Genomic DNA, 72,089 nt, shown 5'->3' on the forward strand with positions numbered 1-72,089 from the left:
CTCAGGGATGAGCAATGAATTAAGTTTGGGGTGTGGAAACACGAAAATATACTCACTTTTCATGCATTTTTTAACTCAAATTCATGTTGTTTCGGTAAAATTCTTGTCAAAAGATAAATAATAACTATAAAATAATTAAATTGCACTCAAATTATGAACATGTTGAATTTTAGATTAATTTTATATCAAATTTTGATTATTTTTGACAAATTTGCACAAAAGGTGAAAAACGGCTCGACAGACACTGCCAGAAGCGCAAAATCGAGAAGCAATTTTGAAACATTAAGGTGAATTAATTTTTTAGCCTAATACGATCCAAATTATGTGTATTAATTCATACTATAAATAATTTTAATTTTATTCCAATTTAATTTGGGTTAAATAAATTATTGTTAATTAATTATGAAAAGGGGTCTAGTTTAGATGAACCGAGAAAACCAATCCAACCAAGCACTGGGCAGCCCAAACCCATCCCACATGCTGGCCCAATCAGCTTGTTTGGCTGATTATTTGGCTTGCAAAATGGCCCTTGAAAACTCCTTCAAATTGCATTCAAACCCCTCTGCTATTCATGCCTTCCAAGATTTGCCCTTACCTAAAAATAGCATGTTTGAAATCTTCAAACATGCCACGTGTGTGGCCGGCCATGGGGGGAGTCTTTGTAACACCCCAAAAATCCCGAAACTCAAAAATCTTGAAATATCGAATTTTGTTTTCTTTTTACGTGCTTGGCATGTCCGGTTAAGTATTAATTATGTGATGGTAGGTCTTGGTCGAGGTTGAGTTCGAACCTAGGGGTAAAAGGAATTATAGTTTAATTATTAAAATTATTAAAAGAACACTGATGGCAGGTAGGTGGGCTTTTAAATAAATGAAGGGAAAGTTTGACAGAAAAGAACCTGCTGGCCCGGGGGATAAGTTGCGTGTGGCTAGTGTCAGAGGTCTGGGGTTCGAAATCCACTTTTCTCAAATAAGGGATTTATTTTTGCTTAAAGGGTGGACAGAGGTGGCATTGGATTGAACTCTGTAGGGAGTGATAAGAGGATAAATTTGAGGAAAGGATCAAGGGGTTATCAAGGAGAAAAATGAGAAGATGAGGAGTAAGGATGAGATGGAGCCGAATTGGGAACTTGGGCTTGAGAAATTCAGCTATAGAAGCTATAAATAGGTGTCGGATAGAAGGTGGCTAGGCTAATGCTGAATTCCCATCATCTTGTTGCCAGAAACCTTTTCCCTTAAAAGCCAAAAACCCTTCGCTTTACTTTCTTTACCCTTCACGTTACTTTCTTTTCTTGTGCCGATTTCCTCTCCTTCCTTGACACAATTTTCTTTGTTTCGCTTTTGGTTTAGCCGACTTCTTCTTTCTTTTTCCCTTGGTACCGAATAATCATTTTTTTGTCATACAAATCTCAAGGGGCAGAACACATCTTTGTCCGAATACCTTCGGTGCCGCCACTACCCTTTCCACTCAGTCGGTTTTAGTGTAACTGTTCGCTCTTCCAATCGGGTTGTTTTGCTAAGTATCGATTATTTCCCCTCACTTCTTCTAATCGATTTTGGGTAGGAATAGGTATCGAATCTCAGTATTTGGATCTCTGCCGATTTGCTCCTCAGGAGAGATACCTTGGTAAGTGTTCTTGATCATAGTTGACCGAATGGCCATAGTTAAGGTAAAGGGGACTTGTGTTGGATACAATTCACCTATTATTTTGGTGTTAAAAGTTAAGATTGGTGCAGATCTGGGAGTTGATCGTGGTTAGTGCTTAAAGAAGAGGTTGTTATAACTTGTCGTGCAAGGTAAGGTGAAAGGTGAGGTTTCAATTTTTGTAAAGATATGTATTCAGCATGTGATGAATTGAAGGGTGATATCGATTGTAGGTTCAGGTCTAAGGAAATCGTAACATGTTGTATTACCAGGTGTGTACATACACTACACACACAAGTAGATCGGCAAATCCCAAAAAGCCTAAATACTGAAAAGCCAAAATGCAGAAAAGTCAAAAGTTTGGCTACGGTAGTCTTGCGAGTGCGCGAACACTCGCAAGGGGGAAACCAAGAGGTTGCCTAAGGCCCAGAGGTGATTCCATGGACTTGGGTTGTGAATTGGCCAAATGAGCCAGAATGGGCTAAATGGGCCCAATGAGCTGTTGGGCCCATAATAGGAAAAAATTGATGATTGATGCTATGTGATGGAAAAATTGTATGTGAGCATGACTGTAACACCCCAAACCCGGCCCAGACGTTATGGCCGGATCCAATGTTCACATTGAAGTTTTTAAGAAAACCCAATCCTCTTTCAATGTCCTTCTTAGTGTTTTAAAAGATAGTCTTTGCTAAGTTAATAAAGTGAATGGAAGCTATGCACCAGGTAGGTATCCGAAACAGAGGAGGTGAGCCATGAAGGCTGCTTAAGTACCAAGCTCTTGATTGGATCCAATCCTAGACATGCCCACAACCATTGCCACACTTTGGTGCTAGGTTAGGTTTTGAGAAAAACGAGTTGGAATTCATTTAAATAGATATTTTTGATAAACCGATTAATTGTATCGTTGCATTATTTTCAAAATAATTATCATTTTGGAAACGCGCCCCAGGTCTAACTCATATTGTTATCAGAAAAATATAGGGTATAAAATAAAATAATCCCAGAAAAATAATTAAAATGGTCTTATTACAACCCAAAACCAAATAATAATATTAATAAGATAAAACTTATAAAGAAATAAATCAGCTACTTATTGCAATTAAAAGAAACAGAAACAGTAGTGTGGCCATCTCCGAGTCTCTCGCAGCTCTAAACCATCTAAGCTTAGGATTACCTGCACAGTTAGAAACGGGGTGAGTTTATGAAAACTCAATGTGTAATCCCAATAACAAACAAATAGTGAAAACACAGTATCAGTACAATCTGGGCCAAAGCCCTATTTAGTCTTGACATATACTGGGCCGAAGCCTTTCGTTTACCAGTTACTGGGCCGAAGCCTTTTCATAAATCATATCACTGGGTCGAAGCCTTTTCATAAATCATATCACTGGGCCGAAGCCTTTACTGTAAACGGTATGGCCCTTAGGCCCATTTCAATATCACATGAAATGTCAATGGATGTATGCAAGCCCATTTCAATATCACATGAAATACCAATGACTGTATGCAAGCCCATTTGGGGAGACCAATCGACCCACCATCCGCTACTCTCCACCCGTACCAACCAAGCTCTCCATGCGGGGAATAACTCAACCCACCCAACTAAACTCTCCACTGGCAGCATAGCTGCTTTATCATATAATTGGAGGCCTAACCTCTTTTAATAACTAGGACAAAGCACTTTCGATAAACTGGGGCAGAGCCCTTCTTGGTAAACTGGGGCAGAGCCCTTTTAGCACTTCCTCCATCAATATAACCCATATTCTATGTAGAATGTCATGTATGCAGAATGTCATGCCCATATTTGAATCAAACAATCACAGTCAAGTCACTCATATCACCAACAGATATTCACAATCAAATCCGTCAACCACACAGTCCAAGTCAGTCACTTGCCCATAAGGGCAAAACAGTCATTTTTCATATTATAAGGGTATTTTCATAATTGTACCAAATATCAGGGTTTTCCATGTTCATTACAATTTTCAATATTTCCGAGTGTTTAAACAATGATTTTTAACCCACTTTATCAAATTCGGGCTTTTGGGCCCAAAACCCCTAATAGGCCCTACGAATGCTGATTTAGCCTACTTAACCCAAATTTTACAACAATACTAACTGTGTTAACGTTCAACTTTTCCAAATTCCATTTTTTTATCAATTTTACCCAAATGGGCCCAAAAGCCCATTGGGCCCAATTCCAGCCCATTGAGGGCCAACTTACCATTGTGCACAAAATTGAGTTCTTACCTGTTCCATCGATCCAAACACCGATCTTATCGTATTTATCGCATCTATACCCAAACGCAACATTACAAGTTCCCGAAATACTGGTATTTTAGTATTTCGGCTTCTCAGCTAATATTAATCTAAGCTATTACGAGGGTTAGTACACACCTGTTACGGGTTGCAGTTGAAACGTTTCCATAATCAATCACCTATGATAGCCACCACCTGATCGGAGACTGGAGTTAATCCACGCTCCGAGCACTCTTAGCAGACGCCCAACCCAAACGAGCACACCATACAGCAAAAAGGATCAGCCAAGAAAGGTACCTTTACTCTCTTCATGGTTCCCTCTATTTAAAGCCAGCTTTCCATCCACTCTTATGTTAGCTTCCCGATGTGGGATCCCTCCAACTTCAGAGTTTAAATTCAACACGAACTCTTGCCGCCCCCTGTTAGCAAAATAAATGCTTCTTGCTTGCCATGGGATTCAAACCCATGCCTCCCCTCAGATGCTCCACACGCTACTTGCCACTAAGCCAGAAGGCTTTTTTTTTGTGTCATATTTTATCCCAAATTAATTATAAGGTCTAAAGGCCGAAGTCCAAGTTCCCTTAAAAAAACCAAAATAAATTGCAAGAGCCAAGGCTTGAACCCAGGCTCCCATACAACCTTAATGACGCCACAACCACTAGACTACAACCTTCCTTGTGTCATTTATTTAACACAATAATTTAAAAGCCCTCATCCAAGCATCCAAGTTTTTTTTTCTCTTAATACCAAAATTTTTGCTAAAGCCCAAGTTTGAACCCAAGATTTCTCTAACACTTCTCAGGGCCATTAACCATCAAAGCAGACATTTAATTGTGTCATTTCATTGCACAATTAAATACCTATATACAACCTCCTTATGAACCCACACTCAAGGCCCAATACTTCTAGGCCCAAATTCGGGGTGTTACAATTCTACCCCCTTAAAAAATTTTGTCCTCGAAATTTTCCACTCTCAGACTACACCACTACACTTCCGCTGCGCACTCTGATACTAATAATACTAACATGCACCCAAAACATTTATCCATTGGAGTGGATAGATTTCACATGCAAACAATTTCTACATTTCTAGAACGCACACCAAATAAATACTAAATCTAAATTCAAGTGTTACAGTTTACTATAACTAGAGAGTTCCAGTATTGTGCTACTATCTATAGTAGTTTCTCAATATAGCATTTCAATCTATAAAAGTAAACAGAGATAGAGAAGTTACAAATTTGGTGCCGGAGACTCGGTGTGCCACAACTCCAGTAACATCTTTTCAGAAACAAGTCAAGTTTCGTTGAGAGATTTCAAAATAAAATTTTAGAAAAACCCTTTTCAAACCCCAATTTTAGAAAAAGAAAAACAACAATAATTTTTTGCTACCCATACCACAGCCGAGTTTTGCAACTTGGCTCTGATACCACTAAATGTAACACCCCAAACCCGGCCTAGACGTTTGGCCAGATCCGACGTGTCACATTGAAGTTTTTAAGAAGACCTATTCATCTTTCAATGTCCTTCTTAGTGTTTTAAAAGATACTCTTTGCTAAGTTAATAAAGTGAATGGAAGCTGTGCACCAGGTAGGTATCCGAAACAGAGGAGGTAAGCCATGAAGTCTGCTTAAGTACTAAGCTCTTGATTGGATCCAATCCTATACATGCCCACAAACATTGCCACACTTTGGTGCTAGGTTAGGTTTTGAGAAGAACGAGTTGGAATTCATTTATGTAGATATTTTTTATAAACCGATTAATTGTGTCATTGCATTATTTTGAAAACAATTATCATTTTGGAAATGCGCCTTAGGTCTAACTCATATTGTTATCAGAAAAATATAGGGTATAAAATAAAATAATCTTGAAAAAATAATTAAAATAGCCTTATTACAACCCAAAACCAAATAATAATATTAATAAGATAAAACTTTTAAAGAAATAAATCGGCTACTTATTGCAATTAAAAGAAACAAAAATAGTAGTGTGGCCATCTCCGAGTCCCTCGCAGCTCCAAACCATCTAAGCTTAGGGATTACCTGCACCGTTAGAAACAGGGTGAGTTTATGAAAACTCAGTGTGTAATCCCAATAACAAACAAACAGTGAAAACACAGTATCAGTACAATCAGGGCCAAAGCCCTATTTAGTCTTGACATATACTGGGCCGAAGCCTTTCGTTTAACGGTTACTTGGCCGAAACCTTTTCATAAATCATATCACTGGGCCTAAGCCTTTTCATAAATCATATCACTGGGCCGAAGCCTTTACTGTAAATGGTATGGCCCTTAGGCCCATTTCAATATCACATGAAAAGTCAATGGATGTATGCAAGCCCATTTGGGGAGACTACTCGACCCACCATCCGCTACTCTCCACCCGTACCAACCAAGCTCTCCATATGGGGAATAACTCAACCCATCCAAGCAAACTCTGCACTGGCAGCATAGCTGCTTTATCCTATAACTGGAGGCCTAGCCTCTTTTAATAATTGGGACAAAGCCCTTTCTGATAAACTGGGGCAAAGCCCTTTTCGGTAAACTGGGGCAGAGCCCTTTTCGCACTTCCTCCATCAATATAACCCATATCCCATGCAGAATGTCATGTATGCAGAATGTCATGCCCATATTTGAATTTAACAATCACATTCAAGTCACTCATATCAGCAACATATATTCACAATCAAATCCGTCAACCACACTGTCCAAGTCAGTCACTTACCCACAAGGGCAAAACAGTCATTTTTCATATTATAAGGGTATTTTCATAATTGTACCAAATATCAGGGTTTTCCATGTTCATTACAATTTTCAATATTTTCGAGTGTTTAAACAATGATTTTTAACCCACTTATCAAATTCAGGCTTTTGGGCCCAAAACCCCTAATAGGCCTTACGAATGTTGATTTAGCCTACTTAACCCAAATTTTACAGCAATACTAACTGTGTTAACGTGCAACTTTTCCAAATTCCATTTTTTTATCAATTTTATCCAAATGGGCCCAAAAGCCCATTGGGCCCAATTCCAGCCCATTGAGGCCCAACTTACCATTGTGCACAAAATTGAGTTCTTACCTGTTCCATCGATCCAAACATCGATCTTATCGTATTTATCACATCTATACCCAAACGCAACATTACAAGTTCCCAAAATACTGGTATTTTAGTATTTCGGCTTCTCAGCAAATATTAATCTAAGCTATTACGAGGGTTAGTACACACCTATTACGGGTTCGAGTTGAAATGTTTCCATAATCAATCACCTATGATATCCACCACCTGATCGGAGACTGGAGTTAATCCACGCTCCGAGCATTCTTAGCCGACGCCCAACCCAAACGAGCACGCCATACAGCGAAAGGGATCAGCCAAGAAAGGTACCTTTACTCTCTTCATGGTTCCCTCTATTTAAAGCCAGCTTTGCATCCACTCTTATGTTAGCTTCCCGATGTGGGATCCCTCCAACTTCAGAGTTTAAATTTAACACCAACTCTTGCCGCCCCCTGTTAGCAAAATAAATGCTCCTTGCTTGCCATGGGATTCAAACCCATGCCTCCCCTCAGATGCTCCATACGCTACTTGCCACTAAGCCACAAGGCTTTTTTTCGTGTCATATTTTATCCCAAATTAATTATAAGGTCTAAAGGCCGAAGTCCAGGTTCCCTTAAAAAACCAAAATAAATTGCAAGAGCCAAGGCTTGAACTCAGGCTCCTATACAACCTTAATGACGCCACAACCACTAGACTACAAGCTTCCTTGTGTCATTTATTTAACACAATAATTTAAAAGCCCTCATCCAAGCATCCAGGTTTTTTTCTCTTAATACCAAAATTTTTGCTAAAGCCCAAGTTTGAACCCAAGATTTCTCTAACACTTCTCAGGGCCATTAACCAACAAAGCAGACATTTAATTGTGTCATTTCATTGCACAATTAAATACCTATATACAACCTCCTTATGAACCCACACTCAAGGCCCAATACTTCTAGGCCCAAATTCGGGGTGTTACAATTTTCAATATTTTCGAGTGTTTAAACAGTGATTTTTAACCCACCTTATCAAATTCGGGCATTTGGGCCCAAAACCCCTAATAGGCCCTATGAATGCTGATTTAGCCTACTTAACCCAAATTTTACAACAATACTAACTATGTTAACGTGCAACTTTTCCAAATTCCATTTTTTATCAATTTTACCCAAATGGGCTCAAAAACCCATTGGGCCCAATTCTAGCCCATTGAGGCCCAACTTACCATTGTGCACAAAATTGAGTTCTTACCTGTTCCATCGATCCAAACACCGAACTTATCGTATTTATCGTATCTATACCCAAATGCAACATTACAAGTTCTCGAAATACCGGTATTTTAGCATTTCGACTTCTCAACAAATATTAATCTAAGCTATTACGAGGGTTAGTACACACCTGTTACGGGTTGCAGTTGAAACGTTTCCATAATCAATCACCTATGATAGCCACCACCTGATCGGAGATTGGAGTTAATCCACACTCCGAGCACTCTTAGCCGACGCCCAACCCAAACGAGCACGCCATACAGCGAAAGGGATCAGCCAAGAATGGTACCTTTACTCTCTTCATGGTTCCCTCTATTTAAAGCCAGCTTTGCATCCACTCTTATGTTAGCTTCCCGATGTGGGATCCCTCCAACTTCAGAGTTTAAATTCAACACCAACTCTTGCCGCCCCCTGTTAGCAAAATAAATGCTCCTTGCTTGCCATGGGATTCAAACCCATGCCTCCCCTCAGATGCTCCACACGCTAATTGCCACTAAGCCACAAGACTTTTTTTTTGTGTCATATTTTATCCCAAATTAATTATAAGGTCTAAAGGCCGAAGTCCAGGTTCCTTTAAAAAAACCAAAATAAATTGCAAGAGCCAAGGCTTGAACCCAGGCTCCCATACAACCTTAATGACGCCACAACCACTAGACTACAAGCTTCCTTGTGTTATTTATTTATCACAATAATTTAAAAGCCCTCATCCAAGCATCCAGGTTTTTTTTCTCTTAATACCAAAATTTTTGCTAAAGCCCAAGTTTGAACCCAAGATTTCTCTAACACTTCTCAGGCCATTAACCACCAAAGCAGAAATTTAACTGTGTCATTTCATTGCACAGTTAAATACCTATATACAACCTCCTTATGGACCCACACTCAATGCTAAATACTTCTAGGCCCAAATTCGGGGTGTTACAATTCTACCCCCTTAAAGAAATTTCATCCTCGAAATTTTCCACACTCAGACTACACCCCCACACATCCGCTGCGCACTCTGATACTAATAATACTAACATGCACCCAAAACATTTATCCATTGGAGTGGATAGATTTCACATGCAAACAATTTCTACATTTCTAGAACGCACACCAAATAAATACTAAATCTAAATTCAAGCGTTACAGTTTACTCTAACTAGAGAGTTCCAGTATTGTGCTACTATCTATAGTAGTTTCTCAATACAGCATTTCAATCTATAACAGTAAACAGAGTTAGAGAAGTTACAAATTTGGTGCCGGAGACTCGGTGTGCCACACCTCCAGTAACATCTTTTCAGAAACAAGTCAAGTTTCGTTGAGAGATTTCAGAATAAAATTTTAGAAAAACCCTTTTCAAACCTCAATTTTAGAAAAAGAAAAACAACAATAATTTTCTGCTACCCATACCACAGTCGAGTTTTACAACTTGGCTCTGATACCACTAAATGTAACACCCCAAACCCGGCCTAGACGTTATGGCCAGATCTGACGTGTCATATTGAAGTTTTTAAGAAGACCTATTCATCTTTCAATGTCCTTCTTAGTGTTTTAAAAGATAGTCTTTGCTAAGTTAATAAAGTGAATGGAAGCTGTGCACCAGGTAGGTATCCGAAACAGAAGAGGTGAGCCATGAAGGCTGCTTAAGTACTAAGCTCTAGATTGGATCCAATCCTATACATGCCCACAACCATTGCCACACTTTGGTGCTAGGTTAGGTTTTGAGAAGAACGAGTTGGAATTCATTTAAGTAGATTTTTTAAACCGATTAATTGTATCGTTGCATTATTTTGAAAACAATTATCAGTTTGGAAATGCGCCCTAGGTCTAACTCATATTGTTATCAGAAAAATATAGGGTATAAAATAAAATAATCTCGGAAAAATAATTAAAATAGCCTTATTACAACCCAAAACCAAATAATAATATTAATAAGATAAAACTTATAAAGAAATAAATCGGCTACTTATTGCAATTAAAAGAAACAAAAACAGTAGTGTGGCCATCTCCGAGTCCCTCGCAGCTCCAAACCATCTAAACTTAGGGAATACCTGCACCGTTAGAAACGGGGTGAGTTTACGAAAACTCAGTGTGTAATCCCAATAACAAAAAAACAGTGAAAACACAGTATCAGTACAATCAGGGCCAAAGCCCTATTTAGTCTTGACATAAACTGGGCCGAAGCCTTTCGTTTAACTGTTACTAGGCCGAAGCCTTTTCATAAATCATATCACTGGGCCGAAGCCTTTATTGTAAATGGTATGGCCCTTAGGCCCATTTCAATATCACATGAAATGTCAATGGATGTGTGCAAGCCCATTTCAATATCACATGAAATACCAATGAATGTATGCAAGCCCATTTGGGGAGACTACTCGACCCACCATCTGCTACTCTCCACCCGTACCAACCAAGCTCTCCATGTGTGGAATAACTCAACCCACCCAACCAAACTCTCCACTGGCAGCATAGCTGCTTTATCATATAACTGGAGGCCTCGCCTATTTTAATAAATGGGACAAAGCCCTTTCTGATAAACTGGGGCAGAGCCCTTTTTGGTAAACTGGGGCAGAGCCCTTTTAGCACTTCCGCCATCAATATAACCCATATCCCATGCAGAATGTCATGTATGCAGAATGTCATGCCCATATTTGAATTTAACAATCACATTCAAGTCACTCATATCAGCAACATATATTCACAATCAAATCCGTCAACCACACTGTCCAAGTCAGTCACTTACCCACAAGGGCAAAACAGTCATTTTTCATATTATAAGGGTATTTTCATAATTGTACCAAATATCAGGGTTTTCCATGTTCATTACAATTTTCAATATTTTCGAGTGTTTAAACAATGATTTTTAACCCACTTATCAAATTCAGGCTTTTGGGCCCAAAACCCCTAATAGGCCCTACGAATGTTGATTTAGCCTACTTAACCCAAATTTTACAGCAATACTAACTGTGTTAACGTGCAACTTTTCCAAATTCCATTTTTTATCAATTTTATCCAAATGGGCCCAAAAGCCCATTGGGCCCAATTCCAGCCCATTGAGGCCCAACTTACCATTGTGCACAAAATTGAGTTCTTACTGTTCCATCGATCCAAACACCGATCTTATCGTATTTATCACATCTATACCCAAACGCAACATTACAAGTTCCAAAATACTGGTATTTTAGTATTTCGGCTTCTCAGCAATATTAATCTAAGCTATTACGAGGGTTAGTACACACCTATTACGGGTTCGAGTTGAAATGTTTCCATAATCAATCACCTATGATATCCACCACCTGATCGGAGACTGGAGTTAATCCACGCTCCGAGCATTCTTAGCCGACGCCCAACCCAAACGAGCACGCCATACAGCGAAAGGGATCAGCCAAGAAGGGTACCTTTACTCTCTTCATGGTTCCCTCTATTTAAAGCCAGCTTTGCATCCACTCTTATGTTAGCTTCCCAATGTGGGATCCCTCCAACTTCAGAGTTTAAATTCAACACCAACTCTTGCTGCCCCCTGTTAGCAAAATAAATGCTCCTTGCTTGCCATGGGATTCAAACCCATGCCTCCCCTCAGATGCTCCATACGCTACTTGCCACTAAGCCACAAGGCTTTTTTTCGTGTCATATTTTATCCCAAATTAATTATAAGGTCTAAAGGCCGAAGTCCAGGTTCCCTTAAAAAAACCAAAATAAATTGCAAGAGCCAAGGCTTGAACTCAGGCTCCCATACAACCTTAATGACGCCACAACCACTAGACTACAAGCTTCCTTGTGTCATTTATTTAACACAATAATTTAAAAGCCCTCATCCAAGCATCCAGGTTTTTTTTCTCTTAATACCAAAATTTTTGCTAAAGCCCAAGTTTGAACCCAAGATTTCTCTAACACTTCTCAGGGCCATTAACCAACAAAGCAGACATTTAATTGTGTCATTTCATTGCACAATTAAATACCTATATACAACCTCCTTATGAACCCACACTCAAGGCCCAATACTTCTAGGCCCAAATTCGGGGTGTTACAATTCTACCCGCTTAAAGAAATTTCGTCCTCGAAATTTTCCACTCTCAGACTACACCATCACACTTCCGCTGCGCACTCTGATACTAATAATACTAACATGCACCCAAAACATTTATCCATTGGAGTGGATAGATTTCACATGCAAACAATTTCTACATTTCTAGAATGCACACCAAATAAATACTAAATCTAAATTCAAGCGTTACAGTTTACTCTAACTAGAGAGTTCCAGAATTGTGCTACTATCTATAGTAGTTTCTCAATATAGCATTTCAATCTATAACAGTAAACAGAGTTAGAGAAGTTACAAATTTGGTGCCAGAGACTCGGTGTGCCACACCTCCAGTAACATCTTTTCAGAAACAAGTTAAGTTTCGTTGAGAGATTTCAGAATAAAATTTTAGAAAAACCCTTTTCAAACCCCAATTTTAGAAAAAGAAAAACAACAATAATTTTCTGCTACCCATACCACAGCCGAGTTTTACAACTTGGCTCTGATACCACTAAATGTAACACCCCAAACCCGGCCTAGACGTTATGGCCAGATCCGACGTGTCACATTGAAGTTTTTATGAAGACCTATTCATCTTTCAATGTCCTTCTTAGTGTTTTAAAAGATAGTCTTTGCTAAGTTAATAAAGTGAATGGAAGCTGTGCACCAGGTAGGTATCGAAACAGAGGAGGTGAGCCATGAAGGCTTCTTAAGTACTAAGCTCTAGATTGGATCCAATCCTATACATGCCCACAACCATTGCCACACTTTGGTGCTAGGTTAGGTTTTGAGAAGAACGAGTTGGAATTCATTTAAGTAGATATTTTTTCTAAACCGATTAACTGTATCGTTGCATTATTTTGAAAACAATTATCAGTTTGGAAATGCGCCCTAGGTCTAACTCATATTGTTATCAGAAAAATATAGGGTATAAAATAAAATAATCTCGGAAAAATAATTAAAATAGCCTTATTACAACCCAAAACCAAATAATAATATTAATAAGATAAAACTTATAAAGAAATAAATCGGCTACTTATTGCAATTAAAAGAAACAAAAATAGTAGTGTGGCCATCTCCGAGTCCCTCGCAGCTCCAAACCATCTAAACTTAGGGAATACCTGCACCGTTAGAAACGGGGTGAGTTTACGAAAACTCAGTGTGTAATCCCAATAAAAAAAAACAGTGAAAACACAGTATCAGTACAATCAGGGCCAAAGCCCTATTTAGTCTTACATATACTGGGCCGAAGCCTTTCGTTTAACTGCTACTAGGCCGAAGCCTTTCATAAATCATATCACTGGGCCAAAGCCTTTATTGTAAATGGTATGGCCCTTAGGCCCATTTCAATATCACATGAAATGTCAATGGATGTGTGCAAGCCCATTTCAATATCACATGAAATACCAATGAATGTATGCAAGCCATTTGGGGAGACTACTCGACCCACCATCCGCTACTCTCCACCCGTACCAACCAAGCTCTTCATGTGTGGAATAACTCAACCCACCCAACCACACTCTCCACTGGCAGCATAGCTGCTTTATCATATAACTGGAGGCCTAGCCTATTTTAATAAATGGACAAGCCTTTGATAATGGGCAGAGCCCTTTTCGGTAAACTGGGGCAGAGCCTTTTAGCACTTCCTCCATCAATATAACCCATATCCCATGCAGTATGTCATGTATGCAGAATGTCATGCCCATATTTGAATTTAACAATCACATTCAAGTCACTCATATCACCAACATATATTCACAATCAAATCCATCAACCACACAGTCCAAGTCAGTCACTTGCCCAAGGGCAAAACAGTCATTTTTCATATTGTAAGGGTATTTTCGTAATTGTACCAAATATCAGGGTTTTCCATGTTCATTACAATTTTAAATATTTCGAGTGTTTAAACAATGATTTTTAACCCACTTATCAAATTCGGGCTTTTGGGCCCAAAACCCCTAATAGGCCCTACGAATGCTGATTTAGCCTACTTAACCCAAATTTTACAACAATACTAACTGTGTTAACGTCCAACTTTTCCAAATTCCATTTTTTATCAATTTTATCCAAATGGGCCCAAAAGCCCATTGGGCCCAATTCCAGCCCATTGAGGCCCAACTTACCATTGTGCACAAAATTGAGTTCTTACTTGTTCCATCGATCCAAACACCGATCTTATCGTATTTATCGATCTATACCCAAACGCAACATTACAGTTCCCAAAATATGGTATTTTAGTATTTCGGCTTCTCAGCAAATATTAATCTAAGCTATTACGAGGGTTAGTACACACCTATTACGGGTTGGAGTTGAAATGTTTCCATAATCAATCACCTATGATATCCACCACCTGATCGGAGACTGGAGTTAATCCACGCTCCGATCATTCTTAGCCGACGCCCAACCCAAACGAGCACGCCATACAGCGAAAGGGATCAGCCAAGAAAGGTACTTTACTCTCTTCATGGTTCCCTCTATTTAAAGCCAGCTTTGCATCCACTCTTATGTTAGCTTCCCGATGTGGGATCCCTCCAACTTCAGAGTTTAAATTCAACACCAACTCTTGCCGCCCCCTGTTAGCAAAATAAATGCTCCTTGCTTGCCATGGGATTCAAACCCATGCCTCCCCTTAGATGCTCATACGCTACTTGCCACTAAGCCACAAGGCTTTTTTTTGTGTCATATTTTATCCCAAATTAATTATAAGGTCTAAAGGTTGAAGTCCAGGTTCCCTTAAAAAAACCAAAATAAATTGCAAGAGCCAAGGCTTGAACCCAGGCTCCCATACAACCTTAATGATGCCACAACTACTAGACTACAAGCTTCCTTGTGTCATTTATTTAACACAATAATTTAAAAGCCCTCATCCAAGCATCCAGGTTTTTTTTCTCTTAATACCAAAATTTTTGCTAAAGCCCAAGTTTGAACCCAAGATTTCTCTAACACTTCTCAGGGCCATTAACCAACAAAGCAGACATTTAATTGTGTCATTTCATTGCACAATTAAATACCTATATACAACCTCCTTATGAACCCACACTCAAGGCCCAATACTTCTAGGCCCAAATTCGGGTGTTACAATTCTACCCGCTTAAAGAAATTTCGTCCTCGAAATTTTCCACTCTCAGACTACACCAGCACACTTCCGCTGCGCACTCTGATACTAATAATACTAACATGCACCCAAAACATTTATCCATTGAGTGGATAGATTTCACATGCAAACAATTTCTACATTTCTAGAACGCACACCAAATAAATACTAAATCTAAATTCAAGCGTTACAGTTTACTCTAACTAGAGAGTTCCAGTATTGTGCTACTATCTATAGTAGTTTCTCAATATAGCATTTCAATCTATAACAGTAAACAGAGTTAGAGAAGTTACAAATTTGGTGCCAGAGACTCGGTGTGCCACACCTCCAGTAACATCTTTTCAGAAACAAGTCAAGTTTCGTTGAGAGATTTCAGAATAAAATTTTAGAAAAACCCTTTTCAAACCCCAATTTTAGAAAAAAGAAAAACAACAATAATTTTCTGCTACCCATACCACAGCCGAGTTTTTCAACTTGGCTCTGATACCACTAAATGTAACACCCCAAACCCGGCCTAGAAGTTATGGCCAGATCCGACGTGTCACATTGAAGTTTTTATGAAGACCTATTCATCTTTCAATGTCCTTCTTAGTGTTTTAAAAGATAGTCTTTGCTAAGTTAATAAAGTGAATGGAAGCTGTGCACCAGGTAGGTATCCGAAACAGAGGAGGTGAGCCATGAAGGCTTCTTAAGTACTAAGCTCTAGATTGGATCCAATCCTATACGTGCCCACAACCATTGCCACACTTTGGTGCTAGGTTAGGTTTTGAGAAGAACGAGTTGGAATTCATTTAAGTAGATATTTTTTCTAAACCGATTAACTGTATCGTTGCATTATTTTGAAAACAATTATCAGTTTGGAAATGCGCCCTAGGTCTAACTCATATTGTTATCAGAAAAATATAGGGTATAAAATAAAATAATCTCGGAAAAATAATTAAAATAGCCTTATTACAACCCAAAACCAAATAATAATATTAATAAGATAAAACTTATAAAGAAATAAATCGGCTACTTATTGCAATTAAAAGAAACAAAAATAGTAGTGTGGCCATCTCCGAGTCCCTCGCAGCTCCAAACCATCTAAACTTAGGGAATACCTGCACCGTTAGAAACGGGGTGAGTTTACGAAAACTCAGTGTGTAATCCCAATAACAAACAAACAGTGAAAACACAGTATCAGTACAATCAGGGCCAAAGCCCTATTTAGTCTTGACATATACTGGGCCGAAGCCTTTCGTTTAACTGTTACTAGGCCGAAGCCTTTTCATAAATCATATCACTGGGCCAAAGCCTTTATTGTAAATGGTATGGCCCTTAGGCCCATTTCAATATCACATGAAATGTCAATGGATGTGTGCAAGCCCATTTCAATATCACATGAAATACCAATGAATGTATGCAAGCCCATTTGGGGAGACTACTCGACCCACCATCCGCTACTCTCCACCCGTACCAACCAAGCTCTTCATGTGTGGAATAACTCAACCCACCCAACCACACTCTCCACTAGCAGCATAGCTGCTTTATCATATAACTGGAGGCCTAGCCTATTTTAATAAATGGGGCAGAGCCCTTTTCGGTAAACTGGGGCAGAGCCCTTTTAGCACTTCCTCCATCAATATAACCCATATCCCATGCAGTATGTCATGTATGCAGAATGTCATGCCCATATTTGAATTTAACAATCACATTCAAGTCACTCATATCACCAACATATATTCACAATCAAATCCGTCAACCACACAGTCCAAGTCAGTCACTTGCCCACAAGGGCAAAACAGTCATTTTTCATATTGTAAGGGTATTTTCGTAATTGTACCAAATATCAGGGTTTTCCATGTTCATTACAATTTTTAATATTTCCGAGTGTTTAAATAATGATTTTTAACCCACTTATCAAATTCGGGCTTTTGGGCCCAAAACCCCTAATAGGCCCTACGAATGCTAATTTAGCCTACTTAACCCAAATTTTACAACAATACTAACTGTGTTAAAGTCCAACTTTTCCAAATTCCATTTTTTTATCAATTTTATCCAAATGGGCCCAAAAGCCCATTGGGCCCAATTCCAGCCCATTGAGGCCCAACTTACCATTGTGCACAAAATTGAGTTCTTACTTGTTCCATCGATCCAAACACCGATCTTATCGTATTTATAGCATCTATACCCAAACGCAACATTACAAGTTCCCAAAATACTGGTATTTTAGTATTTCGGCTTCTCAGCAAATATTAATCTAAGCTATTACGAGGGTTAGTACACACCTATTACGGGTTGGAGTTGAAATGTTTCCATAATCAATCACCTATGATATCCACCACCTGATCGGAGACTGGAGTTAATCCACGCTCCGATCATTCTTAGCCGACGCCCAACCCAAACGAGCACGCCATACAGCGAAAGGGATCAGCCAAGAAAGGTACTTTTACTCTCTTCATGGTTCCCTCTATTTAAAGCCAGCTTTGCATCCACTCTTATGTTAGCTTCCCGATGTGGGATCCCTCCAACTTCAGATTCTAAATTCAACACCAACTCTTGCCGCCCCCTGTTAGCAAAATAAATGCTCCTTGCTTGCCATGGGATTCAAACCCATGCCTCCCCTTAGATGCTTCATACGCTACTTGCCACTAAGCCACAAGGCTTTTTTTTGTGTCATATTTTATCCCAAATTAATTATAAGGTCTAAAGGTTGAAGTCCAGGTTCCCTTATAAAAACCAAAATAAATTGCAAGAGCCAAGGCTTGAACCCAGGCTCCCATACAACCTTAATGATGCCACAACTACTAGACTACAAGCTTCCTTGTGTCATTTATTTAACACAATAATTTAAAAGCCCTCATCCAAGCATCCAGGTTTTTTTTCTCTTAATACCAAAATTTTTGCTAAAGCCCAAGTTTGAACCCAAGATTTCTCTAACACTTCTCAGGGCCATTAACCAACAAAGCAGACATTTAATTGTGTCATTTCATTGCACAATTAAATACCTATATACAACCTCCTTATGAACCCACATTCAAGGCCCAATACTTCTAGGCCCAAATTTGGGGTGTTACAATTCTACCCCCTTAAAGAAATTTCGTCCTCGAAATTTTCCACTCTCAGACTACACCAGCACACTTCCGCTGCGCACTCTGATACTAATAATACTAACATGCACCCAAAACATTTATCCATTGAGTGGATAGATTTCACATGCAAACAATTTCTACATTTCTAGAACGCACACCAAATAAATACTAAATCTAAATTCAAGCATTACAGTTTACTCTAACTAGAGAGTTCCAGTATTGTGCTACTATCTATAGTAGTTTCTCAATATAGCATTTCAATCTATAACAGTAAACAGAGTTAGAGAAGTTACAAATTTGGTGCCAGAGACTCGGTGTGCCACACCTCCAGTAACATCTTTTCAGAAACAAGTCAAGTTTCGTTGAGAGATTTCAGAATAAAATTTTAGAAAAACCCTTTTCAAACCCCAATTTTAGAAAAAAGAAGAACAACAATAATTTTCTGCTACCCATACCACAGCCGAGTTTTTCAACTTGGCTCTGATACCACTAAATGTAACAACCCAAACCCGGCCTAGACGTTATGGCCAGATCCGACGTGTCACATTAAAGTTTTTATGAAGACCTATTCATCTTTCAATGTCCTTCTTAGTGTTTTAAAAGATAGTCTTTGCTAAGTTAATAAAGTGAATGGAAGCTGTGCACCAGGTAGGTATCCGAAACAGAGGAGGTGAGCCATGAAGGCTTCTTAAGTACTAAGCTCTTGATTGGATCCAATCCTATACATGCCCACAACCATTGCCACACTTTGGTGCTAGGTTAGGTTTTGAGAAGAACGAGTTGGAATTCATTTACGTAGATATTTTTTATAAACCGATTAATTGTATCGTTGCATTATTTTGAAAACAATTATCATTTTGGAGATGCGCCCTAGGTCTAACTCATATTGTTATCAGAAAAATATAGGGTATAAAATAAAATAATCTCGGAAAAATAATTAAAATAGCCTTATTACAACCCAAAACCAAATAATAATATTAATAAGATAAGACTTATAAAGAAATAAATCGGCTACTTATTGTAATTAAAAGAAACAAAAACAGTAGTGTGGCCATCTCCGAGTCCCTCGCAGCTCCGAACCATCTAAGCTTAGGGATTACCTGCACCGTTAGAAACGGGGTGAGTTTACGAAAACTCAGTGTGTAATCCCAATAACAAACAAACAGTGAAAACACAGTATCAGTACAATCAGGGCCAAAGCCCTATTTAGTCTTGACATATACTGGGCCGAAGCGTTTCGTTTAACAATTACTGGGCCAAAACCTTTTCATAAATCATATCACTGGGCCGAAGCCTTTTCATAAATCATATTACTGGGCCGAAGCCTTAGGCCCATTTCAATATCACATGAAATGTCAACGGATGTATGCAAGCCCATTTGGGGAGACTACTCGACCCACCATCCGCTACTCTCCACCCGTACCGACCAAGCTCTCCATATGGAAAATAACTCAACCCACCCAAGCAAACTCTCCACTGGCAGCATAGCTGCTTTATCCTATAACTGGAGGCCTAGCCTCTTTTAATAACTGGGACAAAACCTTTTCTGATAAACTGGGGCAGAGCCCTTTTAGCACTTCCTCCATCAATATAACCCATATCCCATGCAGAATGTCATGTATCCAGAATGTCACGCCCGTATTTGAATCAAACAATCACAGTCAAGTCACTCATATCACCAACATATATTCACAATCAAATCTGTCAACCACACAGTCCAAGTTAGTGAGTTGCCCACAAGGGCAAAACAGTCATTTTTCATATTATAAGGGTATTTTCGTAATTGTACCAAATATCAGGGTTTTCCATGTTCATTACAATTGTAAATATTTCTGAGTGTTTAAACAATGATCTGTAACCCACTTTATCAAATTCAGGGTTTTGGGCCCAAAACCCCTAATAGGTCCTACGAATGCTGATTTAGCCTACTTAACCCAAATTTTACAACAATACTAACCGTGTTAACGTGCAACTTTTCCAAATTCCATTTTTTTACCAATTTTACCCAAATGGGACCAAAAGCCCATTGGGCCCAATTTCAGCCCATTGAGGCCCAACTTACCATTGTGCACAAAATTGAGTTCTTACCTGTTCCATCGATCCAAACACTGATCTTATCGTATTTATCGCATCTATACCCAAACGCAACATTACAAGTTCCCGAAATACTGGTATTTTAGCATTTCGACTTCTCGGCAAATATTAATCTAAGCTATTACGAGGGTTAGTACACACCTGTTACGGGTTGCAGTTGAAACGTTTCCATAATCAATCACCTATGATAGCTACCACCTGATCAGAGACTGGAGTTAATCCACGCTCCGAGCACTCTTACCCGACGCCCAACCCAAACGAGCACGCCATACAGCGAAAGGGATCAGCCAAGAAAGGTACCTTTACTCTCTTCATGGTTCCCTCTATTTAAAGCCAGCTTCGCATCCACTCTTATGTTAGCTTCCCGATGTGGGATCCCTCCAACTTCAGAGTTTAAATTCAACACTAACTCTTGCCACCCCCTGTTAGCAAAATAAATGCTCCTTGCTTGCCATGGGATTCAAACCCATGCCTCCCCTCAGATGCTCCACACACTACTTGCCACTAAGCCACAAGGCTTTTTTTTGTGTCATATTTTATCCCAAATTAATTATAAGGTCTAAAGGCCGAAGTCCAGGTTCCCTTAAAAAAACCAAAATAAATTGCAAGAGCCAAGGCCTGAACCCAGGCTCCCATAAAACCTTAATGATGCCACAACCACTAGACTACAAGCTTCCTTGTGTCATTTATTTAAAACAATAATTTAAAAGCCCTCATCCAAGCATCCAGGTTTTTTATCTCTTAATACCAAAATTTTTGCTAAAGCCCAAGTTTGAACCCAAGATTTCTCTAACACTTCTCAGGGCCATTAACCACCAAAGCAGACATTTAACTGTGTCATTTCATTGCACAATTAAATACCTATATAGAACCTCCTTATGAACCCACACTCAAGGCCAAATACTTCTAGGCCCAAATTTAGGGTTTTACAATTCTACCCCCTTAAAGAAATTTCGTCCTCGAAATTTTCCACTCTCAGACTACACCACCACACTTCCGCTGCGCACTCTAATACTAATAATACTAACATGCACCCAAAACATTTATCCATCGGAGCGGATAGATTTCACATGCAAACAATTTCTACATTTCTAGAACGCACACCAAATAAATACTAAATCTAAATTCAAGTGTTACAGTTTACTCTAACTAGAGAGTTCCAGTATTGTGCTACTATCTATAGTAGTTTCTCAATATAGCATTTCAATCTATAACAGTAAACAGAGTTAGAGAAGTTACAAATTTGGTGCCGGAGAATAGGTGTGCCACACCTCCAGTAACATCTTTTCAGAAACAAGTCAAGTTTCGTTGAGAGATTTCAGAATAAAATTTTAGAAAAACCCTTTTCAAACCTCAATTTTAGAAAAAGAAAAACAACAATAATTTTCTGCTACCCATACCACAGCCGAGTTTTGTAACTTGGGTCTGATACCACTAAATGTAACACCCCAAACCCGGCCTAGACGTTATGGCCAGATCCGACGTGTCACATTGAAGTTTTTAAGAAGTCCTATTCCTCTTTCAATGTCCTTCTTAGTGTTTTAAAAGATAGTCTTTGCTAAGTTAATAAAGTGAATGGAAGCTGTGCACCAGGTAGGTATCCGAAACAGCGGAGGTGAGCCATGAAGGCTGCTTAAGTACTAAGCTCTAGATTGGATCCAATCCTATACATGCCCACAACCATTGCCACACTTTAGTGCTAGGTTAGGTTTTGAGAAAAACAAGTTGGAATTCATTTAAGTAGATATTTTTTATAAACTGATTAATTGTATCATTGCGTTATTTTGAAAACAATTATCATTTTGGAAACGCGCCCTAGGTCTAGCTCATATTGTTATCCAAAAATATAGGGTATAAAATAAAATAATCCTAGAAAAATAATTAAAATGGCCTTATTACAACCCAAAACCAAATAATAATATTAATACGATAAAACTTATAAAGAAATAAATCGGCTACTTATTGCAATTAAAAGAAACAAAAACAGTAGTGTGGCCATCTCCGAGTCCCTCGCAGCTTCACACCATCTCAGCTTATGGATTACCTGCACAGTTAGAAACGGGGTGAGTTTACGAAAACTTAGTGTGTAATCCCAATAACAAACAAACAGTGAAAACACAGTATCAGTACAATCTAGGCCAAAGTCCTATTTAGTCTTGACATATACTGGGCCAAAGCCTTTCGTTTAACGGTTACTGGGCCGAAGCCTTTTCATAAATCATATCACTGGGCCGAAGCCTTTATTGTAAACGGTAAGGCCCTTAGGCCCATTTCAATATCCCATGAAATGTCAATGGATGTATGCAAGCCCATTTCAATATCACATGAAATACCAATGAATGTATGCAAGCCCATTTGGGGAGACTACTCGACCCACCATTATCTACTCTCCACCCGTACCAACCAAGCTCTCCATGTGTGGAATAACTCAACCCACCCAACCAAACTCTCCACTGGCAGCATAGCTACTTTATCATATAACTGGAGGCCTAGCCTCTTTTAATAACTGGGACAAAGCCCTTTCTGATAAACTGGGGCAGAGCCCTTTTCGATAAACTAGGGCAGAGCCCTTTTAGCACTTCCTCCATCAATATAACCCATATCTCATGCAGAATGTCATGTATGCAGAATGTCATGCCCATATTTGAATTTAACAATCACATTCAAGTCACTCATATCACCAACATATATTCACAATCAAATCCGTCAACCACACAGTCCAAGTCAGTCACTTGCCCACAAGGGCAAAACAGTCATTTTTCATATTATAAGGGTATTTTCGTAATTGTACCAAATATCAGGGTTTCCATGTTCATTACAATTGTCAATGTTTTCGAGTGTTTAAACAATGATCTTTAACCCACTTTATCAAATTTGGGCTTTTGGGCCCAAAACCCCTAATAGGCCCTACGAATGCCGATTTAGCCTACTTAACCAAAATTTTACAATAATACTAACCGTGTTAACGTGTAGCTTTTCCAAATTCCATTTTTTTATCAATTTTACCCAAATAGGCCCAAAATCCCATTGGGCCCAATTCTAGCCCATTGAGGCCCAACTTACCATTGTGCACAAAATTGAGTTCTTACCTGTTCCATCGATCCAAACACTGATCTTATCGTATTTATCGCATCTATACCCAAACACAACATTACAGGTTCCCGAAATACTGATATTTTAGCATTCCGGCTTCTCAGCAAATATTAATCTAAGCTATTACGAGGGTTAGTACACACCTGTTACGGGTTGAAGTTGAAATGTTTCCATAATCAATCACCTATGATAGCCACCACCTGATGGGAGACTGGAGTTAATCCACGCTCTGAGCACTCTTAGCCGACACCTAACTCAAACGAGCACGCCATACCGCAAAAGGGATCAGCCAAGAAAGGTACATTTACTCTCCTCATGGTTCCCTCTATTTAAAGCCAACTTCGCATCCACTCTTATGTTAGCTTCCCGATGTGGGATCCCTCCAACTTTAGAGTTTAAATTCAACGCCAACTCTTGCCGCCCCCTGTTAGCAAAATAAATACTCCTTGCTTGCCATGGGATTCAAACCCATGCCTCCCCTCAGATGCTCTACACTCTACTTGCCACTAAGCCAGAAGGCTTTTTTTTGTGTCATATTTTATCCCAAATTAATTATAAGGTCTAAAGGCCGTAGTCCAGGTTCCCTTAAAAAAACCAAAATAAATTGCAAGAGCCAAGGCTTGAACCCAGGCTCCCATACAACCTTAATGACGCCACAACCACTAGACTACAAGCTTCCTTGTGTCATTTATTTAACACAATAATTTAAAAGCCCTCATCCAAGCATCCAGATTTTTTTTCTCTTAATACCAAAATTTTTGCTAAAGCCCAAGTTTGAACCCAAGATTTCTCTAACACTTCTCAGGGCCATTAACCACCAAAGCAGACATTTAATTGTGTCATTTCATTGCATAATTAAATACCTATATACAACCTCCTTACGGACCCACACTCAAGGCCCAATAATTCTAGGCCAAAATTCGGGGTGTTACAATGACTATAAATGTGATTTAGGCCTAATGGGCCATATAAATGTGAATGGGCCTATTGGGCCATATGAAAGAGATTGGGCCTAGTGGGCTATATATATATAGGTATGTGGATTTGTCTAAGCTTTGTAAGAGGTTGTAGGCCTAGTGTATGATGATTGCATAAAACTTAATTAATTTCTTAAGGACCGTGGACAAGTCATAGTGTTAAGGTGTGGCAACGAGTATGTGCATGTCTAGGATTGGATCTAGGGAGAGCTTGGTACTTAAGCGATCTTAATGACCCACCTTCTCTTCTCTAGAATCCTACCTGGTGCATAGTATTCTTTCATCTCAACTCACTAGATTTGTTAACGGGCAAAGGTAAGTAAGACCTGTAATAAGGGAAAATTACCAAAATGCCCTTAAAGGTGAAAATGACCAAAATACCCCTAGGTGCTGAATGTAAGATTTAGGGATGTTACATGTATAATTGCTGCATACATACGATATTCTGATTAGGTTGCATAGGGGTTGAGAATTATGGAACAGAGGAAGTATATGAGGGTCGCATGGTTGCTTGACAACCGTGGATCCACTGACGACTTTTTAAGCCCAATATATGTTTGGTAGCTTGCTGCAATGAAGGTAGTTCTGCAACCGGGCTACCATTAGAGTGTATCGGATGGGTGGGTCGATATTTTATCCCCACATGGTGTGTACCGGGGGATGTAGGTGTGTAGCGGATAGATTATTAGGGTGGGTTGCACTGTATTGCATGTATGATTTTATGATGAATGACGAATGCTTATTTGTAATATCTCGAATTAGGGCCTAATCGGAATAGTGGGTTTGTGACCACAAATATGAGATAGAAATAATTATTTTATGATTATTTTGAGGTCTATGATATGATTGCATGATTGTGTGAAAATTTTGTGAAGAAATTCTATGCATAAAGTGTTTAATTTGAAGTTAGGGACTAAATTGAATAAGTTGCAAAACTTGCATTCTAGAAGTTTCTAGTATGAAATTGCTTTGAAATATTTATTAGGAGGTCTTAAATAGCAATTTTACCAATTTCAAAGTTTATGGACAAATATTGGACATGAATGGAATTTTTGGAAAGTTTAGTAGTAAGGGCATTTTGGACATTTAGGGGTAAAATGAATTAAAATACAAAATTAAAAGCCAATTTTGCTCATCTTCTTCACCATGGAGGTTTATACCAAGGGAGACTCCATGGCTAGGGTTTCCAAGCTTCCAAGCTCGATTATGAAGGAAATCGAGATTCAGGCTTAAATCGGGAAAATACAAGGTTATGGACTAAAATGGTAAATTGCTATTTCTGGATCGAGGTAAGTTCGTATGATAATAATAATGCAATGTTATGTTTGAATTATATTTCTTACTATTATTGCATATATTTTATGATTTAATATATTGGAAAAGTTGATGGAATGGTGTTTATGATGTGGAAATATGACATGAAAGAATGTTATATGAAATGCAAGAAAATAAAGATACATGACAAGTGATATATGAATTATGTGATATATGTTATGTAAATTATTAAAAGCTGATTTGATATTTGAGTTGTGTCTTATTATACTATGAATGGACAATTGGTACTATGGATAGTGATATCGACACTTCGAGTAAATTCGTACATAAATAATCTATCGATTCTTTTTATGTTATTATATTTTGATATCATATGAAATGTGGTTGCCTATCCAATGGTTATTTGATGTAAATTATGAATTTAAATTGATTACGGACAATTTAGTAAAATGTTGAAAAGTGAGGAATTTCCCGATTGTTAAGTCTGGTAATGCCTCGTACTCTATTCCGGCCTTGGATACGGGTAAGGGATGTTACATTTAGTGGTATCAGAGCTACGACTTAGTCGGTTCTCAGATTAACCTAGCATGTGTAAAAGTCCAGTTATACATGCCACTGATCCGTGATAGTGTGATGTCTCCCGACGCGTATGAGCACCGTCTTGCTTAGATAGAGGTACTCTCCAACCGAGCTGCACTAACCATGTTCAATGTGATGCGAAGGTGTTCGAATAAAATTACGATTATGATGGGTCACAATTTAGAAAAGTATGAATAAAAGCTTATGATATATATATAAGTGATAACACGTGAGATGAAAGGTCATGTTGTGATAAATATCCATACTTGCTTGATGCTCATATGATGTAGTGCACTTGGCTTACTTGATAAGATGAACTGGATAAATAGAAATTCGTAGAGGTATGAGTAAAAGTTCCTAATATCATGATATGAATGAAAATGTCATTGCCTTGATTGAACGTTGAATGTTGATGAATGTTAATGATATTTTTTATGATATAAATGATTATAATGAAATGAATTTATCTATGTTAAATTGTTTGGACTGAATTATGTGATTGTAATTATATGTATATGATGATGCACGAAACGAAAGTTGTGATTGTGATATAAATATCTATGTTTGTTTAACCCTTATATGATGTCATCAGTATGATTTGTTCGAGTAGATTAATGGATAAGTCAAGCTATCCAGAAAACATAGGATGCATGCATAATTATACTTAACTAAATGAGATAACTGGAAAGTGAGCATTACATCAATATGAATGTTAGTTACTCGAAATGAATAACATGATTGAGATATGATTACTATGAAGAAAACTGTGTTACATGTATATGTATATGAGAGTTGAATCAGAGGCCCTACGACCCCTTTCCCCTTACCAAAGTGGTGTTTTATAATGGAATTTCATGAGATTTATACTGAATAAGTTTTCGGTTGAGAAACCAAAGAGTTCAGTGCTAGAATAATTATAAATATGATTAGAGATTGAAGAATGAATTGATAAGTAAAGTCAAAACTAGAAAAGTATCAGATTGGCATAAGGATTATTGGAGTTATGCACTGTTCCAGTTAGAGAAGAAATTTATTTTGATAAATCGAATTACTAAGGTACAAGGTCGAGAAAAGTGCAAATAAAAATTTATTTACAACTAGTCTTCTTTAGTGAAAAGTAATATGAAATTTGTGATAGCAAAAATAGTTGGGGAAATGATATCTGAAATGTGTAATATCTGAGTGTGACAGTTACGGTTGGACAGATTTTAGCAGTTTCTTCTAATATGTTCTATGTGTTTATCCGTTCCCAGAAATATTTCTATGGTTATTGATCTTTTGAAGAAATTCTTGTTATATGGGGATGTTTTCTAATCCTGATGTTAAATGAAAGTATTGGTAGCCTGGCTGGTTTATAATTTATATTGCTCTATTCCTTCGGGCATTCTATTATATTCTGCCTGATAAAAAAAAATTGATGAGAGAATATGTATGATACTATGATTTTGTTTCTTCTACTTTATGCTCCATTTGATATGTATATATGTGTGAAGATACATTGTTCTTGTTGCATTTGATTCCAGTGAGACTAAATGATGTTTTCTAGTGGATTTCTTTTCTCTGAGGAATTATCGGGATCTTCTATATTTTCCTATGAGTTTGGTTTTCAATTTTCCAGCAGAGTATCGTATCTTGGGTTTCTTTATTCTGGATTTCTTTGTTCTGGGTTTTTCTATCTTGGATTTCTTTATTCGGTTTTCTTGTTATCTTTATTCCGTAATTTTTCAACTATGACTCATGTTCGGAGTGCATTCTTCAGCTCGTGATGATCATGTCAAGTATGGCTATACTTCTGATTTGATTTGGGTGATGTGGTGATTTTAGTATTGGGATTTTTCTAATTTTCGTGTAAGGTTTGACAACAGTAAAGGTATAAGTGATAAAAGTGCGAGTTTCAATCGGTATGGTGGATTACTTCTCTCAAGTAAGTCAATTATAGTTAATGTCTTCAATTGAGATATTTTGGTACTTGAGCTAATGCAATTGAGACGGTTTTGATTAACGTAATGAATGAATAGTAAAGAATGGCATGATGAATTCTTTTGTAACTAGAAGAAGGGATTATTTTCGAGGTTATATCAGAATTATTTTCGTAGCGAAAGAGGAAAACGTGATAGTGAGTAGCAAACTAAAAGAGTACAGTGAGGATCGACTTCTGATAATGAATTTCAGAATATATGAGAAATTAAAGAGATATATTAGAGGCACCGCCTGAGTGAAAGTTCTTCAACACTAAATATGAAATTGAGGAATATAAGTGAAGACCACTTTTCTGGTAAGATTTTCGGGGACGAAAATCCCTAAAGGGGGGAGAATTTTAATATCCTGAATTAGGCCTAATTGAAATAGTGGTTTCGTGACCAAAAATTTGAGATATAAATAATTATTTTATGATTATTTTTAGGTCTATGATATGATTGCATGATTGTGTGAAAATTTCGTGAAGAAATTCGATGCATAAAGTGCTGAATTTGAAGTTAGGGACTAAATTGAATAAGTTGCAAAACTTGCATTCTAGAAGTTTCTAGTATGAAATTGCTTTGAAATATTAATTAGGAGGTCTTAAATAGAAATTTGACCAATTTCAAAGTTTATGGACAAATATTGGACATGAATGAAATTTTTGGAAAGTTTAGTAGTAAGGGCATTTTGGTCATTTAGGGGTAAAATGAATTAAAATACAAAATTAAAAGCCAATTTTTCTCATCTTCTTCACCATGGACTTGTATACCAAGGGAGACTCCATGGCTAGGGTTTCCAAGCTTCCAAGCTCGATTATGAAGGAAATCGAGATTCGGGCTTAAATCGGGAAAATACAAGGTTATGGACTAAAATGGTAAATTGTTGTTTCTTGATCGAGGTAAATTCGTATGATAATAATAGTGCAATGTTATGTTTGAATTATATTTCTTACTATTATTGCATATATTTTATAATTTAATATATTGGAAAAGTTGATGGAATGGTGTTTATGATGTGGAAATATGACATGAAAGAATGTTACATGAAATGCAAGAAAATAAAGATACATGACAAGTGATATATGAAATATGTGATATATGTTATGTAAATTCTTAAAAGCTGATTTGATATTTGAGTTGTGTCTTATTATACTATGAATGGTCAATTGGTACTATGGATAGTGAGATCGACACTTCGAGTAAATTCGTACATAAATAATCTATCGATTCTTTTTATGTTATTATATTTTGATATCATATGAAATGTGGCTGCCTATCAAATGGTTATTTGATGTAAATTATGAATTTAAATTGATTACGAACAATTTAGTAAAATGTTGAAAAGTGAGGAATTTCCCGATTGTTCGGAATAAAAACGATATGAATGATCTATTGTGAGGTCGCATGTGTAGTACTAAGTGCAGGCTACTATGCGTACCCGAAAACTGTGATCACGTGTGTAGTACTAAGTGCAGGCTACTACGTGTAGTAGATGGTGAGGTCACGTGTGTAGTACTAAGTGCAAGCTACTACGTGTACCAAACTGTTGGTCATATGTGTAGTACTAAGTGTAGGCTACTATGCATACCAGATAGCTTCGGCTACAAGTGTGGAAATGGGAAAATGTGCAGGCAATTGTGTATCTGTTATTATTCCGATGAGTTCAACGGGAAATCAATTAAATGAAAATACATGTGAAAGTGATTATGTGATGAACAAGTGCAGGTATATGTTTATTTGAATTTATGAGCAATATGCTTAATATTTGAGCGAACCTCTGTAAAATGGAATGGATTAAGTGAAATTGTGTAAAAGTGAACTTTAATAGTAAAACAGTATTAGACAGCAACAGTGCATGACTTTGAAAATTCACCAAAAATTGTGTAAGTTGAATTAAATTTAAAACAAATTATGTGAGTCTATTTTCACATGAAAGAAACAGAGGAAGCAAAAGAATTCTATATTGTGTGATATTTGAATTCTTGTGAAACAGGGTCTGAATGAATTCGAGATCCCCTGTTCTGACTTTATAAATTCACCATAAATTGTACAACAATTATTGAGAGTCATATCTTACATGTATGGATTCCTTATTGAATCTAATTTTAAGGGAAACAAACAGCATGGTTGTTGGAATTATGTACAGGGAGAAATTCGGTTTGTAGTGCACAGGGGTCAGAGTAGTCATACCCTGAAACAGGGGAGACTTTAACTAATAAACTGTACTAAATGGCCCTACCAAAAATTCTAGAAAAAAATTAGTAAGTAGAAATATGAGTTTAGTTTCATAGAAAATTTATGGAATTTGATTTTGAGTTTTTTAACTCGAGATATGATTTTTTTTAACACCGGGACTCCAGAAAATAGTTTGTCCTGAATATGTGTAATTGTAAAATTATAGTGTTTTATCTTGAAAAGCATGGTAGAATTTGCTTATTATTTTCATATGAACTTACTAAGCGTAAAGCTTACCCATCCTCTCCATTTCTTTAGTATTGGAAGGTCGGCTCGGGGTTGGAGATCGTCGGAGGTAAAATCACACTATAAACTATCATTTTTGGGAAAATTAATTCAAATATTAGAAATATCAAGTGAATGGCATGTATAGGAAGTTGTTTTGTGATATGTATTTTATTATGATTTTGACCATACATATCAGTCTGCATTGAGTTATCGTATACAATCATGAGATGTGGTCCTTATCCATTATGGTTTATAAGTTTAATTAATCGTGCCATGTCCTATGTTTTGATGTGATGATATAGTTAGCTTTGTTTGTTAAGCATGTGTTCGAAAAGTTTTGAATTAAATGAAATTTTATGGCGCGATTTTCATCTATGTGTATTGTTAAGTCTGGTAATGCCTCATACTCTATTCCAGCCTTAGATACGGGTAAGGGGTGTTACATTATTACTTGTCGAGGGTTGTGCACACTGAGTTTGCGAAAACTCACCCCCTCTTTTATTTTTCTCAAGTGATACTCAGTAGGAGGTTCGATGTCTGGATGGACTCTGGGTGGCCAGCTAGCAAGACTATTTGGATTCATTTTAAAAGTATTTAAGTTACTCGTTTATTAAGTAATTTTCATTTTGTTTGGATTGTAATAAGGCCTCCCCTTTTTATTATGGTTTGGTTATTTAAATTTGTGCATTGTAATTATAAGAAGTGGAACATGGATTTTCTAAGCTATAGTTTTCTTTTAATACTACGTTTCCACAACTAAAGTTTTATAGGATAAGTTTTCTTAAGTCAAATGTTTTAAGCAAAGCTTTGCAACAGGAAGGAGATTTTACTAAGTAATTGAGATGTAACTTTTAAGGAAGGATTTTCAATGAAAACAAGGTTTTCACTAAAACACTTCAATGTGACACGCCAGATTCAGCCATAACGTCTGCTCGGGTTTGGGGTGTCTTTGGCTGCTGATTTTGGCTATTTTTAGCAGCCTTCTCAACCTATAAATACCTCCCTTGGTTGCTCACTTCAAGCACATCTCAAACTGATTCATTTCTTTACTTCTCTCTCACTTTTCTCTCTTCATTCCCTTCCATTGTTCATCATTTTCTTCCCCTATTCCTTTTTCGATTTCACCTCTTGAAAAAGAGTCCTTCAACCACCATTTGGAGCAGCATTCAAGTGTTTATTGAAGCCTTAGTTCAACAAAAACAAGTACAGAAGGAGCGGAACAACTAGTTAAGCTTCGGAGAAACACCGAATTTGATTCTTGTTCCTTATCCTTTTAATTTTATTGTTGTTGCTATGACCATGTCTATGAATATTTTTGATGTTCATATGTTTAATTTAATTAATATGACCTAAAATTAATTCATGTTAGGTTGATTGCATTTCCTCTACTTGAGTTATGAAAATTATGTTGTGTTGTTACAGGCCTTGGTAAGATGTTTGATTAAGTAAAACCATGACTAAGTTATTGGCATTACAATTGTAAGGTAACTAATGAATTAATTATTTAAACGGATTGAAATTGTAATTAATTGACACGATACTTAATAATTGCATGTTTAATCATCTGAGACAGCTGAGGGTTAAATTAGCAATAGTATCTAACGAAACATTAGCCTTGTATAACTTGCAAGATTATTGTGATTAAGTTGTTTCAAGGTAGAAATACATTGTTACCTAACATAATCTTGTATGTGCTTATGAGATTGAATTAACAAGAGATTATTTTAATTTTATATATATATATGTATGTGCATTAACACATTTGCTTATTAAAATTTGTTTAATCGGTTAAATTGACATAGAGATATAGTCAAGAGGTAAATGGATTTTGTTAGGTAAATATGTTCATAAGTTAGTAAATTACCGAGTTACCATGAATTTATTCGTAGCAACATAAACATGAGTTTAATAATTCTATGTTAAGAAATGTAATTAATCTAACACAATTATGTCATCTTGATTAAAATCATCTTTTGAAATCGTGCATTGGAACTTTTATTTCATTTTTATTTAGTTTACTTAGGTAAAATCTAAGCTTTTAATGACCTCCTCAAATCAAAATATTTTTTCTTCACCAAAGTGTTTTTAATTACATTCATAAATAATTCTTTTCACAATCCTTGTGGGTACGATAACTCGATATTTACTTGTCACTTTATTACTTGTTGTGATTGTGCACACTTGCACATTTCCATTGTTCCAGCGGGTTATTATCCCAAGTCCATTCCTATTATGTAAATAGTGACGAAAAATGGGATAACTTAAGCAGTGCTTTTAATGATCCTTGTGTGTTTCGATGAGACGAGTAACATAAGTCACCTATGTAAGAGTGAAGTGGGGCTGCTTCAAGAAGACTATTGGGGCATAGTTCTCTCAAACTCTTACAGAACCAAGAGATGTTTACGGTTATATGACCATACCCATGAGAACTAAAACCTTGTCAGGGAGGTAGTTGTGTAAGGTATATTATCGTTTACACAAAAGGCAGGACAGTTCAAAGACATCACATCTATTGGTCAGCTAGTAAAGTAAATTTATTTTCACAAGGGAAGGTTCAAGGGTGGATGCCTACCTATCTTCTGCAACTATCAATCGTAGATTCTATCACCACATTGAGTCAATGTTATTGTTAAAACTATCAATTTTCGTTCATGTCAAGGATTGTTAGAAAATATGTAATTTTTGGAAACTTCGAGGCATATTCTCGATTGGTAAAGGTAGATAGTTGAGTCGGAAAATTATGGTTTCATATTCTACTCCATGAGATATTTACAATGGCATATCATATGCTTAAAATAGTTGAATGATGAATGAGAAATTGATGCTTAAAAAAAGCTACTTGTGAATTATGTTGAGAAAAATGAAAATCTTAGATCGCATATTGGTTAAATACCAAGTGTGAGATATGTATATATATGAGAACCCATTTGAAGGGTTATTGAATGACTAAGCTTGAAACTCTATCTCACGCTAATGGTCACTAAACTAACTATAAATATGACAAAGCCAAGCACACCTATCAAACAATAGTATAACTATAGTGAGTAGAGAATATCTTATCCACAAGGTGTAACACCCCTAACCAGTATCCGTCGCCATATTAGGGTTATAAGGCATTACCAATCATATTACAACTCATACAAATATGCATTACAATTTACAATTCTAAATTTTAACCACATCTATGCTCATAATTTGAATCAAATATCAAATCTTAAAATCATATAATTTACAACATAGCGTAATTAAAAACATAATCCAACATTTATCAAAACAAATTATACATATACAGAACATATAACAAATCAACAACTTCATTAATTGAATAACAGACCTATTTTTATATAAGTCATGCACATATACAAATTATACATCAATTGAAACAAATTTCATTAATAACCTTTTCATTCATTTATGTGGCATTAATACATTAGTCTATATGAAATTCACATGTTTTCAGTATTAACACAAATTAAAACATGCATTCGGTTATATATATAACCCACTTCATTGCCTTATCATTTTAGCTAACACAACTCATTTGGACATATTCGTAAAGTTACAAATAACTAACAAAACTATATAGTTATACACATATACATGTCCACCATAATATAAACACACACATATATATATAGATATATAAAGACATATAAGAGCTCAACTATCATATCATGACTGAATACCAAAACACAAATCCTTTATCATTTATCCAATCTACTTATATAAATCTAAGTCTCAATATGTTTGACTTACCATAACAAATAAATCAAGTATCATACATAACATTAATATAGACCATAAGTCAACACTGAATCTACCCCATGCATATATCTTGATCTTTACGTAACTAATGCATGATTTAACTTAGCTCAATTAACAATCTTTATATACCATATGACCCAAACACATAACAAATTTCAAAAACATCATACATCTTGGATACACTCTCAATATAAGCTCAAACCAAAATCAAATATACATCATAACCAATTCATTCTTACCACGTCCGAATTTATCAACCAATCTCAATACACAAACACATCACAAATTCTAATCATTCATGGCAGATAGCATAATAACCAGAATGGACTTAAACCATATTTAAACCAAAACTGAACTCAAGCATAGAAGTTAAGCCATTTTCGCATGGCTCAAATTATACATAAACCAAAATACAACATTTCAAGAGTATAATTCAGCCTAGACATGCCATAGATTCGTAAGTTCACTTATAAAATACCGAAGACTGTCGATAGTGTGATAGGCTTTACTGACAATCCCCGAGCTTGTAACTGGGTCCAAAATCTATAAAACAAAGACAAACCTACACACACAGAGTAAGCTGTTATAGCTTAGTAAGTCATAAGCAAATAAACAGTCCAATAATATAATCAACTCAATTAAACTAAACCAAATTATAATATTATTATCACATTTAGTCTCAAACTTACAATTCCATAAATAATATAATCCTTCATACATAAATATTACCTTGGCTGAATGCTCATATAGTTAATTTAACAAATTATCATTTAACTTTCAAAGCCAAAATGTCATTAAATAACCAAGTACACATAAACTCATATACATAAGCTCATGTATCATATTATAACTTCATATACATATACTACTTATGTGGCCGAATATACATGGTCATATAAACACATATTCAAGAATCAATTCCATAATTTTCATATCATTTATTCATAAAGCTGAATACACTTACCATGTTCACATACATTTTTCCTTTACTACATTCAAGACTAACAACAAATATTAAGTATCTCACTTACCTTATTTCAAGTACGAAATAAACTAATTCATACCTGATCATTTTAGCTCAATTTACACATTCAATCACACTTTTCGTTGCCCGATAAACTATTCAGAATAGGATAGGACACTCGGATAATCACACATATCATACAATGCCAATGTCCTAGACGTGGTCTTACATTAGTCACATATATCGATGTCACTGCCCCAGACAGGGTCATACTCGTACACATATATTGGAGTCTCATATCGATGCCAACGTATAAATTTGGTCTTACTTGCACACATATATCGATGCCATGGTCTTACTCACACATCAAATAACGGAATCCTATGTCATGACATATGTATCCTAGCTATTCCTAAGGTTCACACGGGGATTTTAGACATCGTAACTCAGTTGAAACAATATTTCTACCAAGGTTATTCACATTCGACTATTGCATATATACATTTACATATTTCAAATCAGCATATGTAATTCACATTTAATTAAAATTAAGTACGCCTATTTGCTTATAAACTTACCTCGGACGATGTAAAACGAAACGGGACAGCTAGTCGACAACTTTAGTTTTCCCCAATCCAAATCTGATATTCTCTTTTCTTGATCTAAATTAATATAAATTAAACTTATTTAATCAAATATTTAAACAAATTCATCCAAAAAAATAAATGGGAAAATTACCATTTTACCCCTACCATTTTACACTTTTTACAATTTAGTCCAAATTGCACAAAACACAAAACATGCAAAATTTGCACACACCATGCTTAGGCCGAATACTCCGAGTCTACATACAAGTCCATACATTTCATTTATTTCACATTTTAGTCCATCAATTTATTATTTTTTCAATTTAATCCTAATTACTCAAAATCATCAAAAATTCCAATACAAAACATGTTAGCCCAAAATATATCTTTCATATTTCATTATCAAACAAAAAAATCACAAGCTTTCAACAATGGCATAACTCAAAATATTCATGAAAATAAAAAATTCAAGCATGGGTCTTGTAGATAACTTAGCAAAGATATCAAAAACGTAAAAATTATCAAAAAACGAGTAAAGACGAACCTTGAATCAAGCTTGAAAGGTGGCCGTACCTAGGTTTCCTTTTCTTTTCTCTTATTTTGTTATTTTGGCAAGAACATGATAATATAAAACCATATTATAAATTTTTATGTTTTATTATACATATATTATTAACCATTTTACATTTTTACCCTTTAATAATAAATAAACATAACACATATTCTAAGGTCATTGCTGTACACACCATAATCCCATGGTCTAATTACATCTTAGGTACTTCAAATTAATAAGACAATAGCAATTCGACCTTTATACAAATAACCATCAAATTTTCATTTTACGTGATTAAGTCATTTTATTTAATTGGACACTCAAACGACGAAATTAAATGACGAAACTTTCACAAATATAAATTCACACATAATAAAGACAAAAAATAATTTTAAAATATTTTTCTGACTCAGATTCGTGATCCCGAAACCACCATTCTGATTAGGGTCTAAATTGGATTGTTACAACTCTCCCCCCTTAGGGATTTCCATCCCCGAAAATCTTACTGGTGAATAGGTTTGAATAACGCTCTTTCATTGCCTCGTCTAGCTCCCACGTTGCTTCCTCAACTCCGTGTTTATGCCATAGTATTTTAACTGATGAAATTTTCTTATTTCGCAATTCTTTAACCTCGCGAGCCAGAACACGAATTGGTTCCTCCTCATATGTCATATCAGGCTTAATCTCAATCTCAGACGGACTAATCACATGTGAAGGATCAGATCGATATCTACAAAGCATCGAAACATGGAATACATTGTGGATCTTTTCTAGCTCAGGTGGTAATAGCAGTCTATAAGCAACCGGCCCGATACGCTCTATAATCTCATACGGCCCAATAGATCTCAGACTCAATTTGCCTTTAAGACCAAATCTGAGTATTTTCTTCCACGATGAAACTTTCAAAAATACTTTATCTCCAATCTGAAACTATATATCTTTTCATGTCAAGTTCGCATATGATTTCTAATGATCTGATGCTGTTTTCAAACTTTCATGGATTACTTTCACTTTTTGTTCAATCTTTCTGATAAAATCGACCCCGTGTATCTTTTTTTCACAGAGCTCAGTCCAATACAATGGTGTATGACTTTTACGACCATACAAAGCCTTACAAGGTGCCATTTTAATACTCAATTGAAAGCTATTATTGTACACGAATTCAATTAGATGTAAGTATCATTCCTACGTACCTTCAAACTCGAGAATGTAACATCTCAACATATCCTCAAGTATCTGAATGATTCGTTCTGACTGACAATCTATTTACGAATGGAAAGCAATGCTGAAATGTAATTTTGTACCTAATGTATCTTGCGGTTTCTTCCAAAACCTCGATGTAAACCTCAGATATCTATCTGAAATAATAGAAATAGGCACACCGTGTAATCTCACAATCTGAGAAACATACAACTCAGCAAGCTTATCAAGCTAGTAATCTGTACGAACAGGAACAAAATGAGCCGATTTAGTCATTCTATCCACAATAACCCAGATTGCATCTTTCTTGCTTGGTGTCAACGACAAACCAGATACAAAATCCATCGTGACTCTGTCCCATTTCCACTCAGGTATCATGATCTATAGAAGCAATCCAGAAGGTACTTGATGTTCGACTTTTGCTTGCTGATAGACTAAACATTTAGAAACAAATTCAGAAATGTCTCGTTTCATACCATGCCACCAGTAAAGCTATTTTAGACTATTGTACATCTTCGTACTATCTGGGTGAACAGATAACCGACTACTGTGAGCTTCATTCAAAATCATCTGAATCAATTTTGAATTCCTTAGGGAACATATTCCATTTCTAAATCTTATATAACCATTAGCATCAATTCTAAACTCTGAGTCAATATTTGGATTGAATTGAGCTTTTTTTGCTATCAAATCATCATCAACTTTCTGAGCATCACAAATTTATTTAACAAATAACGGTCTTACTTTTAATTCAGCTATTATCGAACCATTATCAGATATAGCTATATATGCATTCATTGCATGCAAAGAAAATAGTTATTTTCAGCTTAGAGCATCAGCAACAACATTACCCTTTCCTAAATGATAATCAATTACAAGCTCATAGTCTTTTAGAAATTCTAACCATCGGTGTTGTCTCAAATTCAGATCTTTCTGAGTCCTCAAGTATTTTAGGCTTTTATGATCAGAATAAACATGACATTTGTCACTGCATAGATAGTGACACCAAATTTTTAACGCAAACACAATAATTGTCAATTCTAGGTCGTGTGTCGGATAATTCATTTCATGTCACTTTAATTGTCTCGAAGCATAAGCTATAACTTTGCCTTCCAGCATCAAAACACAACCCAAACCATTTAAAGATGCATCACTATAAAAAACAAATTCTTTACCCGATTTTGGCTGAAGTAGGACTAAATGTAACACCCTAAATTCGGCCTAAATTGTAACATCCTCATTTTTGGGTTTTTCGCGATTCTTGATTTTTTAAGTAAGTTTCTAAAATTTGGTATGTGATTATGGAATTCATAATTTGGTTATGTAAATGGGCTTATGGAAGGCCCATGAGTTGGCCAAAACCCGGTAGAATTTTTAAATTTTGGACTTAGGAGTTAGGGGTTCTGGCTAGGTGCCCTTATATAAAGTTGTGAGTAAAATGTATCACAAAAAGAGCTTTGGTAAAGTGGCAAGGGTGACGCCACTAAGCTCCTAAAAAGGTGGTGTGTGGAGCATAAGGGAAGACATGGGATCAATTCCCTATGTTGGCAAATAAGAGTATTTATTTTTATGTGCAGGAAGGGTAAGTGTTGGAACCCAAGTGGATTCTGTAAGAGGAGAGTTGGATCAAGTCAAATGCATAGATTAAGGAGGGATAAGGGGAGAGATTTTAGGGATTTGATATGAAGATAGAGTTGGCCGAATAAGGGAGATTGGAGGGGGGATTTTCGGCAGAGGGGTTTAGTTAGGGATTTTCGGCACTTAGGTATTGTTGTGCCGTTTTCTCCTTTTGGTGTGTAGTTTTTCCTTTCTCTCTTTTTCTTTTGCAGCCGAATCTACCATCTCTTCTTCCATCATTTCTTCCTTCTCCTTCTTTCAAACCAGCCCATTATTTCCCTCCATTCGCCCATTGTTTCTTTCCTTTATCTCCACTTCTGCCGAACCACAAAACCCGAAATTAGTGAAGATAGAGGGGTGCCGATTCTTTGTGACCAGCAACCTTTATTTCCTTTTCAATTGTTGGTGTTCAATTCCTTTACCTTTTAGGAGTACGGATTCAAGAGGAGAAAGACTGTGGTAAGTGCTCAAACTCTAAACGATTCCTAGAGTAACTATTGGCCAAAAGTCGAAACCCCTCTAGTTTAGGGAGGTGGCCGAATATGGGTATAGGCCTTATGGGGTCTTCTTTTAATATTTTTATGGTTTCTATAGTGGAGGAGCAGCAAGGCGTAGTGTCGACTTGAATCAGCTTAGATCTCCGGAGTGGCTAGATCTAGTCAATCAATATCGGCCATTTTGGATTGTGGCCGAATGCGTAAGTACTAATATAAGATGGTTCTTATTTTGAGTCAATTAATGGAAGATGATTTATTAACAGTGGAATATAGGAGAAATCGTGTAGGATATCTCGTCGAGGAATATCGCCAAACAGGTGTGAAACGAACCCTTTTCATAGCTTAAAGCGATAAATGCCGAAAAGCTGAAATGCCGAAATTCTGGCATTTCGAGGACTCGTGAGCAAGCGAACACTCATTAGTTAGTTAGATTCGTTGAGATGATGATCAGGAACATTGGAAACAGTAAGAACGTGTTTTTTGGCGTTCACGGTAAGTTGGGCCTCGAGGGACTAAAATAGGGCCCAATAGGCTTTCGGGCCCATTTGGGTAAAATTGGTAGAAAATGAAAATCTGTTAAATTGCATGTTAATATTGTTAATACTGTTATGGATATAGGCTAAATGGGCCTAGATGACAAAATCGGCTAAGTAGGGCCCATTAGGGGTTTTAGGCCCAATAACTCGATTTCACTAAAAATGGGCCAGAATCACTGTTTGCACCCATGAATGGTTAGTGACCATTAATGAACATGGAAACCCTAATTTTTGGTAAAATTACAGGATTACCCTTATAATATGAAAATGACCATTTTGCCCCTAGGTAAAAATAACCATTATACCCCTAGGGTTTATATATGAATTTAATACATGGGATCCTGATAAACATGGTATGTATGATATGCACATGACATGTATGATATGCACATGATATGTATGATATGCACATGATGTATTCATAAATGCATTGGGTTGGGTTTTTACATGGATGGAGGAAGTGCAAAAGGGCTTATGCCCTAGTTATTAAAGGGCTTATGCCCCAGTTATTAAAGGGCTTATGCCCCAGTTATTAAATGGCTTATGCCCCAGTTGTTAAAAGGGCTTTTGCCCCAGTTATTAAAGAGGCTAAGCCTCCAGTTATAAGATAAAGCAGCTATGCTGCCAGTGGTGTGTTGGTTGGGTGGGTTGAGTTATTCCCCACATGGTGTGTTGGTTGGTACGGGTGGAGAGTAGCAGATGGTGGGTCGAGTAGTCTCCCCAAATGGGTTTGCATTCTTTCATTGACATTACATGTGATACTGAAATGGGCCTATAGGCCATACCGTTTACAGTAAAGGCTTCGGCCCAGTAATATGAAATATGAAAAGCCTTCGCCCCAGTGTTATGAAATATGAAATATGAAAAGGGCTACGGCCCAGTACATGTTGAGATTGGATTTGGGCTTAGGCCCAACAGGCTGTTATTGTTTGGGCTCTGAAAGGGGCTTGTTGCATACTGAGTTTCCAAACTCATCCCCCTTTCCTTAACCTTGCAGTTGAACCTTGATGTGCGAACTTGGGCCGGAGGGGATTCAGAGTAGCCACGATGATCGTCTTTGGGCTTTTAAATAAGTGTTGGTTTTCATTTAATTTCCTTTAATTATTATTTATTTTTGGGTTGTAATAAGGCCATTTTTAACTTTTTTTTTATTTCTTTTCGGGATTATTTTATTTTTAATAACTTTAAACCTGGTTGATAATTATTCAAATGGGCTAGGCTTAGGACGTGTTTTCAAAATGATACTTGTTTTCAAAATATCTCAACGCCACGATTAATCGATTTATCAGAGACGTCCACTTAAAAAAATTTAAACTCGATATAACAAAGTGTGGCTATGGTTGTGGGCATGTCTAGGATTGGATCCAATCAAAGAGCTTGGTACTTAAGCAGCCTTCATGGCTCACCTCCTCTGTTCCGGATACCTACTTGGTGCCCAGCTTCCATACACTTTGTTAACTCAACAAAATATATGGTTTTTAAAACACTAACACGGAACGTGGGTTTTTCAACTCCAATGTGGCACGTCAGATTCGGCCATAACGTCTGGGCCGAGTTTGGGGTGTTACATTTAGTGGTATCAGAGCCAGGTTGCAACAACTCGACTGTGGATCGGGTTCAAAATTTTTTCGAAAATTTAGGCCTAAGAAGGTTATTTTTGGAAATGGATTTTGAAAATTCTTTTCAAAGATGTTTCATAGAGTATACATGTTAAAATGGTCCAAGTTTTTCTGGTTTAAATCAAGGGTTCAAAATAAAGGGTGTTTTCAAATCAAAAGTTTCAAATTTCTATTTCGGTGATAAAAAAAACATGGTTTTCAAGTTTTAAATGGATTGGAGAAAAAGGTGGCGCACTAAATCCCCGGCACCAAGTCTGTAAGTATATTTTCTTTACTCTATATGATAATGATATGATATTATGAATAGTGCTGAGACTCTACTATATGCTGTAGATAGGGTAAAACTGTGAAACGGTAGAAATGAGACTGTAATTAGACTACGACGATACGAAAACAATTCTTGAACTGTTATATTTCCATAGGACATTTTCTTAATAAACAGTGGAACATTATACTAATTTCATGAAATTCGTAAATCAGATAATTCGATATGAGTACAAGAGGAGTTCGTGGACGAGGCTACGGAAGTGGTCGCAGAAGGGTGCAAGCTGAATCTTCATCCTCAGGGCATAGGCCAACTGATGAGGCATCTGTGCCACCAGCAACGGAGACTGGGTCTTGTAATCGGGCTGTGGGGGATGTCGTTTTGTCCCAAGCTATGTTATGGGTTTTAGAAAGAGTTGCTGCAGCTAGTAATGGGACAGTGAATAGGGGGTCTATATCGGAGCGACTCCGGGCCAACGGAGCAGAATTGTTTAGGGGTGTATCTGGAGTAGCCCCAAATGTGGCAGAATATTGTCTAGAGGCAACAGAACAGAACATGGACGATCTAGACTGCTCAGTGGAGCAAAAGCTGAAAGGAGCTGTGTCGCTGCTACGTGACGAGGCATACCGATGGTGGACCACCGTAAGGGAGAGTACCCCAATTGAGCAAGTAACCTGGGAATTGTTCAAAACTACTTTTAAAGGGAGGTATGTTGGAGCAAGCTATGTGGATGCTCGTCGGAAGGAATTTTTGAATCTGACTCAGGGTAATAAGACTGTAGTGGAGTATGAGGCAGAATTTTTGAGGTTGAGTCGATATGCTAGTGGGATAGTGGCAACTGAATATGAGCGCAGTGTCTGATTTGAGGATGGTCTCCGCAATGAGCTTAGGATATTGATAGCTCCATAGAGGGAGCGTGGTTTTGCTGCATTGGTGGAGAAGGCTAAGATAGCCAAGGAGGTAAAGCTGACTGAGCGATAGAATCGTGAAAAGGATTAACCCAGATTTAAGAGGAATTTTAGACCCTCAAGTGCCACGAATCAGAATGTTAAAAGAGTAAGGATGGAGGAACCGGTTCGAGCAGTTCCAGTAAATACTTATAGACCGCAGGCTTGCAGGGACTGTGGTAAGGTGCATATGGGGGAGTGCTGGAAACGAACTGGAGCATGTTTTCGATGTGGGTCTAAGGAGCATAAGTTCAGAGAGTGTCCTCGGAGGACAGCTCAGGAGCTAGCTGCAGAGCAAAGGGATGTCCAACCACGGCGAGGAGGACCACCACCACAGAGAGGTCGTGGGCAAGGTAGAGGTGGAAATGGTAATGGATGAGGACATGGGGCACCTGGCAGGGGTGCTGGACATGCTGAAGCTCGACAATCGGCGTTGGTTTATGCTGCACGACATCGTGAGGAGGGTGACGCTCCTAATGTTATAACTGGTACGTTCTTCATTCATAGCATGCCTTACACTGCTTTGATTGATGTGGGTTCCACTCACTCGTATGTAGTGTGTGATGTATCTGGGGCTTGGGATGTGCTTCCTGAGTAGACTGTGAGTGGGGTATCGGTGATAAGTCCATTGGGACATTCGGTTAAGGTAGATAAACTTTTTAGGGTAGTACCGTTAGTGACACAAGATAAAATCTTTGAAGAAGATTTGATGGAGCTGCCATTTGGGGATTTTGATCTTATCTTGGGAATGGACTGGTTAACTAAGCACAAGGCAATGTTGGATTGTGCTGCAAAGAGGATGGTACTACGTACTGCTGAAGATGAGGAGATAATGGTCATAGGGGAACGAATGGATTATTTGTCCAATGTTGTTTCAGCTTTAAGAGCCGAGAAGTTGATTCGGAAAGGTTGTGAGGCGTACTTGGCCCTTGTAAGTCAAACTAGACTTGAGGAGATAACAGTAGAGTCGATTAGAACTATTAAGGAATTTCAGGATGTATTCCCAGAGGAACTTCCTCGATTACCCCCGAACAGAGAAGTCGAGTTTGGAATCGACTTATTACCTGGAACAGCTCCTGTGTCCATTGCGCCTTATTGGATGGCACCAAAGGAGTTGGTAGAATTGAAAGCTCAGATTCAAGAGCTAGTGGATAGAGGGTTTATAAGACCAAGTGTTTCCCCGTGGGGTGCACCAGTACTGTTCGTAAAGAAGAAAGATGGGACTATGCGAATGTGTATTGACTATCGGCAGTTGAAAAAACTAACGATCAAAAACAAGTACCTGTTACCAAGAATCAATGATCTGTGCGACCAATTAAAAGGAGCCTCGATATTTTCTAAGATCGACCTTCAGTCAGGGTATCATCAATTAAGAGTTAAAGAGGGGGATATTTATAAGACGGTGTTTAGGACTCGATACGGTCATTACGAGTTTCTGGTAATGCCTTTTGGACTGACTAATGCACCGGCAACATTCATGGATTTGATGAATCGGGTATTCCAGCCATACTTGGATCGGTTCGTAGTCGTTTTTATTGAAGATATCTTGGTGTATTCAGAAACGGAAGAGAAGCATGATGAGCATCTTCGTGTAGTGCTGCAAGTGTTAAGGGAGAAGCAACTTTATGCAAAGTTTAGTAAGTGCGAGTTTTGACTGAAAAAAGTTACCTTCTTGGGGCATGTTGTGTCTGCCGAGGGGATCAAGGTGGACCCTCGAAAGATTAAAGCAATTTTGGAATAGAAGCCACCAAGGTCGGTAACAGAGATCCAAAGTTTTCTAGGGTTGGCAGGTTATTATCAGAGATTTGTGGAAGGATTTTCTGTATTGGCAGCACCATTAACTAAACTTGTAAGGAATGGAGCACCTTTTGTTTGGACCAATAAGCAGCAAGACGCTTTTGAGAAGTTGAAGAAGGTTTTGACGGAAGCACCAGTGTTGATTCAGCTAGAGTCTGGTAAGGATTTCACTGTGTACAGTCATGCGTCACATGTAGGTTTGGGCTACGTGTTGATGCAAGAGGGTAAAGTGGCCGCTTATGCTTCACGACAGCTTAAGCCGCACGAGGTGAACTACCCTACACATGACTTGGAATTGGCAGTGGTAATCTTTGCACTTAAGATATGGAGGCATTACCTGTATGGAGAGAAATGCATCATCTATACGGATCACAAGAGTCTTAAGTACTTGCTGACTCAGAAGGAGCTGAATCTTAGACAGCGAAGGTGGATAGAGTTGTTAAAGGACTATGACTGTTCGATTGAGTACCATCCAGGTAAGGCGAATGTCGTGGCTGATGCGCTAAGTCGAAGGGCTGTGGCAGAATTAAAGCCGATGTTTGCTAGTCTAAGTTTGTGTGACGACGGAAGTTTATTGGCGGAGTTGCAAGTGAGACCGACTTGGGTAGAACAGATTAAGAAGCAACAGTTGGAGGACGAGTCATTGGTTCCTCGGTTTTAGCAAGTTGAGAAGGGGGAGGATCCGGACTTTGGGTTAAATAGTGAGGGAGTTCTTTGTTTTCGAGGAAGAATTTGTATGCCGAAAGACTCAGACTTGAGATTGGTGATTTTGAAAGAGGCACATAATGGACCTTGTGTTATGCATCCAAAGGGGAGTAAGTTGTATCGAGACTTGCGAGAGCAATATTGGTGGCCTAGGCTTAAGCGAGAAGTGACCGAATTTTGTAGAGAGATGTTTGACATGTCAACAAGTGAAGGCCGAGCATCAACTGCCTTCGGGATTGTTACAGCCGGTAAAGATACCACTTTGGAAGTGGGAAAGGGTAACTATGGACTTTGTAAGTGGGTTGCCGTTGACACTTTCTAAGAAGGATTCGGTTTGGGTGATTGTGGATAGACTCACGAAATCTACTCATTTCATACCTGTCTGAACCAATTACTCACTTCAGAAGTTGGCCAAATTGTATGTGGCGGAGATAGTACGGTTGCATGGTGTGCCAGCATCGATAATTTCGAATCGAGACCCAAGGTTTACATCTCAGTTTTTGCAGAAGTTGCATGAGGCATTGGGAACGAGATTGGATTTCAGTACGGTTTTCACCCTCAGTCGAATGGGCAGTCAGAGAGTGTTATTTAGATTTTAGAGGATATGTTGAGGGGTTGTGCTTTGAGTTTAGAGGCAGCTGGGAGGACCATTTGCCATTGGCGGAGTTTGTGTATAACAACAGTTACCAAGCAAGTATTTAGATGGCTCCATATGAGGCACTATATGGGCGAATGTGTCGTTCGCCTACTTGTTGGGCAGAATCGGGGGAAAGGCAAATACTTGGGCCAGAGTTGGTAGTAGATACTGAAGACAAGATTAAGGTGGTCAGTAATCGGTTAAAGGAGGTGGCGGATCGACAAAAGTCTTATGTCGATCTGAAGCGTAAGGATATTGAATATGCGGTAGGGGACATGGTCTTTTTGAAAGTTTCGCCTTGGAAGAAGATTTTGAGATTTGGTAAGAAGGGTAAGTTGAGCCCACGGTTTATTGGGCCTTACCGAACATTAAGCGGATAGGGCCGGTGGCATATCAGCTAGAGTTACCTCTAGAGCTATATCGTATTCACGACATTTTCCATGTGTCCATGCTAAGGCGATATCATTCTGACCCAACTCATATCGTGCCAGTTGCAGAAATCGAAGTACGGTCGAATCTGACCTTTGAAGAGGAACCTGTGCAAATACTTGATCGCGATGTCAAGGTGTCGAGAAGGAGGTCAGTCCCATTAGTGAAGGTACTTTGGAGGAACCATGGCAAAGAAGAAGCTACTTGGGAGATCGAAGAGGCAATGCGTCAACAATACCCTCAACTGTTTGGATCAGGTAAATTTCGAGGCCGAAATTTCTTTAAGGAGGGTAGAGTTGTAACATCCTCATTTTCGGGTTTTTCACGATTCTTGATATTTTAAGTAAGTTTCTAAAATTTGGTATGTGATTATGGAATTCATAATTTGGGTATGTAAATGGGCTTATGGAAGGCCCATGAGTTGGCCAAAACCCGGTAGAATTTTTAAATTTTGGACTTAGGAGTTAGGGGTTTTGGCTAGGTGCCCTTATATAAAGTTGTGGGTAAAACGTATCACAAAAAGAGCTTTTGTAAAGTGGCAAGGGTGACGCCATTAAGCTCCTAAAAAGGTGGCGTGTGGAGCATAAGGGAAGACATGGGATCGATTCCCTGTGTTGGCAAATAAGAGTATTTATTTTTATGTGCAGGAAGGGTAAGTGTTGGAACCCAAGTGGATTCTGTAAGAGGAGAGTTGGATCAAGTCAAATGCATAGATTAAGGAGGGATAAGGGGAGAGATTTTAGGGATTTGATATGAAGATAGAGTTGGCCGAATAAGGGAGATTGGAGGCGGGATTTTCGGTAAAGGGGTTTAGTTAGGGATTTTCGGCACTTAGGTATTGTTGTGCCGCTTTCTCCTTTTGGTGTGTAGTTTTTCTTTTCTCTCTTTTTCTTTTGCAGCCGAATCTACCATCTCTTCTTCCATCATTTCTTCCTTCTCCTTCTTTCAAACCAGCCCACTATTTCCCTCTATTCGCCCATTGTTTCTTTCCTTTATCTCTACTTTTGCTAAAATACCGCAAAAGCCGAAATCAGTGAAGTTAGAGGGGTCCCAATTCTTTGTGACCAACAACCTTTTCTTTCCTTTTCAATTGTTGGCATTCAATTCCTTTACCTTTTAGGCATACGGATTCAAGAGGAGAAAGACTATGGTAAGTGCTCAAACTCTAAACGATTCCTAGAGTAACTATTGGCCAAAAGTCGAAACCCCTCTAGTTTAGGGAGGTGGCTGAATATGGGTATAGGCCTTATGGGGTCTTCTTTTAATATTTTTATGGTTTCTATAGTGGAGGAGCAGCAAGGCGTAGTGTCGACTTGAATCAGCTTGGATCTTCGGAGTGGCTAGATCTAGTCAATCAATATCGGCCATTTTGGATGGTGGCCGAATGTGTAAGTACTAATATAAGATGGTTCTTGTTTTGAGTCAATTAATGGAAGCTAAGTTATTAACGGTGGAATATAGGATATCGTGTAGGAGATCTCGTCGAAGAATATCGCCAAACAGGTGTGTAACGAACCCTTTTCATAGCTTAAAGCGATAAATGCCGAAAAGCCGAAATGCCGAAATTCTGGCATTCTAAGGACTCATGAGCTAGCGAACGCTCATTAGTTTGTTAGATTCGTTGAGATGATGATCAGGAACATTGAAATGGTAAGAACGAGTCTTTTGGCGTTCACAGTAAGTTGGGCCTCGAGGGGCTGAAATAGGGCCCAATAGGCTTTCGGGCCCATTTGGGTAAAATTGGTAGAAAACGGAAATCTGTTAAATTGCATGTTAAGACTATTAATACTGTTATGGATATAGGCTAAATGGGCCTAGATGACAAAATCGGCTAAGTAGGTCCCATTAGGGGTTTTAGGCCCAATAACTTGATTTCGCTAAAAATGGGCCAGAATCACTGTTTGCACCCATGAATTGTTAGTTACCGTTAATGAACATGGAAACCCTAATTTTTGGTAAAATTACAGGATTACCCTTATAATACGAAAATGATTGTTTTGCCCCAAGGTAAAAATGACCATTATACCCCTAGGGTTTATATATGAATTTAATACATGGGATCTTGATAAACATGGTATGTATGATATGCACATGATGTATTCATAAATGCATTGGGTTGGGTTTTTATATGGATGGAGGAAGTGCAAAAGGGCTTATGCCCCAGTTATTAAAGGGCTTATGCCCTAGTTATTAAAGGGCTTATGCCCCAGTTATTAAAGGGCTTATGCCCCAGTTGTTAAAAGGGCTTTTGCCCCAGTTATTAAAGAGGCTAGGCCTCCAGTTATACAATAAAGCAGCTATGCTGCCAGTGGTGTGTTGGTTGGGTGGGTTGAGTTATTCCCCCCATGGTGTGTTGGTTGGTACGGGTGGGAGTAGCGGATGGTGGGTCGAGTAGTCTCCCCAAATGGGTTTGTATTCTTTCATTGACATTACATGTGATACTGAAATGGGCCTATGGGCCATACCGTTTACAGTAAAGGCTTCGGCCCAGTAATATGAAATATGAAAAGGCTTCGGCCCAGTGTTATGAAATATGAAATATGAAAAGGGCTACGGCCCAGTACATGTTGAGATTGGATTTGGGCTTAGGCCCAACAGGCTGTTATTGTTTGGGCTCTGAAAGGGGCTTGTTGCACACTGAGTTTCCAAACTCACCCCCCTTTCCTTAACCTTGCAGGTGAGCCTTGATGTGGGGACTTGGGCCGGAGGGGATTCAGAGTAGCCATGGTGATCGTCTTTGGGCTTTTAAATAAGCGTTGGTTTTCATTTAATTTCCTTTAATTATTATTTATTTTTGGGTTGTAATAAGGCCATTTTTAACTTTTCTTTTATTTCTTTTCGGGATTATTTTATTTTTAATAACTTTCAACCTGGTTGATAATTATTCAAATGGGCTAGGCTTAGGACGTGTTTTCAAAATGATACTTGTTTTCAAAATATCTCAACGCCACGATTAATCGATTTATCAGAGACGTCCACTTAAACAAATTTAAACTAGATATAATAAAGTGTGGCTCTGGTTGTGGGCATGTCTAGGATTGGATCCAATCAAAGAGCTTGGTACTTAAGCAGCCTTCATGGCTCACCTCCTCTGTTCTGAATACCTACCTGGTGCCCAGCTTCCATACACTTTGTTAACTCAACAAAATATATGGTTTTTAAAACACTAACACAGAACGTTGGTTTTTCAAGTCCAATGTGGCACGTCAGATTCGGCCATAACATCTGGGCCGGGTTTGGGGTGTTACATAAACGTTACGGTTGAATCTGTGATGTCACATTGGAGTGTTTTTCCAAAACATAAATTGTGTGACAATTTGTTCTACATAAAACTTCTTTAGGTTCTTAATAAAAGTTTTGATGTCCGGTTTATTATGAAAACTCAAGATGTCTTTGCAAAATGTTAATTATATTTGTTTGTTATTATTTTTGCAAACAGTGTTTGTTGTGGAAGCTTTCAAAATGTGTTGCGTAAACGTGGTGTTTTTTAAAAATATCATTTGTTTATACTTTCTTGAAAACCCGTGACCTACTACTACCAATTTAAAATTTAAGTAACTAAATCCCCAAATTAAAATAGAAATAAAATTAAAGAGGCCTTATTACAAAATGAAAACCCAAAATAAATCTTTATTTTAATAGTAAAAGAAACTTCGTCGAGTGGCCACCTTTGAGTCCTCTATCGCCTCAATCCATCTAAGCCTGGGGATTTCCTGTATAGTTAACAGATGGGTGAGTTTACGAAAACTCAGTGTGTGAAATCCCATAAAAGAATACAGTCAGAGTAAACACAATTTGGGCCTAAGCCCTTTCAATTTCTATTAAGGCCTTAACCTCTCTTTCAGCAATAGAAACAGTCTGGGCCTAAGCCCATTTTAGTATCAGTGGCAGTCTAGGCCTTAGCCCATTTCAGTACAGTATGCAAATAAAGAATCCTACCCAATTCATCCGCTACACACCAACTCCGTACTAGCCCTACACACCATGTGGGAATAAAATTGACCCACCCAACCTTACACACCAAGTCGTACTGGTTGCGGAACTAAAATAGTATTTGCAGCAGAGTTGCCAGTAATAGTCTTATAGCCTTTTCAGTACACTTCCTCCAAAATCATATATCCCACCCCATGCAGTGCAAATAATAAAAATGTACATACAGTAAAAATGACTTGCTCAAATACTCATACATCACATAGGGGTAAAATAGTCATCTTACCAAAATAAAGGCCCAGGTATACTTACTGGCCCCAGAGTTGGTCCACAGTCGTCTCGGGCGACCTATGCAACCTTAACAGTTAATCAGTGATAATGGACCTACAACCCATACCGCGGGTCCATGTGGGGCCCACATGCTCATATGGCCCATATAGCCTAGAAATGGCCTTAGCCGTGTGGTTGACACTGTCTGGACTAACATTTACCACACTTTTGTGCGATTTTTTCATGTGGGCCCTACATGGCCCGATTCGGTCCAAAATGGCCCGATATCGTTTTGGGTCCATGAAAATGCCCATGCCATCTCATCGACCACACATCCATGGTTTACTCCGTGACCTACTAAATAGGCGGCCACACGCCCGTGTGGTGGCGACAACCCACTTTTCAGCTTTTCGGCTTTCCCGCCGATCTACGTTAATAGTAGTAGGGGTACACATACATCTGATTGCGAAGACGATCAAATTAGCCTACGTGCACCCCAACTATTGCCTTGCTTGATTGAGCGTGGTTCTATCCCACTTAGTTCGCTGACGTCGGTTGATGGTGGACTTCTTAATGACAATCTGCAGGATCAACGAATCTATTACTCAGGCTGCATACCCAAAAGGGTTGAACAACATACGAACCCAAAGAAAACACAACTCGCAATTGTGGAAAGAGGCATTCGGCCAAGACTTAGAATCCATAAACTAAAATGCCTCAGTTCAGCTAAATACCAATGAATATTATTACCTTCGGACGAGAGACGAGAGAAAGATTCCAACTACTTCTGGAATACTAGCAAACCCCTTCACTCCACGAGCGACACTAAAACTCGAAATATCACTATGACCAAGAGAAAGACAAAGACAAAGACAAAGACAAAGATGAGAGTCGGCGTTAGGATAAGAGGAGAAAAATCGAAAGAGCAGAGGCCCAAAAAGACTTACCAATTAGTATTCGACCACCGCTAGAATATTCCTAAATCCGAGGCACGAGGTACACAATCTCACTCTCTGGCAGAACCGTCACAAACAAGAGGTATTAAACCAAAAAGGACTAAGATAAGTAGTAAGCAATCAAAGTATCAATATGAAGAGATGTCAAGAGAGGAGAAAAGGGATGGATATTCGGCAATGAACAAGGAATCAGAGATGAAAGTGACAAGGATTGGAGAGGGAATACAAAGAAGAGAAAGGAATGGAGTAATTCGGCCAAGCTTGAGGGAAAAAAGGTGGAGTCAATCAGTAAAACAACTTAGAGTCGGCAATAAGGAGAGAAAGCAGCAAAATGAACTCTTCACCTTTTTTACAAAAATGAAACTCCCCCTACCATACAACACTTACCCTTACGGCCCCACAATCCCACTCCTCCTAAAACTCTTAATTTCCTCCTCAAAATTCTCCCCATATCACTCAATCGATAACTCCCCTATCCACTCCCACCAACTCTCCTCAAATTCAGCTATTCATCCCCACCAACCACTCCAACATCAGAGTTTCGATCAACCTCAACTTCCTACATTGGAAGAGCAGCAAAATAGAACACCTTTGCGCATAAGAGGACTCAAACTCAAGACCCTTAAGCTTCCTAACATGCCACTTACCACTAGACTAGCAGGATTTTTATTGTCATACTTTACTCATTTTAGTTGAAAAATCTATTAGCTGAAGACAATGGTTTATTCACTTAGAAGCAAAATTTTACTCAAGCCAAGGCTTGAACCCATGACTTCCCAGACATTCCCGAAGCACACAACCACTAAGCCAAACAGACTTTCACATCACAGACACACAAAAATAATTTCTAACAGGGATTTCGGGATTTGAGAAATTGAGGCGTTACAATTCTACCCTTCTTAAAGAAAATTTTGGCCACGAAATTTACCTGGTCAGAATAAGTGAAGGTCCTGTTGACGCATCGCCTCCTCGGGTTCCCACATAGCCTACTCAGAACTATGGTTCTGGCATAGAACTTTTACCAGTGGGATTTCTTTCTTTCTCAAGACTTTTACCTCTGAATCCAAAATCTGGACTAGTTCCACCTCAAAAGTCAAATCTGGTCTAACTTCAATCTCCTCAACCAGCACAACATGAGTAGGATCAGAGTAGTAGCGTCTCAACATAGAGACATGGAACACATCATAAATCCGCTCTAATTCCATAGGTAACTCTAACTGGTAGGCAACTGGTCCTACTAGTCTCAGTATGTGGAAAGGCCCAATAAACCTTGGGCTCAACTTGCCCTTACGCCCAAATCTCAGTACCTTCCACCATGGCGAGACCTTCAAAGAGACAAAATCACCCACAAAATACTCAATTTCCTTACACTTCAGATCCGCATATGACTTCTGTCTGTCTGATGCCGCCTTCAGTCGATCCCGAATTAATTAGACCTTATCCTCGGTATCAAACACTAACTCAGGACCCAGAGCACGCCACTCATGTAACATCCCAAACCCGGCCTAGACATTATGGCCGAATCTGGCATGTCACATCGAAGTTCTTTTTCAAAAATAAGACTTCTCGTAAAGAATTTGAAGTTTAATTAAAACCCCTTCAGTTTTGATTGCTTGTGAAAAATTGGTAAATTAAGTTTTTACTGGTTGAAGTCAATTTGTCAAAATGATTGCCATATTTATCACTGTTAATTCCTAAAAATGATCAAAATCGTAGACGTTTTAATAAAAGACCTTGAAGTTTAAAATGCGTGTTTTCCTTGAACATAGTTTTTATTTTGAAAGCTCACATTTTCCTAGACTAGCAGTTTATCATAGAAATTCAAAAGCCCAATTAAAACTTAAAACCACCAATGGCCTTATTACATAAACAAAACCCTAAAATGAAACTTACATAAATAAAGTTATAAGTAGAACATCAGCAACCTTGTGGCCACCTTTGAGTCTCTTGTAGCACCAAACCATCTAAGGCTAGGGATTACATGCACAGTTGAAAAGAAAAAGGGTGAGTTTACGAAAACCCTGTGTGTAATCCCCTATCGGTCAAACAATAGTTGTGCATGCAGTAACAATCTGGGCCTCGGCCCTATTCAGTATCAGTACAGTCTAGGCCTTAGCCTTACACAGTAACTGTGTGGGCCTAAGCCCAATTCAATATCAATACAGTGCAGTCATGTAACCCATCCCAAATCCATCCAGCACACCACCCGTACCAACCAACACACTATGTGGAGATATAATTCAACTCACCCTACCAGCACACCAATATTGCAGCAAAGCTGCCAGCAATAATAACGTAACATAGCTGCTTATAACAGTAAGTGTGGCAAGCCACCAGTAGCAGTAAATGTGATAGTCACCAGTACAGTACTTTCTCCATATCAAAATCCCAACCCATGCAATATGTCATGTCATAAATAATATGTATATGCAAAGACACACTCAGTACAGTCATACCAATGTCATGCAGTCATCAGTCAACCAATCTCTAGGGATATGGCAGTCATTTTCGTCCATTAGGGGTAAAACGGTAATTTTACCTCTTAGGGGTATTCTGGTCATTTCACTATTTTTGGTGTCTCAGTACAGATTGCAACCTCTTAGAAGATCTACCGTTGCCTCGAACGACTCAGATTACTTATATGGCCAAATGGTGAAAATGGGCCCAAAGCCCATCGACGGCCTAAGTGGGCCCATAACGGCCCAAGCCCACGAGAACACTCGTGGCAGCCTCCAGGTCTGTCACCCATGCCTTGTGGGATCGATTTACCACATGGGCATTGATACACTCGTGAGGCCTCAAATGCCGAAGTTTCAGCTTTTCGGTTTTGTTGAATCGTAATAAAGCAGGGGTGTAAATACACACTTATTCTGATTTTCTGACAGTAACAATTTATGGTGTACAGTTACACACTGCTATGGATTGTAGTTGAAACGCTTCCCAGATTATACACTTATGATAACAACAACCCCATCAATTGTCTCAAACCCTCGTTAATTCATCACCATAATATTGAAACGTTTTAATCAAACTAAAGCAATCAGCAACCGCAACCACCTTTAGTCCCTAAAACCCTGTATTCTTTTTAATGATATTACCTTCACAAAAACCGTTAACTGACTCATAAGAATCTACAATCCCAAAATAATATATAAACTATGCTTAAAGTACTTACAACGAATCGAAAGATCCCTTGCAGGGGAAGAGCAATCGGCCTACACCTTGGTTAAGGAAAACGAGTCCCTAACAACATTCGAACGAAAAAGAAGGTGCTAGAAGAACTTATCCTTACGGCAAACAAAGAGAAAACTACCCTTTGGCCCAAGAGATACCAAAAACCGAGCATGGGGAATGAAGCCAACCAAGATTCGGCTAGAGTAACCACTTACCCAAAAATCGAAGAGATGAAGAAACAGTAAGGAATGAAGAGCATTCGGCTATGTTGAAAAGAAAAGAACAATGAAAAGAGAAAAGAAGAAGTTGAGTTTGGCTTAATCAAACTTTAGGAACAAAAGAAGAAATGCTAAGAACAAGAGAATAATAGGTTCGGCTAGAAAAGAAAGGAATAGGCAACCGATATTCGGCTAATGAGTGATTCTGCAGCTTTTGAAACAAAGAAGAGAGAAAAAATCTTGGGAAGGAATGACACAAGACTTTCGGTATATTAACACTTACAATTGGCACAAAAGACTTGCATTAAACAAATCCTGAATAAACACAAGTGATTACCAAAGAAATTGGGCCTAGAGAGAAAATGAGCCAAAAACGCAAAAACCTCAAAATGCCTAAAGGAAATTCGGCCCCTACTCAAACACCATTTGTCGAAAATGCATATCCCAAACCCCTTAGCCAAATTTTGGACCAACAAGCTACCCATTTCGGCTACAACTCTTCTCAATCTCAAACTCCAAGAAAATCTCCATGATACTCTCCCCTTATCCCTCTTTGATATCCTCCAACCATCCCACAAGACCAATTCAAACTCTTCATCACCAGAGTTCAAATCCAACACCAACTCCTGCCGTCCCCTAGTAGCAAAATAAAAGCTCCTTGCCTGCCATGGGTTTGAACCCTTGTTCTCACAATAGAATTGACACGCTTCCACCACTAGGCCACAAGCTCAATTGTGACAAATAATTACACACACTTCAACATAAGTCTTATCTGCTAATAGCCAATTTCACTTAAGAACAAAACTAAAAATTTTGCCAAGGTCCAACCTCGAACCCAAGCTTCTTGAAAACCCCCAAACATTTCCGAAACACTAGACCGCCAAAGAAACCATGAATTTATATGCCAAATCATGCAAAATTATAGATTCTATATTTCTGGGGCGTTACAGCATACCTAACTCAGCCCAACATGACGGAGTGCGAAACCTACGACCATATAGTGCTTCGTAAGGTGCCATCTGCATACTAGACTAGTAGCTATTATTGTAAGTGAACTCTGCTAACAACAAGTAATCCTCCCAACAACCTCGAAAGTCAATTACACAACTCCTTAACATGTCCTCCAGTATGTGAATCGCTCTCTCCGACAGACCATTTGTCTAGTGATGGAACGTACTACTGAAGTCCAATCGTGTACCTAGAGCTTTATGTAACTTCTTCCAAAACTGAGACGTGAAGCGAGGATATCTGTCAAATATTATGGAAATTGGTACCCCATGAAGTCTGAGTATCTTGGATACGTACAACTTAGCCAGTTTATGTAACGAATAATCTGTACGAACTGGTATGAAATGGGCAGTTTTGGTCAATCGGTCCACGATGACCCACACTGAATCTTTCTTAGAAGGCATTAGGGGTAGCCTACTCACAAAGTCCGTAGTTACTCTTTTCCACTTCAATAGCGGAATCTTAACCAGATGAAGCAAACAGAAGGCAGCTGATGTTTTGCTTTAACCTGTTGGAAAGTCAAGACATCTCACCACAAAGTTGATAATCTCACGCTTAAGACCTGTCCACCAATATATCTCACGGAAGTTCTCTATAGATCTTATTTCCACCTGGGTGCACAGTATAGGGGCTACTATACGCCTCTCGTAGTAAAGTCTGTCTTAACTCAGCATCATCAGGTACACAAATTCTGCCTTGGAAACAAAGTACCCCTTCATTATCTAGCCCAAAATCCACAGCATTACCATTCTCGATCTAATAGAATCGAAGACCCAATGACTCGTCTTCCAACTGTTTACTTTTAATCTGTTCAATCCATACTAGTTTAACTTGAAGCTTAGCCAACAAGCTACCATCCTCAAATAAGCTAAGACGAGCAAACATTGCTCTCAAATCAGTCATAGCCCTACGACTCATAATCCTTAAGCATAATCCTTAAGCAATTCAATCCATCTAAGTTGCCTAAGATTTAACTCCTTCTGAGTGAGGAGATACTTGAGGCTTTTATCATCCGTGAAAATGATACACTTCTCACCGTGCAAGTAATGCTTCCAAATTTTAAATGCGAATACCACTACGGCCAACTCCAAGTCATGTGTTAGGTAATTCACCTCATGAGTCTTAAGCTGGCGAGATGCATAAGCTACCACCGTACCTTCTTGCATCAACACACAAACAAACCTAACATGTGATGCATTGCTATAAATAGTAAATTCTTCCCCAGACTCTGGCTGAATTAAGGCAGGGGCCTCAGTCAGAACTTTCTTGATCTTCTCAAAGCTCTCTTATTGCACATCTGACCAGTTAAAAGGTATGCCCTGACGTAGCAACTTAGTTAAGGGCGCGGCAATCAGTGAGAACCCCTTCACAAATCTTCGATAGTTCCCAGCTAGTCCCAGAAAACTATGAATTTTCAACACAGTTCTAGGCTTCTTCCAATCTCAAACAGCCTCGATTTTTTAAGGATCAACCCTAATCCCCTCAGCAGATACCACATGACCAATAAATGTTGCCTTACATAATCAGAACTCACACTTGCTGAACTTGGCATACAATTGCTTCTCCCTTAAAATTTGCAGAACCACTCGTAGATGTTCATCATGTTCATCTTTAATCCTCGAATACACCAGTATGTCATCAATAAATACTACGAAAAACCGGTAAAGATAGGGTTGAAACACTCTATTCATCAGGTTCATAGAAGCTGTAGGCGCATTTGTCAGCCCAAAATGCATTACCAGAACTCGTAATGACCATAACGAGTCCTAAATGCCGTCTTGTGCACATCGGCCTCTTTAACTCTCAATTGGTGATACCCTGACCAAAGATCTATTTTAGAGAAAATCGATGCTCCTTGTAGTTGGTCGAATAGATCATCAATTCTTGGCAGAAGGTAATTGTTCTTAATGGTCAGTTTATTCAGTTGTCTGTAGTTGATGCACATACGCATGGATCCGTCCTTCTTTTTCACAAATAAGACTGGTGCTCCGCATGGAGACACACTAGGTCAGATAAACCCACAGTCTAGTAGCTCTTGAATTTGGGCCTTAAGCTCCACAAGCTCTTTCTATGCCATCCTTTAAGAGGCGATGGACACCAGAGCTGTACCAGGAAGGAGCTTAATCCTAAACTCCACTTCACAATCTAGAGGTAACCCTAGTAGCTCTTCAAGAAAGACGTCGAGAAAATCCTTAACTGTTCTAATTCCCTTCACCGAAGAGTCCCCAACATCTGAAACACTGACGTAGGCCAAGAATGCCTCACAACCCTTGCAAACCAATTTCTCAGCCCTTAGTGTAGAAATTACATTACTCAAATAATTCCGTCACTCCCCATTACCACTACCTCCTCATCTGCCTCAGCTCTCAGTACAACCCGTTTAGTGGCACAATCTAAGCTTACTCGATGTTTAACTAACCAATCCATGCCCAGTATTAGGTCAAATTCTCTGAAAGGCAGCTCCATAAGATCTGCCAGAAAGATAACTCCTTGTATCTCCAAGGGAACATCTTTAAACACGTTATTAATCAAACGGACTGCCCCAGTAGACTTAGAACAGTAATCTCACTCATAGTGTTTTTAGCCATAAAACCCAATATCTCAGACACAAAGCATGCTATGTATGAATGTGTAGACCCAACATCAATTAATGCAGTATAAGGTACATTATGGATAAAGAACATACCCGTAATGACATCTGGAGCATCCCTGTCTTCCTAGTGACATACAATGTAAACCAGCACCGGTTGCCTTGCCTCAGTATGACCAGCACTCTGCCCTGTGCTCCACGAACATGGCCCATACCATTTCCACCCCTAGCCTGACCACGACCTCTCGGTGGCTACTGACCACCCCGTTGAACATTACCAAAAGTAGTAGCTTGCATCTGCTCGGGCCTCCGTGTATAATCTTTGACAAGGTGCTCTAATGATCCGTATCTCAAACATGCACCCATCTTTTTCCAACATTCACCCTGATAGCGTTTCCCGCAATCAGAACAAAATTGTGGTCCAGTAGTAGCAGCAGGGGTCCTAACTCTGCTTGGTCCATCAGCTCTGGGCTTTTTTTTAAACCTCTGAAAATAATTTTAGGGCTCAGCATTGCTTTTACCTCTTCCTTTTGTCTTAGTTCTGGCGCTCAGCGCGCGTCATATCCTCGGTGATTTTTTTCTTGTTAATAGTGCTACGAAACCCTGCTCTCTCTGAGGAGCTATTGGAACCCTTAAACCATTTCTGAGGCCCTCCTCAAATCGAACACACCGCTCGTATTCTATTGCCACCATCCCACGTGCATAGCGGCTCAATCGTAAAAATTCAGCCTCATATTCAGCCACTGTCCTACTCCCCTGTGTTAAGTTCAGAAATTCTCTTCTACTGCATCCACATAACTAGCACCCACTTACTTAGCCTGGAAAGTAGTCTTTAAAAACTCCCAGGTCAATCGATTGTCTTGAGTGCCCTCCTTGACGGTAAGACACCACGATAGTCCTCATATCTCAACAGTGATACTGCACCATTTAATTTTTGGTCGGGGGTGAAGCTGAGGTCATCCATGATCCTCTCTGTGGCCTCGATCCAATATTTAGCCACATTAGGGGCAACTCCAGTAGTACCCCTAAAAATCTCTGCCCCATTAGACCTGAGCTGTTCTGTAAGTGACCCATGGCCCACAGTGTCGGTACTAGGCGCAACGGCCCTTTCCAGAATCCTTAACATTTCTTGAGATAGTGCATTGTCCCCAGCTACTCGATTTTGAGACCTTGTCTCAACCATAGCTGAAGCGGGTGCCTCTTTGACTTCCTCATCAGGCTGGTGTCCAGAAGATGAAGACCCAACCCGAGCACCCCCACGGCCTTTACCGCGGCCTCTACCATGTGTACCTCTAGTGCTCATTATCTAATCGAACTTTTATCTCTATTAAAAGTATTATGCCAGTCAGTTTATTATTCCAGTGCTTATTATCAATATATTACAAACAATATTATCTCAGAGTTTTGTTTTTGCAGTTCATATTCTTACTACAGTTCATAGTTTACTCTAACTAAAGAGTTTCAGTACAGTTTTACCACCTAAAGTAGTTTCAGAAATAACATTTCAATATTATCCTTTCAGAATAAACAATCAGAAAGCTTACCGGATCGACGCGGAGACTTGGTGTACTACTCCTTTAGTATAACATTTTCAAATAATTATAACAATGTTCTTAAAAATTCTACATTTTTGAAAAACCAAAATCCAAAGTCAAGTTTTATAGCCTGGCTTTGATACCACTAAATATAACACCCCAAACTCGACCTAGACGTTACGGTCGAATCTGTGATGTCACATTGGAGTGTTTTTCCAAAACATAAATTGCGTGGCAATTTGTTCTATATAAAACTGCTTTAGGTTCTTAACAAAAGTTTTGGATGTTCAGTTCATTGTGAAAACACAAGATGTCTTAGCAAAATGTTAATTATATTAGTTTGTTATTAGTTTTGCAAACAGTTTGTTTTGGAAGCTTTCAAAATGTGTTGCGTAAACGTGGTGCTTTTTAAATATATTATTTGTTTATACTTTCCTAAAAACCCGTGACCTACTACTACTAATTTAAAATTTAAGTAACCAAATCCCCAAATTAAAATAAAAATAAAGAGGCCTTATTACAAAATGAAAACCCAAAATAAACTCTTTTTTTTAATAGTAAAAGAAACTTCGTCGAGTGGCCACCTCTGAGATCTCCGTCGCCTCGATCAATCTAAGCCAGGGGATTTCCTGCACAGATAATAAATAGGTGAGTTTAAGAAAACTCAGTGTGTGAAATCCCATAAAAGCATACAATCAGAGTAAACAAAATTTGGGCCTAAGCCCTTTCAGTTTCAGTTAGGGTATTAGCACTTCTTTCAGTAGCAGAAACAGTCTGGGCCTGAGCCCATTTTAGTATCAATTACAGTCTAGGCCTTATCCTATTTCAGTACAGTATGCAAACAAAGAATCCTACCCAATCCATCCACTACACACCATGTGGGAATAAAATCGACCCACTCAACCCTACACACCAAGTCATACCGGTTGCGGCACTAAAATTGCATTTGCAGTAGAGCTGCTAGTAATAGTCTTATAGCCTTTCAGTACACTTTCTCGAAAATCATATATCCCACCCCATGCAATGCAAATAATAGAAATGTACATATAGTAAGAATGACATGCTCAAACAGTCATACATCACATAGGGGTAAAATAGTCATTTTACTAAAATAAGGGCCTAGGTATACTAACTAGCCCTACAGTAGGTCTACAGTCGTTTCGGGCGACCCGTGCAACCTTAACAGTTAATTAGTGAGAATGGACCTACAACCTATACCGCAGGCCCATGTGGGTTCCACACGCATGTATGGCCTATATAACTCAAAAATGGCCTTAGTCGTGTGGTTGACACTGCCTGGCCTAATTTTTACCACACTTTTGTGCGATTTTCCCATATGGGGCCCACAGGAGCATTAGGCCTACATGGCCTGATTCGGCCCAAATGGCCCGATATCATTTTGGGTGCATAAAGATGCCCATGGCCATCTCATCGACCACACGGCGATAGTTTACTCCATGGCCTGATACGCTGGCGGCCATACGCACGCATGGTGGTGACAACCCACTTTTTGGCTTTTTTTACTTTCCCGCCGATCTACGTTAATAGTAGTGGGGGTACACATACACCTAATTGTGAAGACGATCAACTTAGCCCACGTGCACCCCAACTATCGCCTTGCTTGATTGAGCGTGGTTCTAACCCGTTTAGTTTACTGACGTCGATTGATGATGGACTTCTTAATGGCAATCTGCAGGATAAACAAATCTATTACTCATGCTACATACCCAAAAGGGTTGAACAACATACCGACCCAAAGAAAATGCAGCTCACAAAGGTAGAAAGAGGCATTTAGCTAAGACCTAGAATCCTTAAACCGAAATGCCTCATTTTAGTTTAATACCAATGTATATTATTACCTTCGGACGAGAGACGAGAGAAAGATTCCAACTGCTTCTGGAATAATAGCAAACCCTTTCACTCCACAAGCGTCACTAGAACTCAAACTATCATCATGACCAAGACAAAGACAAAGACAAAGACAAAAATGAGAGTCGGCGTTAGGATAAGAGGAGAAAAATTGAAAGAAAAGAGGCCTACAAAGACTTACCAATCAGTATTCGGCTACCGCTAGAGTATTCCTAAATTTGAGGCATGAGGTAGACAATCTCACTCTCTGGCAGAACCATCACAAACAAAAGGTATTAAACCAAAAAGGACGGAGGTAAGTAGTAAGCAATCAAACTATCAATATGAAGGGATGTTAAGAAAGGAGAAAAGGGAAGGGTATTCGGCAAAGGACAAGGAAACAAATATGAAAGTGAGCATGGACTGGAGAGGGAAAACAGAGAAGAGAAAGGAGTGGAGTAATTCGGCCAAGCTTGAGGGAAAATATGAGGAGGCAATCGGTAAAATAACTTAGAGTCAGCAACAAGGAGAGGAACTAGCAAAACATAATCTTCACTGATTTTGCAAAAATGAAACTCCCCCTACCACACAACACTTCCCCTTACGGCACCACAATCCCACTCCTCCTAAACCCCTTTACTGATTCAATCTTTCTTTTGGTTACTTTACTGTCAAGCACATATGCAAAGTAAGCTTCGTAAGCTGTTCTTACATATTTCTAAGCTAACATCGATGAAATCACTATTGGAAAACCGTTTAGATCATTAGATTCAACTCGAATAAACTCATTATTTTGGCATCGTAAATCAATAGTGTTTCTTTTGCAGTTTATGACAGCATCATGTAAATTCAACCATTTCATACCCAGAATTATGTCAAACTCATCGAATGACAACAACATCAAATCAATCGGAAAACATGAATCTCGAATCATAAAAGGACAATTCTTACACACTTTGTTAACCATAACACACCGGCCCATGGGGTTTGATACTCTAATCACAAACTCAGTAGACTCAACAAGGAAAATCTTACTGAATACTAAAGTCTCACACACATAAGATGTAACGCCCCAAAAATCTCAAACTTTCTTTTTTTCGATTTTCAAAAAAGGTGTACTTAATATTCCTAGTCAAGTGTTATTTCTGTGATAATAGGCCTTAGTTAAGTTTTGAGTTCGAACTTTAGGGTGAAGGAAATTATAGTTTAATAATTAAAAGAACCTTGATGGCAAGTAGTTTGGTTTTTAAATAAATGAATGAGGAATTGGACACAAGGAGCCTTGTGTTGGAGTGGCAAGTAGCATCACATGTGGGGATTAAAGGTGGTGTCACATACATGGCAAGGAGGTTTGGGGTTCAAATCCCTCTTTGCTCAAAATAAGGATTTATTTTTGGTTAATAAATTGCCATTAGTGGCATTGGATGTGAACTTTGAAGGGAGTGACCAGAGGAGAAATTTAAGGAAAGGATTAAAGAGTTACCAGGGAGAAAAGTTAGGACATGAGGGGTGTAGAGAAGTGGAGCTGAATTGGGAATTTGGGGATAGGTAAATTCGGCGATAGTATATATAGGTGCCGATTTTGGGGATTCTAGGCTAATGCCGAATTCTCCCTTTCTATTTTACCTAAAACAGTTTTCTCTCCAAATATCTAAAAGCTGAAATCCCTTATTATTTCTCTTTTTTTGTGCCAATTTCTTCCTTTCCTTTCTCATCAAACTCTTTTCTTTCTTGCTCCTATTTCCTTTATCTAAAGTCGAATATCTTTTGGCTAAAATCTTGTTGTGCCGCCACTTTTTCTTCAACGTTGGTCGATCGGTTCTTGTGTAAGTGCTTTACTTTCTTTTAGTTGGTCTTCCTAGTACCGATTTCTTCTCTCCCTCACTCTTTCTAAATCAGTTTTGGTAGGGGATTAATATTGAATCTCGAATTTCAGATCTCGGTCGAATTGCTCCTTAGGCATTTTAGGGTTTTGTGTAAGTTTTCCTCTTTTATTGGTTATGGTTGGCCGAATGGTCATGGATGATTTAAGAGTGACTTAAGATAATTGTGAGCCACTTTTTGTTTAGTTCTTAATGATTAATATTGATGTAAATTTAATAAATACTCGTGATTAGTGATCAAGGAAGGGTTGTTAAGGCTTGTCATTCAAGGTAAGGTAAAGATGAGATTTTAATTTTGGTGATCGTATTTGATAAGTGTTTGATTAATCGTTGAGTGACATCATTTGTAGGTTCATGGCTAAGGAGATCACGGCACGTCTTCGTACCAGGTGTGTACATTCACTGCACACACACACTAGACTAGCAAATCCTGAAATGTCGAAAAGTCGAAATGCCAAAAAGCTAGAAGTTTGGCTATAGTAGTCTTGTGAGTGCATGAACACTCGTAAGGGGCAAAACCGCTAGGTTATCAGAGGCCCCATGAGCAATTCCATGGACTTGGGCTGTGTATTGGCCAATCGGGCCAGAATGGGCAAAATGGGTCGATGGGCTGTAGGGCACATAATAGGCAAAATTGGCAATTTGATATTATGTGATGAAAAATCATATGATTGCATGACTATGAATGTGATTGGGCCTGATGGGCCATATGAATGTGATTGGGGCCCATGGGCCATATGAATGAGATTAGGCTTAAATGGGCCAAATGAATAAGTGTGGATCTGTTAGTGGTTAATAAGGGGTTGTGAACCTAGTTTTTGGTAACTACTCAATCAGACATAAAACTTAAATAATTAATTAATTACGACCATGGACGAGTCATAAGGTTAAGGTGTGGCAATGGGTATATGCATGTCTAGGATTGAATCTAGAGAGAGCTTGGTATTTAAGCGGTCTTAATGACTCACCTCCTCTTCTCTGGAATCCTACTTGGTGCATAGCATCTATTCACATTAGCCAACGAGAACTTGTTAACAGGCCAAGGTAAGTAATAAACCCATAATAAAGAGAAATTACCAAAATCTCCCTAAGGGAAAAATGACTAAAATACCTCTACGTGTGGAATGTAAGATTTATGGATGTTACTGCAATCATAGGACAGTCTGATTAGGTTGCATATGGGTTGGGATTTATGGAACGAAGGAAGAATATGAGGATCGTATGGTTGTTTGACGACCGTGGATCCACCGGTGGCTTTTTAAGCTCAATATATGAGTAGCAGCTTGCTGCAACGTTAGGTAGTACCTCAACTGGGCTACCATTGGAGTGTATTGGATGGGTGGGTCGATATTTATATCCCCACATGGTGTGTATCGGGGGATGGAGATGGTGTGTAGCGGTTGGATGGGTGGGATTCGTGCATATTTGATTTTACATCTGTTTTGATATTGAATTAGGCTCAGGCCCAATAAGACTAGCTATTGCATGCTTTACTATTTGCCAAGGGTTGTACACAATGAGTTTTTGAAAACTCACCCCCCATCTGTTATTTTTCTTAGGTGATCCTCAGTAGGTGGGTCGATGGTTGGAGGGACTCCGAGGTGGCCAGCTAGCAAGACGACTTGGACCTGTTTTCTTAAGCTTATAATTTCTAGTATTTTAAGTTATTTTAGTCCGGATTGTAATAAGGCCTATTCGCTAGATATTATTTCATTGTCATTACTACGCTTTGAAACTAAATACAAACAGAATGTTATTTAATTTTTTCTTTCGAATGGTTTTCAATGAAAACAAGGTTTTCGATAAAACACTTCAATGTGAAACGCTAGATCAGGCCATAACGTCTAGGCCGAGTTTGGGGTGTTACATAAGAATGAGTCGAACCAATATCAATCAATGCAATTACACTAGTATCGTAGAGAGTGAATGTACCAATAGTAACATCTGAGGATGAAGCCTCCTCACGTGCGCGAATAGCATAGGCTCTGGAAGGTGCACGAGCCTCAAATCTAACGGCCGTATCATTAGTCCCTCTCTGACTATTACTCACATTACACGTATTTCTGGGTGGTCTACCTCAAGCTGTAGTATTAACTGATCTCGTATTCTGTACCGAATTTTCTTTAGCTAACTATGGGTATTCACGAATATAATGATCCATCGATCCACATCTAAAACGGGCCCGATCATACAATCTGCGATTGCCAGGATGTCGTTTACCATAATGTTTACACTCAGGTTGATTTGATCTGACATTACCCACACTAGCTATTGAGGTCGCTTTCGAGTTCACAGGTGGTCTATCCTGATCCCGTCGTCAATAACCTGAAGTAGCCTTAGAAATGCTAAAATCACCTCAGAACTTTTTCGATTCCAACTGAAATGATTTATTCGATGATCTCTTACCTACATCTCTAGCTTCACATTCAGCTTTTCTTTTCTCTTTTCTGCGCTCTTCAGCTTTGCAAGCTCGCTCAACCAGTACTACAAATTCTTTTATCTCAAGTATGCCGACTAACAGTTTAATGTCTTCATTCAGTCCATCTTCAAATATTTTACACATTGTAGCTTCAGTCGAAACACACTCTTGAACATACCGACTAAGTCTTAGAATTTCCACTCATACTTTGTCACGATCATCCGACCCCGTTTCAGGTCCAGAAATTCTTTACATTTCTGGTCGATAAATCTCTGGCTGATATATTTCTTATGAAACTCAATCTGAAAGAATTCCCAGGTCACCCGCTCTTTCGAAACCACCAATACCAGTGTATTCCACCAGTGATATGCAGTGTCTCGAAGTAAAGATATGGCATATTTTAAACATTCATCCGAAGTACAAGACAGTTCATCGAACATACGGATAGTATTATCAAGCCAGAGTTTAGGTCGCTCAGCATCATCATCATCAGTAGCTTTGAACTCTTGAGCCCCATGTTTTCTAATTTTATCAACAGGTGGCTTAAGCAATCTCAACGGATCACTCACTTGAGGTATAATAGGTATCGAAGATGGATTAGTCGGGGTGGAGGTTGTTGCGCAGTCGAATAAGTCCAGATATATTGAGTAAACCAGTCATTCATCATTTGGTAAAAGGCTTGTTTAGCCTCTCTCTCTTGGTTACTCGAAGTCGATCGAGAATCAACCGGCGCTATCCCTTGCACAGGAGCAGTCGCTACACTCTCGACATCATCAGCTACAACTCTGTTGGGATCCATTTGCTATATGAAAACACAATTTCAAATGTCAAAAGTCATCACACTATCACAGTATATAATATGGCATGTATAGCTAGACTCACACGTGTTACGTTAATCCTAGAATGGACTAAATCATAGCTCTGATACCAATCAAATGTAACATCCCTAACCCGTATTCATCGTCGAATTAGGGCTATAAGGCATTACCGATCATATTACAACTCATACAAATATGCATTATAATTTAAAATTCTAAATTTTAATCACATCTATGCTCATAATTTAAATCAAATCTCAAATCTTAAAATCATACCATTTACAACATAGCGTAATTAAAAACATAATCCAACATTTATCAAAACAAATTATACATATACAGAACATATAACAAATTAACAACTTCATTAATTGAATAACACAAACCTATTTTTATATAAGTCATGTGCATGTACAAATTATACATCAATTGAAGCAAATTTCATTAATAACCTTTTCATTCATTTATGCGGCATCAATACATTAGTCTATATGAAATTCACATGTTTTGCATATTAACACAAATTAAAACATGCATTCGGTTATATATATAACCCACTTCATTACCTTATCATTTCGGCTAACACAACTCATTTGTACATAATCATAAACTTACAAATAACTAACAAAACTATATAGCTATACACATATACATGCGCACCATAATATAAACGCATATATATATATAAAAAGACATATAAGAGCTCAACTATTATATCATGACTGAATACCAAAACACACATATCCTTTATCATTTATCCAATCTCCTTATATAAATCTAAGTCCCAATATGTTTGACTTACCATAACAAATAGATCAAGTATCATACATAACATTAATATAGACCATAAGTGAACACCAAATCTACCCCATGCATATATCTTGATCTTTACCCAACTCATGCATGATTTAACTTAGCTCATTAACAACCTTTATATACTGTATGACCAAAACACATAACAAACTTCACAAACATCATACATCTTGGATACACTCTCAATATAAGCTCAAACAAAAACCAAATATACATCATAACCAATTCATTCTTACCACATCCAAATTTATCAACCAATCTCAATACATATCACAATTTCTAATCATTCATGGCACATAGCATAATAACCAAAATAGACTTAAACCATATTTAAACCAAAACCTAACTCAAGCATAGAAGTTAAGCCATTTTTGCATGGCTCAAATTTTACATAAACCAAAATACAATATTTCAAGAATATAATTCAGCTTATACATGCCATAGTTTTGTAAGTTCACTTATAAAATACCGAAGACTGTCGATAGTGTGATAGGCTTTACTGACGATCCCCGAGCTTGTAACTAGATCCAAAATCTATAAAACAAAGAAAAACATACACACACAGAGTAAGCTGTTATAGCTTAGTAAGTCATAAGCAAATAAACAATCCAATAATATAATCAACTCAATTAAACTAAACCAAATTATAATATCATTATCACATTTAGTCTCAAAATTACAATTCTGTAAATAATATATACCTTCATACATAAATATTACCTTGCCCGAATGCTCATATAATTAATTTAACAAATTATCATTTAACTTTCAAAGCCAAAATGTCATTAAATAACCAAGTACACATAAACTCATATATATAAGCTCATGTATCATATTATAACTTCATATATATATACTACTTATGTGGCCGAATATACATGGTCATATAAAACACGTATTCAAGAATCAATTCCATAATTTTCATATCATTTATTCACAAATTCGAATACACTTAGCATGTTCACATACATTTTTTCTTTACTACATCCAAGACTTACAACAAATATTAAGTATCTCACTTACCTTATTTCAAATAAGAAATAAACTAATTCATACCTAATCATTTTAGCTTAATTTACACATTCGATCACACTTATCGTTGCCCGATGAACCATTCAGAATTGGATAGGACACTCAGATAATCACACATATTGTATAATGCCAATGTCCCAGACATGGTCTTACATGTAGTCACATATATCAATGCCACTATCCTAGACAAGGTCTTACTCGCATATATATATTGGAGTCACATATCGATGCCAACGTATAAACGTGGTCTTACTCACACACATATATCGATGCCTTGGTCTTACTTGCACATCAGATAATGAAATCCTATGTCATGATATATGTATTCTAGCAATTTCTAAGGTTCATACAAGGCTTTTGGACGTCGTAACTCGATTGAAACGAATTCATAAATATTTTTGCCAAGCTTATTCACATTCGGCTATTGCCTATATGCATTTACATATTTCAAATCAGCATATATAATTCACATTTAATAAAATTGAGTACGTCTATTTGCTTATAAACTTACCTTGGATGATGTAAAATGGAACGGGATGGCTAGTCGACAACTTTAATTTTCCCCCGATCCAAATCTGATTTTCTGTAACACCCCGAATTTGGGCCTAGAAGTATTGGGCCTTGAGTGCGGTCCGTAAGGAGGTTGTATATAGGTATTTAATAGTGCAATAAAATGACACAATTAAATGTCTGCTTTGGTGGTTAATGGCCCTGAGAAGTGTTAGAGAAATCTTGGGTTCAAACTTGGGCTTTAGCAAAAATTTTGGTATTAAGTGAAAAAAACCTGGATGCTTAGATGAGGGCCTTTTAAATTATTGTGGTAAATAAATGACACAAGAAAGCTTGTAGTCTAGTGGTTGTGGCATCATTAAGGTTGTATGGGAGCCTGGGTTCAAGCCTTGGCTCTTGCAATTTATTTTGGATTTTTTTAGGGGAACCTGGAGACCTTATAATTAATTGGGGATAAAATATAACACAAAAAAGCCTTGTGGCTTAGTGGCAAGTAGCGTGTGGAGCATCTGAGGGGAGGCATGGGTTCGAATCCCATGGCAAGCAAGGAGCATTTATTTTGCTAACAGGGGGCGACAAGAGTTGGTGTTGAATTTAAACTCTGATGTTGGAAGGATCCCACATCGGGAAGCTAACATAAGAGAGGATGTGAAGCTGGCTTTAAATAGAGAGAACCATGAGAAGAGTAGAGGTACCTTTCTTGGCTGATCCCTTTCGCTGTATGGCGTGTTCGTTTGGGTTGGGCGTCGGCTAAGAGTGCTCGGAGCGTGGATTAACTCCAATCTCCTATCAGGTGTGTATTTCTTACTACTCTAGCTGTAGGATGGCTACTTCGGGCCGCGATGGGCCGAAAGGGGTCATGTAGGCCTAATGGGCCTACGGGCCCAATTGGATAAGTTGTTTGATTGTGTAGTAAATATTGGGCTAGGCTAGGTGAATCTAATATTTGTGGCTAGATTTGGGCTAAAAGGGTCACACAAGCGTGTGGGCCCATTTGGGTCGAGAATGGGCTTTAGGGCCATTAGTATTGTTATCCATGTTTAGAATACTTTAGTTTACCAATTATTGAAATACCCTCGACTTGTAAAATTACCAAAGTACCCCCGATTTACATAATTACCATTTTACCTCGATTTACAGAATTACCATTTTACCCTCAATTTATAGAATTACTATTTTACCCTTGATTTACAGAATTATTGTTTTACCCTCGATTTACAAAATTACTAAAATACCCTTGGTTTACAAAATTACCAAAATACCTTCGATCAGTAAAATTACCAAAATACCCTGGTCTGTAAAATTGCTAAAATACCCTTGGTTTGTAAAATTACCAAAATACCCCTAGTTTGTAAAATTACCAAAATACCATTAGTTTGTGAAATTACTGAAATACCCTCAATTTGTAAAATTACCAAAATACCCCTGATTTACAAAATTACAGAAATACCCTTGACTTTCTAAAAATTATAGAAGCACCATTGGTTTACAAAATTACTAAAATACCCTTGGTTTGTAGATTTACCAAAACACCCTTGTACGGTGAAATGACTAAAATACCCTATTAGGTAAAAAGACCGTAAAGCCCCTGTAGGGTAAAGTGACCGTAATACCTCTGTATGGTAAAATGACGAATATACCCTTATGTTCCGTATGACTGATGTGCTTAGGATTTACATATATTGATATTGGATTAGTTAAGTTTGAGTGACAGGTGGTGGTTATCGTAGGCGATTGATTTTGGAAACGTTTCAACATCAACCCGTAATAGGTGTGTACTAACCCTCGTAATAGCTTAGATTAATATTTGCTGAGAAGCCGAAATGCTAAAATACCAGTATTTCGGGAACTTGTAATGTTGCGTTTGGGTATAGATGCGATAAATACGATAAGATCGGTGTTTGGATCGATGGAACATGTAAGAACTCAATTTTGTGCACGATGGTAAGTTGGGCCTCAATGGGCTGGAATCGGGCCCAATGGGCTTCGGGCCCATTTGGGTAAAACTGATAGAAAATGAAATCTAGAAAATTTGCATGTTAACACGGTTATTACTGTTGTAAAATTTGGATTATGTTGGCTTAATAGGCTAAATCGGCATTCGTAGGGCCCATTAGAGGTTTTGGGCCCAAAAGCCCGAGTTTGATAAAGTGGGTTAAA

This window comes from Gossypium hirsutum, chromosome A11, assembly GCF_007990345.1.
Source record: "Gossypium hirsutum isolate 1008001.06 chromosome A11, Gossypium_hirsutum_v2.1, whole genome shotgun sequence".
In the NCBI taxonomy this organism is placed as follows: domain Eukaryota; kingdom Viridiplantae; phylum Streptophyta; class Magnoliopsida; order Malvales; family Malvaceae; genus Gossypium; species Gossypium hirsutum.